The sequence below is a fragment of the Balaenoptera physalus genome (assembly GCF_965194825.1).
Source record: "Balaenoptera physalus genome assembly, chromosome: 5".
Lineage (NCBI taxonomy): Eukaryota > Metazoa > Chordata > Mammalia > Artiodactyla > Balaenopteridae > Balaenoptera > Balaenoptera physalus.
This window is the reverse complement of record NC_138884.1, coordinates 98705558-98766505: the sequence shown is the minus strand read 5'-3', so window position 1 is coordinate 98766505 and position 60948 is coordinate 98705558. Positions and strand designations below refer to the sequence as shown.

The 60948-nt window shown below is 40.4% G+C and overlaps 1 protein-coding gene across 3 annotated transcripts; it reads left to right on the top strand.

Annotated features, from left to right (window-relative positions):
- The first annotated feature begins 464 nt into the window (after positions 1–464).
- Positions 465–44526, top strand: ANAPC4 (anaphase promoting complex subunit 4). Of its 3 annotated transcripts, XM_082462555.1 has the most exons (29): positions 465–579; positions 700–838; positions 3605–3710; positions 5408–5540; positions 7086–7160; positions 7278–7304; positions 7397–7441; positions 8092–8176; positions 8810–8914; positions 10218–10301; positions 11409–11495; positions 11914–11978; positions 12734–12776; positions 12885–12961; positions 14427–14527; positions 14612–14663; positions 20995–21050; positions 23372–23418; positions 34301–34357; positions 34690–34746; positions 36624–36717; positions 40023–40120; positions 40688–40749; positions 40832–40870; positions 40967–41068; positions 41881–41955; positions 42888–43061; positions 43701–43824; positions 44191–44526. In XM_082462555.1, the coding sequence occupies exons 2-29, from the start codon at positions 710–712 to the stop codon at positions 44416–44418; spliced, it is 2427 nt and encodes an 808-aa protein (XP_082318681.1). In that variant the 5' UTR covers positions 465–579; positions 700–709; the 3' UTR covers positions 44419–44526. The 3 variants fall into 3 exon arrangements, with proteins under 3 accessions (XP_082318681.1, XP_082318679.1, XP_082318680.1); XM_082462553.1 differs by lacking the exon at positions 700–838 and having other exon boundaries at positions 467–579; XM_082462554.1 differs by lacking the exon at positions 43701–43824 and having other exon boundaries at positions 562–838; positions 44191–44327.
- The last annotated feature ends 16422 nt before the right edge of the window (positions 44527–60948 follow it).

The window sequence follows — 60948 nt, the reverse complement described above, 5'->3', positions numbered from 1 at the left end:
CAGGGCAGAGCCTCTGTCCCGTGCATTTGTGTAGCTCAGGCTCCTTCACATAGTAGATGCTCCAATAGCTACGGGACAAATCCTGGCTGAGCCCACAGTCCTCATTTATTATGGTGGGGGCTACTACTACTACTAAGTTGTAGGCATGGAATAAAGAATCAAGATATTTGCCTATGTCAGAGGTTTTAGAGTAGGACGCTCCTACCTTGGCTGCAAAGTGGCAGCACCTAGAGCGTTTTAATAAATATTGGTCCCTTTCCGTATTAATTCTCTTTTAATCGGTCTGGGGTGCTGCCTGGGCAGGGGGTTTAAAAACAAACAAACAAACAAAAAAACCTCTCTACTGAGCACCCAGGGCTGAGACCCACTGGTTCAGAGACCCACTGGTTCAGAAACTATCGAAGAGGTTCCGGCGGTTCGAGACCGCGCCTCCGTGCTCTCGCGAGGAAGTCCGGCTACCGGAAGTGCCCGGAGCGCGCGCGCAGGCGCGCGCGCGCGGCGGCAGCTGCAAACGCGCTGGGGGAGAACAGGAGGCAGAGGCCGTGTGGGTCGCGTTGGCTGCCGTGGGGCATCTAGCAGGTGCCGCCACCATCCGGGCTCTGTGCGAAGGGCCGGGGGCGGAGGCGGCGCCGGCGCCGGGCCCGGGCAGGGCGGCCCCGGGGGGCCCCTGCCGGCCTCCGATTAGGGGTGTTGTTGCAGGGCCGCCCCAATGTTGCGTTTCCCGACCTGTTTCCCGTCCTTCCGGGTGGTGGGAGAGAAGCAGCTACCGCAGGAGATCATCTTCCTGGTCTGGTCACCCAAGCGGGATCTCATTGCTCTGGCCAATACGGCGGGCGAGGTGAGTGAGCCGGCGTGCAGCCCCGAGGACACCGAGCCCGGGCCACCTGTGTACCCCGCCCCTTCCTCCAGCCCTGCTGAAAACTTTAAGTGAATCTAAGGGGCCATATATGGGAAAGGTCATTTATACGCCCACCTCCCGCATTTTATGGCCAGAACAACAGTTTTCATGCAGCTTAACGCAGTCATGCAATCCTGCATCCCCAAGGTTTTCAGTTATTTGTTAAGTGGGCTTTTTAAAGGCTCATGTGTCACTCATGAGCTAGACATAGTAGTAGGTCCACAGACTCTGCAGTTAGTTTACTTGCAGTTTAGGCAGAAGAAAGATGGGTTATTGTCAGACTTGAGTTGCGAATGTGCGTGTCTATAGCTGCCACGGAGGATGTTAAGAATCTTTATTCTGTTGTCCAAGTTTTACAGAATGGGTTGGATAGCCGTCACTGGATTCCTGATGGAATGTGCATGAGTGTTGTCAGTTAGCATTTCTAGTTCACATTGTATTGCGCTTCATCAAGTGTAACCGGGTTGTAAATTTCTGCTGAGAGTTTTTAGTTACTTGGCAGCCATTTTGTAAGGAAACCTTCACCTTGGCTTCTTTACTCCTTTGGCCTTTTGGCAGGTTTCCTGATAGTTACCTGGCCAGGTGAGAGTTGTGTGGTGTGCAGCCAACCTTGGAAACTAGGTGGTAAAGAGAACTTAGCAGTCAGGGAAACTTAGCTGCCTGCAAAACTGTGTTGACTGTCATGACCTCGTTGCCAGGGTATTGATATCTGCTTTCTCAAGGCCCTCTATGAAATCTTCCAGCCTCCCTCCACTGCCAGGGTGTTTTGGAACGCTGTCCTGGCCCTGAGAGGAGTGCAGGTAGTACAGCCACAACAGTAGGAGAGAAGGGAGAGAATAGGAGCATCACTGTGATCAGATGGATAGATGCAATCAACTGTGGGCATTTGTTGCTTCCGTTTTCTCAGTGAAGAAGAAGGGGCGCTGTTTAGGAGTGAGGATGGAGAAGAAAATATTGGAATTTTGAGGAGAAAAGAGAGGTACGAAAAAGCTGACAAGTGGACTGGTGAAACTTGGTAGGATTGTTCGTCAGTATTAAGAGCCACATGAGGTTAGTGATTTTGTAGTGAAACTAGTGAGCATGGTCGTATGTCTCTTCTGTTCAGCAGTATGGGTGCAGGCATGGTTGGGTTTAACCAGAGTTGTTGTGACTAACTGTGACAAAGCAAGAGAGATGCAAGGGGGTTGAAGTTATATGTAAGAGGAATGATTGTAATGATGAACTTTGGATTATAACCCGATTAAGTAGGGAAGTGAGGTCACCTGTCGGGTGAGGGACAAGGAGTTGGTCAGTGGTAGAGTCAATGGCTTGTATGTCTTGGTGAGGTTGAAGAATTGAAGTTGGGTATCTGGGATGAGCAGGAGAGATACAGGTGGTGATGGAAAGTGGGAGGTTTGCAACTGAAGATTATGGCAGCATTTGTAGTTGTTGGTAATGACAAGGTCACAGGCATGACCCTGGGAGTGACTGAGGTGAGGTAGAGGATGTGATCATTGAAGAAGAGGTAGTTGAGCACCAAAAAGCCAGGACATTGTATCTCTTGAAATCACCAAGAATGGTGATGAGTAGTGTTGGAAAGCATGAGTGAGCCAGACAGGAGTCCAAATCTCCCAGGAATGGGAGGGGTGGGGGGATGGCCTAGGAGTCTATAGGTGACTGCAGTTAAGAGGGATAGCAGGCGGTATGGTCTGATTGCATATGATTCAAAGTTAGAGGATTTTAGAGAAGAGAAGAAAAACCAGCCAGAAATGGCATCAAGGAGGAAATCTACTTTATCTCCTAGCCCAGTAGTAGTACAGGGGACATGGTGTGCACAATGGCCACCACCTGAGAATCCTGTAGGGAAGCAGTGTCCTCAGGTGAGAAGTACATTTCAGGGAAGACAGTGAAGATACAGGGGATCTTGATACCTGACCATGAATTCCAGAGGGCACAGAGGAAGGGTTTCAGAAGTAAGGAAAGTCAGAGATGGGCTCAGAAAAGAGCACTGGGTCTCGGGGATGAGCGATTCCTTGGGAGTCCTGGCTTCCCTGTAACCAAGAGTGAAGGAAGGACGCTATGAGATAAGGCAGGGAGTGGTAGAGCTGTGAGTGCAGGGAACTAAGAAGGTGTATGTGGGGCGGGGAGGGAATCTTCAGGAGCACATGCAGTTCGAGGCCTTTTCTTCTTTATTTCTACCAGTTGTATAGAGGATAGAGTAGGGACAGTTTTACTTTTGAAGCACAAGGAGCTCCAGGGGATCATCTTGATCCTCCAAGGTGGGAATATACCCGGTGGAAATGGAAATTTAGAATGACTAAGTGACTTGTCTGAGATCCTTGGCCAGTAAGTGACACAGCTGAAATTGTCTGATTCCAAGTTTAGTGTTACTTGATCTTATACAGCTGCCTTTCTAGTTCTGTTTGTGTCCTTTATTGCTTTTTTCGTTATCTTCTTGGACAGCCTTATTCCTTTCTAAAAGATAAGTCTCTTATTGACATGAAAGTTAGGAAATGTATAGGGTACAGGGTTAAATTAGACCTTGTTTCACCCATTTCTTTGAAAATACCTTAAGTTCATTCAGACACTTTTGTCTTCGAATGTCTTCTGATAGCTAAATATTATACTTGATATGATTTTTAAAAAATTTTATAGTGGGGATCTAGGTATATTTTACTTTTGGAAACGGATTTTTTATTATTTGCCATTATATCTGTTTTGTCTCAGGTTTTACTTCATCGACTTGCAAGTTTTCATCGAGTTTGGAGTTTTCCACCAAATGAAAATACAGGAAAGGAAGTGACCTGTCTTGCTTGGAGACCAGATGGCAAACGTAATGATAGTATTGTAAAAAATACATTTTTGTTTTTCAGAAGGAGTATTCTGTAAAGAGAACTTATTTCCAGAAAGAATTTATTCTTATTATATACTAGAATTCTAAATTTGGGAACTTTGTTTTTTCAAATGCTTTAAAGTGTTTTCATAGAACTCAGATTACTTCTACCATCTTGTTTCTTGGCAAAGATATCTCTAAAATGAAATCTGACTTCTTGGCAAAGATAAGGCTGAAAAGAAATTTGATGGGAATATACAAAGTACTTTGGTTTTGTTCTTCCGCTATTGTGTTGTCCTGCATTGTTTGCCCTAAGCTTCATTTGTCACTCACTAGTCAGTTCAGTGCCATCATGGCCCTTTTCTCCCCAGAATGTGTTTTAGCATTAAATGTGTGGCTCATAAATATTCTCTCTGCACATTTGCTTGCCTCACCTGAAGGACTATCAGTTCTGACCCGCTTCCTTCAACTTCTGTGTGATCTGACTCCTCTTGGTGCCCTGTATGTTGTAGCTTGTTGCATTGTAGCTCTGAGGACTGAACTCTCCTCTTCCATGTGTTGTTACAAGGACAGTCATTGTTTGAGCTGCTGTACATGTCCAGTCAGCACAGGAAAATGCTACAAATCATACAGCTTAAAGTTCATCTGTATCATTGGTGCTTAAAAAAAAAAAAAAGAATTGTTTCTGTAAAATGATATGTACTCCTCATTGCTTACTTTTTTTCTAGATAAATATAAGTATGTAAAAATGCCCTGAAAGCCTATCACTTTACAGATAACAACTATTTTTGTCTGTACTCATTTTGCTGCGTTCTTGTTTCATCTTTTACGTAAAAACAAAGTATGTGTAAAATTAGAGAACTTTTGTAAGTAATAATTTGAGATCTTGCACTATTCATCCAAAAATGCCACGATCTCAAAAATCAGGAAAGTCAGTGTGTGTGAAAATGTATTTCAGTAGATGATATTTTTATCATTAAAAAATGTCTTGTGATTTTTCGACAGTAAAATAGGGTTTTTTTTGGTAATGATTATTTCAAGATTGCTTTACATCGTTTTGAAGAAGAGGAGACTTGGATTGCCTCACATCTAGCAAAGCTGCATGTATTGGTATACAGTGAAACTCACAGCCCTCTATTTAGAAATTCTTCAATTTGGTATGTTAGGAAGATGTTAATGACTTATGTAGAGAAACTATACCAGGTAATTCAGCCACAGTGAAAGGAAGAAGACCCATCAGTATTTGATGGCCCTGTTCGTTAAGGGTGAGAAATAAAAAAGAGGAGTAAAAAACCTTCCAAGAACCAAGCAGGTGGAATCACTTCTCAGCTTTTAGGTGGGGACCAATATGTCTTGGTGATAACGATATTATTGTTTATTTGTTGATGCCTGTTCTGTATTTTCTGCTTGGCATCAAGGTTCCAGTCTAGAGGCTCTGATATGTAAGATGTTAAGAACAGTGCACGAGAAAGTAGTAGATTGCTCGTGAAAGTTTGAGCATTTGAAAATAAGCGTAGGTGTAACAGCATAACTATATGCAAAGATATCTTTTAGTTTTTTAGTTATTTAAAGCAAGGATTTGGCCTTAAATCATTTCTATGATTATGATGTATTTAAAATAGTAAAATTGGGGAAGCAATGAAATACCCATTTTTCTCAAATATTATACTAACTTATTCTGATTATTTCTTCTTTAGTTTTGGCCTTTGCTCTTGCTGACACCAAGAAAATCGTTTTGTGTGATGTAGAAAAACCTGAAAGCTTGCACTCTTTTTCTGTGGAGGCTCCAGTTTCTTGTATGCATTGGATGGAAGTGACCGTCGAGAGCAGGTTGAGTAATAAAAAAAGAAAAACCCCAGTAGTCACAGTAGGATGTTTTTGAAATTCTCATTTTTTAAAAGTGGAAACTTAGGAGCATCTGGGTGTTGAGTATGTGTACATTGCATTTAACTTTTTGTTTTAAGCTTATCAAGATGCAATTTTTTTAATGCTCCGTTGGGTTTTTTTTCTCTTGAAAAAATCTCTTTTCTTATTGGAGCAGTAATGCCTCAATGGCCAAGATTTTTCTTTTCAGTTATTTTTAACAGTTTATATCGATGACTGGTATGTTCAAGGAATATTAATTAAAATTATTGATTAGCAAATTGAGGCTCTGTTTTCCTTTTCACCATATATTTCACCTGGAGCTTTGTGTTTTTGTGTCTCAGTAAATATTCTTAGAGTACAAAAAGTGCTGAACTGAGCATTCTGTTTTGATGCTGAATGGGTTCTTTCTGTGTTCATGGTCCCCATAGTTTCCTTATTTTGTGAAAATAATTTTGCCTTGGTCTGTGAAGTCAAGTACTACGCCAGGTTTGCAGTAAAGATGGCTTAAAGGACCAATGGGCTTAGTGAATACTGAAAATAGAAGTTTCTTTTTTGAGGAAATACGATAATTTTCTTTCCATTCTAATTAAGTTTTAAGTTAATATCAAATGAATTTGTAAATCCTGGTCATTAATTGACAGATTTCCTAAGGAAGGGACTGTAAAGCATTAGATAACAAGGTCTAGCCTGGGGTTTGAAATTCACTGTAGATAAAACAGTGATTAATCCATCATCAAATAATCAAAGGTTGTAAATGGTCATGTGAATTCATAGAAGATTAGAGGAACAGAATATACCATGTCATTTCTATCCCAGTCCAGTAACCTACTAAGTGTATTCCTAACACACTTTCCATTAAGAGTTCAGAAATATTATGTGGCGATTCCAGGGTCTCTCAGGACACTGCTTTTTCACCTTCTTACTCATTTATTTCCAGCCATATTCAGAGGTAGGACTGAAGAAAAGGGGGGGGTGGATAAATAAGACTGTTTCAAAATACGTGGTGTCATCTTATGTACCTGCTGGGTTTTTACATCTTCACATGTATGTAAGCCATAGAAGCCATCATTACATTATATAATAATTGCAGTGTTCTTTACAGTTACTCTTGGAACTCATATGTTCATTGTTGGTTCTTAGAGGAGAGTTAAGTCAGTCTGTATCTGGTGCTGATACTGAATACATTTGAATGCATTTCATATACTGAGAAAATTGTTTATAAATATTTGTTCCTCTAAATGTAAAGTGGGTAGGCTGATTTTTCTCCCCAGAAATAAAGTTATAAGTACATGAAGAAATTCCAACTTTTCTATTTCTTGTTTGTGATTGTTATAGTGACTATTTTACAGTGGTGAACTGTGTGTGGCATCTGTTTACTTGGTAATGTGTAAAATTATGCATAAAATTGTATAAAATGGGGCATTTAAAAAAATAGTATTTTTTAATGGAAAGAAAAGTAGAATCTTTGTTTTTATAATGCTTGTTTTTGTTTTGTTTTCACCTTTTTAGCGTTCTTACGTCCTTTTATAATTCTGAGGATGAATCAAATCTTCTCTTACCTAAACTTCCTACACTGCCAAAAAAGTAAGTATCAGAGTTTAATTTCATTGGAATTAATCTTGCAGATTTCTTTCCTTTCCTTTTAACACTATGACAATTTTCTCATGTGTTTTAAAAAATGCATTTCTGTTTTTTTTCTAGTTATAGCAACACCTCAAAAATATTTAGGTAAGATATGCCTTTTTTCTTTTCAAGTAAGATAATCTTTTATTATTTGAAAGATACAGTTAAAGATAACCCAATTTATTTTTATATTTTAGTGAAGAAAATTCTGATGAAATTATTAAGCTTTTGGGAGACGTCAGGTAAATCTTACAGATATCTTAAATATTTAACAAGTCTTATTTTCTTAAAGTTGATATTTGATATTTGAGGCAGTTTTTAGACTAAAGTTCCAAGGACAGTTTCCTTATTTGTCATGTTATTTCCTTGCTGACAAATACCTCTGAACAATAAACAGACAATATCTATTATTTACTCATTTGTATTCTATGATACTTGGTTGTGTCAAGTTTAATATTATGATGTACTTTTATTTTAAAAAGTAAAGGAGGGTGGAAGTGCTAGAGTTTCTAAAATTTAAATTTAAATGTTCAAGTTCTTTAAGCTCACTTAATGCATTTAGCATCAGAGCCATGATAAAACTGTTGGCGCTTTATATTAACTGGACAAGAGATGATTTTGTTATTGAGAGTATATAAATATAATCATCATTAAAATAACATATTCTTATTTTACTGTAAACTGATGTTTTTTAGGCTGGATGAAATTTATGTTGTTCCTTTGAAAGAAAGGAGTAAGCCCAATGTGATTGAGTCTTGGTGAATTTGTTGGGGGATTCAGCTCCCCCACAAGGAAGCTTGAACATGCAGATTATGTGAGGGCAGGAGCATGTCTTGGTTTAAGAACTCGCTCCTCTCTGTTGTCCTCAGCTTGTTGCATTATTTTTAATTAGGCTCAATATTCTTGTCCTTGGAGGAAGCTCTGCATTTATTGAGCTTTATGCTTATGGAATGTTCAAAATTGCTCGAGTCACTGGGGTAAGTTTTTCTTTAAAATCTTCCTTTTTCTCTTAGAATATAGCAGCTGACTGATTTATGGAAAAAGAATAAAACATTACTTTTTTTTTTTAATTTCAGTTATTGGAATTATTTGTTCTTAAATGTTAAAAGGATAATTTTCCTACTAAGAATAGTGATATGATGTCTGTGAAGATCAGGGGCTCTTAGTGGAATTAGTCAAAATTGTTTTTCTTAACAGAAAGATTGGTATGATACACTGGATTATGATTTGATGTTTTTCTAGCCTTGTGGTGTTTAAGAGCTACACTTTGTGATTGGAATTTGGTAAACGTCATCAGAAGCAGTCTTATGCTCGGTCTCGGTCTTCTCCGTATCTTTTTCTTCTTATTCTTACAGTTCCCTAAAAGGGTAGAAAATGGTATAGGCTCTGTGGGAATGTTAGTTCTCCAACACTTAGTTTGGGCCCCTTGTTGGGGGGGTGTGTGTGTGTCCTTGCAACTAAGAGGACACATGCCTTCATGTGTCACGTGTGTGGCAGGAGCCAGGCGTGTGTTTCTGCTTTTTAGAGCTCTGAATATTTGCCTCCTATATTGTAAGCAGATGCAGTCTAGCAATAACACTAAATATAATGGAGACTTGACTGTTTTACAGATTGTTGGTACTTGTCTTGCATTATGTCTATCAAGTGATTTGAAATCATTGTCAGTGGTCACAGAAGTTTCCACCAGTGGTGCCCCAGAAGTTTCATACTTTCAGGTGAGTACTGGAACCTAATAGCAGCAGAGGGTAAATATATATTTTTAAAGGTTTTATAGTTTTTTATTATCCATTTCACTGGATTCTAATGGTCATTAAAACAGAACAAAGCAAAAAAATCGACTTGGAGCTTCTAAGACTTATATATAGAGTCTTATTGGTGAATACCTTACTATTCCAGTGACACAGCATAATTAATATGGTCTATTAATGACCATATTAACTCGTTGCTATACCAGTTCCATCGTTGTACCAAGTGTTTTCTTTGGATTCTGACCCTAATAATAATAAAAGCTAATATTTATTAATTGTTTAATATGTGCCCAGTACTGAGTGATTCAGTATAGTTCATTTGAATCCTCACAGTAACCTTATAGGTAGGTACTATTATTATCCCCATTTTATAGTTGAGTAAATGGGCACACAAACTGTAATTTGCTTGGTGAGCACTGGAAAGTGATACTGCACAGTCTGGCTCCAGAGTTGGTGCTCTTAACTAACACACTGCCTCTTGTGTAAGATGACTACTTAATGTTGGGAAAAACCTTTTTCATTGTGTGTTGTTTGTATCATGGATTGTGGAAACTGGGCTCCTGTAGAGTATTTAGATTGTAGCCTTGTCTTCAAGAAAATCTTCCCTAAAATTTCATCTCAGATAACCCAGCCACTTAGCCTAAAGGTATGCATGAACTCTCAAACAAAAGTAGAGTGAAAAGATGCAAGATGTGATGCATGTGATGCCTTCCAACATTCGTTGTATTCAGAACATCAGAGAACTCTTAACTTCCTGACGTTTGCTGGAAAAATTGTTCATATTTGCTCTTCATCTTGAGGTTCTGTGAAAATGTGATTTCCAGGATTGCATTTGGTGCTGTAATAAAATGATTCACTATTTATGTGAAATTTGTAATAGGTATTTTTAAAACAACTTTATTGAGATAATTCATGTACCATTGTAATAGATATTTCACTTGTATTTATCCATAACTATAATTCCTTTAAAAATTTTTACAGATATTTGTGATCATTTTTTAAATTCCTCATAAGAGTGTTATAAAGTAGATTATTACATTTATTCTAACTATGTAGAAGGGGTTGCTAACCTCGAGAGGGTGATCTGTGCATAGTTAGACACTGCAGATTAGAAAATCCTAAGATTATATTCTGTTACTCTCCAAACCGTTATGCTCAAAAGGAGCAGAATTCTGGCATAGTCTTTCTGATACGTAGTTAGACCTTGACTCTTCTTTAAAAGAAGTAAATATGTCTGCTTGTGACTCACTTTATTATTTTGATTTGACAGCTTGAAACCAATCTATTGTACTCTTTCTTACCTGAAGTAACTCGAATGGCCAGAAAGTTTACTCACATTTCAGCTCTTTTACAGGTATTTATTTATAGCTTGTTTTATGTGACTGTTTACTATAAGTTTCTAATGTTTTGTAAATAAAAAACTTGAAAATCTTACTTCTTAAAGCCAACTTTATGTGGCGGAGGTGTCTAATCTGATAGACTAGTTTATAATGTCCATTAAAGCAAGAAAAAGAAATTTAATTGAAAATCTACTCTCACCCATCTCTATTTCTCCAAAGGAAAAGAAAAAAAGTAGTTTAAACCTTTTTAAACATTCTCATAAATAAAACAGTATTTTGGAATTTTAAAGGTGTTTTTGCAAATAAAGTAGTATGAAAAACATCATATCAGTTAGCTTTTGTACATGATAAATGCACCCCAAATTAGCTTGTGATTGGTGTTTTAGTCGACGATTTGGGCTGGGCTCAGCTAGAAGGTTCTGTTGTTCTGGGCCAGGTTCAGCTATTCGGGTCTGGGCTTGGTCGTACATTGGTGGTCATCTGGCTGGTCCAAGTGTCCCATAGCTGTGATGGCTTTGTCTGGACTGCACATTCCTCATCTCCCAGCCACCTGGACCAGGCTTGTTCATGAAGTGGTGGCCACGGCAGGGGTGTCAAGAGTGCAAGTGGAAGCATGCAAAACATTCTGGGACCTTAGACTTCTGCTTTGGTCACACTAAGACCCAAGGCCAGCCTGGATTGAAGGACTGGAGAAATTGAGTCTACATCTGCATAGAGGAGCTACGAAGAACTGTGGCCTTCTTTTTTCAGTCTGTCACAGTACTTCATGTCAAAGATTTCTGGAGATTAGTGTCGTTTTAAAAGGATACTGTTTGAAAATTGAATAGTTGACCAGTCAGCATTTTGACAGTTAATGTACATAAAATGCATCTTATATGTGAAAAGCTGGAAAATATCTGTTTTACTAGATAAAAGTTGAATTTGAGAAAGTTTGATAGTTAAGTGATTATCAAGTGTTAGCTATGGTCTTTTCTTTCTCAGGCTTAACTGAGTTAAAAGTGATTTATAGTAAATTTTGGATTTCTTTGAGACGGTTGACAGTAAGAAACATGTATTATTTAGTTAGCATGTTGACTTAAATATTTTTTGCTACTTTAATATTTTTTTCTTCTTGTTAATAGTATATAAATTTGTCACTGACATGTATGTGTGAAGCATGGGAAGAAATACTGATGCAGATGGATTCTCGTCTCACCAAGTTTGTGCAGGTAATATACCTGGAGTTTCCCATGGAAGGTGTTAAAGAATGCACGTTATCCTTATTTACTTCATGAAGGACATGAGAAAAATCAGTCTGTTTTGTAAAAGGCTCAGATCATGATTTCTTTCAGACGGTTTGGTCTAACCTCATACTATTATCTCAGAGAGTGATACACCAGCTCTTCCCCTTGGTACAACTTAGGTGGGGACAGGATTGTGAAGTGGAGCTGGTAGGGCTTGGGGATTAAGGACAGGAGTTGAAGAGCTGACTGGTTGTTTTCCTGTAACTGCTATTCAGATAATCAATTTAAATATGAATTTGAGAGAAGGTTAAGGGTAAGAAAGGGAGTCATGTTCCTGTAATTTTGAATAAATAAGCTTATAATTTAAAGAATACCTATTATGGTTTTATTGGTCTTTCTCTAGGAAAAGAATACAACCACATCAGTGCAAGATGAATTCATGGACTTGCTGTTGTGGGGGAAAGCAAGGTAATGAGCTCATATTAGGTACTCTTGCTTTTCCTTCTCTTTTTAAAGTAATTTATTTCAAAAGCAATTCACATTCATTGTAAAAAAAAAAAAAAAAAAATAGAAAATTCTGGTGCACAATGACCAAAAAAGTAGTATATATTTTTCTAGGCTTTTTTATTCACGTATTTATTTTTTACGTAAATGTGATCATTCTGAGTGTATGTATAATATATGTAAATATATTATATATGTACTTTTTAAATGTATAAAAATTTTAAAATTCTATGTAGCCAAATCAATCTTTTCCTTTATTGTATTTGCCTTAACATTATTCTTAAAAAGGTCTTTCCCATATTAAGTGTTCAAAGATCTGTATTTTCCTCCAGAGATTTTTTTGTGATTTATGTTTTTATTCCATTTACATGTTCCAGATGTGATTTATTTGGTCATATGCTGTGGAAGACTAACTTCTTTTTTTTTCAGCGTTTAGGTAATTGCCCAGTATAATTCATTGAGTATTACATCTTCTTCTTACTGATGTGAAATACCATTTTAGCTTATAGTACATCCTTATATCTACTTCAGTCTGTTTTTATTGTTTCCTGTTTTGTGCATTTCTTTGTGAGTACAACAGAGTCTTAATTTTTGTTGGGCTATTTCTTTTTATTTATTTTGTTTAAAAATCTTGTTTGTTCTTTGAAATTTAAATGTTTTAAGTGATGCATTCAGATTTTGAATAGAGAAGACTAAAAATACTTTCTTTTTCATTCTAGTGCTGAACTTCAGACTCTCTTAATGAACCAGTTAACAGTAAAGGTGCGGTTATCTTTGTATTTTAATGGCTATGAACACATTCTTAATTTTTTTTAGAATGGCATATAGTATCTTACTTGTATGCTGAATACTTTTTTTTCTCTTAATTAGGGCTTAAAAAAGCTTGGCCAATCTATAGAGTCATCATATTCCAGTATACAAAAATTGGTTATAAGTCACTTACAGAGGTATGAAGGTGATGTAGAATCTTTTGGTATTGCATCTACACGTACTTGGCATTGGTCTTCTTTCTGCAACCTTCTTTTCATCATCTGGCATTCTCTGTTTGAGCCTCTTCTGGCTAAAATTGTTGCATTAGCATTTGAGGAGACTCTTGGAGTGCCCAAGATTTAAAGAATCAATAATGGTAATTCTGCTTTATGAAATAACTTTCCAACATCTTTTCACCACCCGAGGCCCTGTCTGGGCTTTTATCTCACCCAGACAGCCATGAGGTATGTCTTGAATAGGGCATATACCCTTTTTTGAGTGGTGAAATTAAGTAAGTTTGTATATCATTTTATATGTTATGTAAAAGCATGTATATATTTTTGCATTTAACTCCTTGGCAAGGTGTTGGTTATGATTATCCTCATTTAGAAGGAACTGAAGTTCAGAATGGTTATATATGGCTGACCCAAAGTTATTAAGTGTCAGAGCCAAGACTGTCCCAGATCTTCAAGTCTCATGCTGTTTCTAGCTATAGCTACCTCAGTGAAGCAGTTTGCAGGTAGATGTTCAGTGTTTGACTTAAATTTTGGTAAATTTCTTTGTGCTGAGACCCCGGCCCTTACTATATCACCTCCCGCTTTGATCACTTTAGGACCTTCTGGCCTGGTCTCCTCCAGTCCACACTATGCCCCTCAAATATATTCTCCACAGTGGATCTGATCATGTTACTCTTATTTAAAAACTTCCAGTGCCTTCCCATTTCTTAGGACTAATACCTTTGGATGGCTGCCTATCTGCTTCACCTACACTGGTGGCCTTCTCAAACTTGACAGTTTTTCTCCTACCCAGGGCTTTTGTACAGCCCTTTTGCTTTCTGGAACACTCCCACCCTGTTCTTCACTTGCATTCTCTAGCTCTCAGCTCAAATCTCACTTGTTCAGAGAAGCCTTCTCTAATCCCCAGGTTAGATCAGGTTCTTCTGTTAGACCTGCACCTGGTGTGTTTCCTTTAAGGCATTTATGGTAGTTGGAATGATATACTGTCTGATTGTATGGTTATGACTGTCTCCCCCATTAGACTGTCAGTGTCATGAGGACCCTTTCGTTTTGTTCACCTTTAAGTCCCCAGTATTTAGCATAGTGCCGGACCTAAAGTTGGAGCTTAATAAATATTTGTTGAATGTTAAATACATAGCTGTTGGGTGAACAATATGACCATATGACTATCTTAAAAGTGCCAGGACTAACTCTGGAGCATAATTTGATCTTACAAAGTTTAATCTTGTGGTCATATATTCATCTCACTAGTCATGACAACCAAATGATTCTTCTACAGCTTTTCAAAATAATTTTGAGAAGTAATTATTTCTCATAGAAAGAAAAAGTTACTTTCAGTTTTTATTTCTGAAAACTTAGAAATATTCAAGCAAGATAGTAGCTGCCTGCCACCTTGATGATGGTGTTTCTGCTCTGTTTTTGATAGTGGCTCAGAGTCTTTATTATACCATTTGAGTGAACTGAAAGGAATGGCTTCATGGAAGCAAAAATATGAACCTCTTGGACTAGATGCTTCAGGAATTGAAGGTGGTAATTTAATTCCTCAATAGAATGCATTAAATCCACTTTACTTATTTGACAAATGATATTTATTTATTTACTTCCTTTTAGATGCTATTACTGCAGTGGGTTCTTTCATACTCAAGGCAAATGAACTTCTTCAGTAAGTATTGGGGATACTTGAATATTGGAATCATTGACTTGAGAATGTTTTACTTTTTACTTATAAATAAGAACCTAGCAAATTGTTGTGATTTTCTAAAAATGAGTTTTTAAGTATTTATCAAAATTATACCTTTACATGATTAAAACAATCCAATAGCACAGCAGGTTCATACATTAAAGTGGTATTTTCCTGTCCCGCCCATCCTCACCCCAGGTCCGCTTTCCAGAGGGAATCCTTGTAACTATTTCTGGTTTTAGGTCTGTAGGTTACTTCCATATTTCTAAATTATATGACTGTACTGCCTTTCTTTTACTTATCAGTTTTGAGAAATTATTCTTCTCTGTGTGTCTGTCTTTCCTAGACTCCGCTTGCTTTCTCCTTGCACAGTCTGCCTTGCTCACATCCTCAGGCTCTCCGCCGTCTCAGGGGCAGTGTCACACCCCTGGAACTCCCTCTGTCCCTGCTGCCTCCTCCATTAGCCTCCCCCTGCCTGCACCAGCCTGCCTGCGGGCTCCATCTCGTGCAGCCACTGCCCTGGCGTTTTCTTCATTGCTTTCATGGGTTAGATCCTTACTTCCAGGATCTCCTCTGTTTCTTGGTTCATTTAATCACTTTGTGGAAAATATCTCCCACTAACTTAGAAAACGGATGTGTGAGGGTAAGCTTTCTGTGTCCTTTTGTGTCTTTTCTCCTTCTGCCACACTTAATTGATGGTTCTGACTGGGTATAGATTATGAAGGGGGATTCATTTTCTCATAGAACTTTCAAAGCTTTGCTCCATTATATTTTGGCCTTTTTGTTGCCAATGGAAGGTCTGGTGCTTCTGATTCTCATTCCTTTGTGTGCTATTTTTTTTCTCATCTCAAGAAGCTTTATTTATCCTTGATATGTTGAAATTTCACAATAGAGTTTTAAATGTGGGTCTTCTCATTTGTTGTACTCATAATAAGAAAATGCCATTTTAACCTGAATTCTATATTGTATTATTATTTTGATAATTTCCTCTTCTCCCTCTCCTTTTTTTAACTAGATTTTTGTTCTAGAAATCTAGTTAGTCAGATATTAGACTTCATGGATTGATCCTCTATGTCTTTTAATTTTACTCTCATTTTTTAAAATCTTTTCTGTTTCCTGTGAAATTTTTTTGACTTAATTATCCAATGCTATCATTCATCATAGACAATTATTGAGCATTTAACTATGTTTTAAACACTATTCTAGATGCTGAGGGTATAGCAGTGAACAAAACTGATAAAAAAAACTTGCCTTCATAGATATTATATTCTTACATGATGAGACAGAGAATAAAGAAATGAATAATTAAAACATACAGCAAGTCAGATAGTGATAAGTAGTGGTGGGAAAAGCTAATGAGGGAAGGAGGACCTAGGGCATGCTGGGGGTAGGGGTGCAATTTTTTGGTCAGGGAAGGCCTCACTGAGAAGGTGATGTTGGGGAGAGGAGGGAGTGAGCCCTGTTATTTTGGGGGCAAAGGAGACAGCAAGTATAAAGGCCTTGAGTTTGGAGCATGCCTGGCATATTTGAGGGACCTCAAGGAGCCACTACAGTTAAAGTGACTTGAAAAACAACGTGAGCTGTAGGGGATGAATTGAAAGAGGTCACAGAGGATGGGCCGGGTTGTGTAGAGCCCGTAGGCAGTTGTAAGGACTGTGGCTTTTACTCTGGGTATAATAAAAAGCTCTTAGGGAGTTATTAGCAGTGGAGTGACAGGATATGACTTAGGTTTAAAGAGATCCCTCTTGTTATTTACTTGGTATTGGGAATAGATTATATGAGGGCAAGGACAGAAGCCATGAGACAAATGGTGGTCAGAATCAGAAATGGTCAGAACCTGGATATATTTTGAAAGTAGAAATAACAAGATTGCTGAATGGTTGTATGGATGGTAAAAATAAAGGAGTCATGGATACTTACGAGTTTAGGTCCTGAGCACCTGGTAGAGTATGACTAACATTTACTGAAATGGGGAAGACTTGGGGGAGAATATAGGAAATATATATGTATTTTATGTTCCTCAGTTTGGGTTTATCTGATTTTTTCATGGTTTGATTCAGGTTATACATCCCTGGCCAGAATATTACATAATCGGTGGAGTGTCCTTCTCAAGGTGTCACATCCAGAGGCAAACAGTGTCTGTCTACCTCTTCTTATTGACGTTAATTTTGATCACATGGTCAATGTATTAGGCATATTAAATTGACATGTCTGTTAGATACCCTGGTGGAGCTGTCCAGCATGTTGTTGATTGTATGAGATTATGTTCAAGGGAGGGATCCAGGCTGGAAATGTAAATTTGGGAGCCGTCAGCACATCGGTATTATTTTAAGCCACGAACCTGGATGAGATAGTGAGTGCGCTTAGAGGAGAGATCTGAAGACTGGGTGATGGGCTTTCCAGTGTTAGAAATGGGGTTGATGTGGAGTTAGCGAAAGAAACCGGAGAGGCAGAAAGACCAAGGAGTGGGTGTCCTGCAGGCTGAGTGAAGGACGCGTTGCAAGAAGGAATGAGGGATTGGTTGTCTAATGCTGCTGAGTCAAGTAAGGTGAGGACCAGAAGTGGAATAGATCAGAATATAATCAGAATAGATGATGGGTGACCTTGATGAGAGCCACTTCTGTGGAGTCATGGGAGCAGGTATGATGCAGAATGAGAGCAGATGCAAAGAAAACAGCAAATGTAGTCTCTTGAGTTTTGCTGTGAAGGGAATGGCCAGCATTTAAAAATAGTCGTTGGGTTTTTCTTTCTTTTTACAATGGGAGAAATTAGAGCATATTTATATATGATGGGAATGTTCTTCTGAAGGGGAACAGTTGAGATGGCAAAGAGAGGGAAGATTGCTAGAGCAAGAGGATTCAAGAGGGGATGGGATTTAGTGTGTCAGGGAAGGTGCTGGAAAAATAGTTCCTCCATAGTTACAGGAGAGAAGGCCAAGACAGGGGTCACAGTTGCTGGTATATGAGCAGAGGAGGGCTTGGGGATGTTCACTTCTAATTGTTTTTATTATCTTAGTGGAAATATGAAATGTTCTGTCATCAGCTGAAGGTAAGGATGGGGAAGTGGTACTGCGCTTTGAGAATAAAGGAAGAGGTGTGAGCCATTTGTCTAGTACAGTGGGAGCGTGAATGGGCTGATGAAGCAGGATTGTCAGTAGTGCTAAGGGCTGCTTGGTTAGCGTTCCCAGGAGCGTTAAAATGAGACCAGCCAGCGAGGCTGTGTGGTTTTCCCCAGCCAGGGTCAGCTGCTCGAGTGGGAGCACAGAATAGGTGAGCAGTTTGATTTACTAGGCTTGGTGAGTAAAAGGAAGCAAAGGGGAGGCAAGAAATTGAAGCAGGGGCATGACTAAAATGATAAACCTCAAATCTGTACTGGTTTAGGAGGGAAGTGAGGACACAGAGGGGGTGCGAGACAGTGAAAGGTGGTAGAACTAGTAAGTGGTAGTCTTGGTGGGATGAATGTTGGGCTACTGGAGAAAAGTCACTGGAAAGATAGTTGCTGGTTGTTGGTGAGCAGGGTGCTTTAAATTGTGATTTACAATGTTCACGTTGGTGGACTTCCCTGGTGGCGCCGTGGTTAAGAATCTGCCTGCCAATGCAGGGGACACAGGTTCGAGCCCTGGTCCGGGAAGATCCCACATGCCACGGATCAACTAGGCTCGTGCGCCACAACTGCTGAGCCTGCGCTCTAGAGAGCCCACAAGCCACAACTACTGAAGCCCACGTGCCTAGAGCCCATGCTCCACAGCAAGAGAAGCCACCACAATGAGAAGCCCACGCATGCACCGCAACAAAGAGTAGCCCCCGCTCGCCACAACTACAAAAGCCCGTGTGCAGCAACGAAGACCCAACGCAGCCAAAAATAATAAATAAGTAAATAAATTTAAAAAAAAGGTTCACGTTGGTAATGAAGGTCTAGGGTGTGAACTTTAGAATAAATAGCCCAGGTGGGGTGGAGGACGAGATCACTGACCTGAACCATGCTATTGAATGTCTTATTATGGCAGTGCTGTCTTTTAATTTCTAAGTGTTTTCATATTTGTTTAATCATTTTTCAAAGCTGTGCTCTTGCTTTGTGGATGCGACATCTTCTCACAGCTCTCTGAGGACGTTAGAGTTTTAAAAAATCTCTGCCGCTCCCTGAATTATCTCCTCTTTGTGTGTCATTTTGCTGTTTATTTTGGTCTCTTGTTGCAAGCTTTCTTCAAAAACCTGATGCCCGATTGTTTACTCATATTTATTCACGAGGCAGTTTAAAGTTGCTTGGAATTGCTGGGTGCAGGGCGGCCCAAAGCCAGCGTGAGTGCCAGAGCATGCGGACCTGTGCTGTGGGCGGCCCATGCCTACCCGGCACCGCCTTGGCTATTCCCAGTTTATTCAGCTTCTTTGAAGAACTCTGTTTTTGTCTGGAAGGTAGTAAACGCCTAGGCATTCATATTTTGGGGGAAAGAGTGTATTGGCCACTCTGTGTTTCAGTTTGTCCTCCTTTGTCCAGCCCCAGACGTCATCCTAATGTCTTCTGTTGAACTTGATGTTTCTAAGGACTGAGTATCCTTGGGGTTCTGCCGGGCGGATGATTCCTTGCTGCTCTCCTTCCACAGTGCCCGGCACGTGGCCGCCTCTGGTGACCTTCACCAGTCACCAGTCTTCTGTCGGCTTTTGACATTTCTGAAACTTAAAAAAAATTTTTTTCTACTATCCTCTTTTTGTGTGTGAGTTTATAACACATCCACCTCTCCCCACCAATCCGCCATCATTTTAATGGGCTTTTATTTTTTTAAATTTATTTTTGGCTGCGTTGGGTCTTCGTTGCTGTGCACGGGCTTTCTCTAGTTGTGGCGAGCGGGGGCTACTCTTCCTTGCGGTGCGCAGGCTTCTCATTGCGGTGGCTTCTCTTGTTGCGGAGCACAGGCTCTAGGTGCGCGGGCTTCAGTAGTTGTGGCTCGCGGGCTCTAGAGCGCAGGCTCAGTAGTTGTGGCACACGGGCTTCATTGCTCCGTGGCATGTGGGATCTTCCCGGACCAGGGATCAAACCCATGTCCCCTGCATTGGCAGGCAGATTCTTAACCACTGTGCCACCAGGGAAGCCCCTAATGGGCTTTTAGAAGGTAGAGCTTATTACAGATGTGTGTGCTCAAAGAACAAAGCAGGAGGAGAAATGATATTCCTTTTCCTAAATGTTGAATAATTTTTTGGTTCCCTGTATTTGCAGAGAGTAAACATAAAATATTAAGCTTTCTGTGATCACCTTTCACCTTTCAGTGAAAGGTAGTTTTTGATTTAACTTCTTCCTCCTTTGAGATAAGTAGAATATAGCATTGTTTTAGGTTATAATGGAGAAACTGAGGCAGTGAGAACTTTGACATTAGCCTATTAATAGATCAGTGGTTGCCTGGGGTTGGGGTGAGAGTATTGACTGGGAAAGACAGAAAGGAACGTCTTTTCTGTTTTTCATTTTTGCTGCAAGAGAATTTTGATCATAGTGCTTGGTAACACAAGAGATGTTACAGTCTTTTATGTCAGGTGTTTTACTGTGTACAGAAAGGTTAATGATGCTGACCTACTTCTCCAGTAGTATTATGACATTTAATGCTTGGAAGGGACTTTGAGATTTAGGGGTGAAAAGTGCACATATTATTTGCTTAGAGTAATTATCTTACAGATGTGAAATTAAAGAGATTTAAAAAAAATGATATCCATCTTTATATTCAGAGACAGTTTCATCAAAGTGAAGATGACTTCCACTTATAACCCTTAATCTTGGGGGTACATTTGTGTAAAGCCCAAGGAAATTCAAATTTTGAGATTCATTGCTGTAAGGATAAAAAATCAACTTCCAAAAGTAATGTCTGTTGATATCAGAGGTAGTGGTAGTGACATATTACAAGTTTATAATAATGATTTTCTGTTGTGTCTGATGTTTTTTTCTTCTTACTGATCAGTGAGTATTTTTTTAAAACAGAACGGTGCCAGAAACATTTTTTCTGATTTCTTTTATTGCCAAAGTTAGAAAAGGATTTCATACTTTACTGAGTGCCCGGAAAGGAAAAGACTGTTACACAGTTTGTGGAAAGGCTGTTATAATCAGTTAGAATCTGAGTTATTTGCTTTATTTTTTAAAAGAATCAGGATTTGCTCTTTTGAAATTTTATTTTTGGGTATGTGTTTTATTTGTTAAATCTGTTGTAAAGGCTTAAATGTCATCCAGATAGGATATAATAGAACAAAAAGGATTATTATATTCTACAATAATTGAACAATGATACATGAACCCCATATAATAATTTCATTTCTGATTTATTTTTATCTTCTAGAGTTATAGATAGCAGTATGAAAAACTTCAAAGCATTTTTTCGGTGGCTGTATGTGGGTAAGTGAATTGAATGAAGCATTCTTGTATTTTTAACACTTTTTAAAAAAATTGTGGGAGTATCAATTTAGCATATTTCAATTACTATAGTAAATTTGAAATACCTATTGAAGTAGAGAGAATAGTATAAATGACCTGCCTTCTACTCGTCACTCAGTTTCAGCAGTTTTCAACACATGGCCAGTCTTATTTCTTCTATACACCCACCCATCTCCACCCCCGCAGATACGCCTTCTAGCATTGATTGTCTCTGTCACTCACTGAGAATTGACCCTTACTTACCTTGTAATGTCTCCTTAGGTTAAAATAACATTTTTTAAATCTCTGCTTTGTATTAGGTATTGTTAGGTGTTAGATTTGTGGGAAAAGGGGGAGAAAAAATAAGACAAAACCTCTTCCCTTGAATAGCTTAGCTCCTGTTTTATACTTTGGTCTTCTGTCTCTAGATCTGTGCCATTCATTATGGTAGCCATTAGTCACATATGGCTGTTTCAATTAGTTGAAATTATGTAGAATTATAAACGCAGTCCCTTAGTCATGCTTGCCACATTTTAAGTGCTCAGGAGCCCATGTGGTTAGTGGCTACCATGTTGGACAGCACAGAACTAGAACATTTCCATTATCTCTTCTATTGGACAATGATGACCTAGCTAAATAGAATGCAGACCACTTGTGGCCTTTCTTTTTGTCTCCACAGTATCTTTGCATTTGTAGGTAATTAACAAATAGTTACTGACTTGATATTAAATGTTTTAATGCTCACTCTACAGGATATGCATATTTTATTTAGGTCCATTTGTACTGCTATTTTTGTGACCTCTATTAATATCTTTGAAATAATTTAGCATACATTTCCCTCCAACATATGCAAAATTTAGTCATAAGTGGAATTTATCCCATATTTGTTAAAATTCTAAAGAGTAAAATAGAAAGTAAATTACCTGTAATGTGCTAATATCCTTGAAACAAATGCCCAGATCTTTGATTCTCATATTTTTAAAACAGACTTTTCATATTTGTTAGCCTAGTATAATTGCTTTCAATAAAAAAATGAAAGCGATCTGTAGATGTTGACATTTAAAATTCTTAGATTTTTCTCAAAACCATACCAACACTAGCCAGAATGGGGAGCCAGAGTGTTTATCAGGCCAGCCTGTTTAATATCAGAGTTAATTAGAATAAACCACAATGTTAAAATTAAACGGAACCTTACAAGTGACTTTCTTTTACAGAAGTAGTAGCTTGGTTTTACTGATAATTATTGGAGTAATTAGGCAGTTTATATTCTTATTGCCTGTCCTAACTGTAACAAGAAGCTGCATTAGAAGATAAATGAATTACCGCTCAGTCCTTGTCATTGGAGCAAAGCACACTGGATTGGAGAACTGGAGACCTAACTGTAACTGGGTGCTGCCACTAGTTAGCGCTCTGACCTTGGTTTGCTCTTGTGTAAAATGCAGTCTCCATGAAGGCAGGGACTTCTTTTATACTGCTGTATCCCTAGTACCTATATTACACTCAATAATTAATTTTTGGATGGATAAATGAATGAGTGGAACCTAGATTATGGCTGGTTTTTCAGATAATTTAGAAGTTTGAATTAATTAAAAACAGTTTCTTAAAATAATCCATATTTGCAGAATAATGTCCAACATGCTTTTTCCCAACCAAACGTAAGAAGCATATTCAAACACTATGCAGAAGCACATGCAGCATACTTCTTGACTTAGGTGGATGTAATATGTATAGAAAACACGGTATTGATAAAGACACCCCTATGAAAAGACAAAAAGAACCAACCACAATATTAAAGAAAGTATATAAATATATATATACATACATGTAAGTGTGTGTTTACACACATAAGTCTTAGTGGAAATATCTTCATGTAGCAAAAAAGCCCAAGGGAAAGAAACACATCTTTTTGGTATTCTAAGACTTTTGGAGGAAAGAATTGCTTGCACATTTTAAGAGAAGAAACATCACCAAGTTAGGAGGAATACCTGCACACGTAGTCTTAGCTCAAGGGCAGCAGTTAGGTTTGTTTGTCTGGAGTGGCAGTGGGTTGAATTGAAGGAGAAAATGAAAAATAATAGTTTAGGATTGCTATACCAACCATTTTGAACCTGAAAATATAAATCAAATTTAAATTCTTCATCTTTTAGTTCTTCGAAGAAAAATAAGTTTTCCTTGGTGACAAGAAGCTGTTGAAAATGGAAAATGTAGTCCAGTGAAATACATTTAGTTTTTGACATGCATCTATAATTAAAATTATGTTTGTAGTTTTCCTTTAAAGATAGTTTTAAAATTTATATTTCCAGCAATGTTGAGAATGACCGAAGACCACGTACTTCCTGAGCTGAATAAGGTAGTATATAGTAGTATTTTTTTTCCACATATTTATTGGAGTATAAATGCTTTACAATTGTTGTGTTAGTTTCTACTGTACAACAAAGTGAATCAGCTATAAGTATACATGTATCCCCTTATCCCCTCCCTCTTGAGCCTCCCTCCCACCCTCCCTATCCCACCCCTGTAGGTGGACACAAAGCACGGAGCTGATCTCCCAGTGCTTTGCAGCAGTTTCCCGCTAGCTATCTATTTTACATTTGGTAGTGTATATGCATCAGTGCTACTTTCTCACTGCATCCCAGCTTCCCCTTTCCCCCATGCCCTCAAGTCTGTTCTCTATGTCTGCGTCTTTATTCCTGTCCTGCCACTGGGTTCATCAGTACCGCTTTTTAAAATGCCATATATATGTGTTAGCGTACGGTATTTGTTTTTCTCTTTCTGACTTACTTCACTCTGGATGACAGATTCTGGGTCCATCCGCCTCACTACAAATAGTTCAATTTTATTTCTTTCTATGGCTGAGTAATATTCCATTGTATATATGTGCCACATCTTCTTTATCCATTCATCTGTCGATGGACACTTAGGTTGCTTCCATGTCCTGGCTATTGTAACTAGTGCTGCAGTGAACATTGTGGTACATGACTCTTTTTATTTTTATTTTTTTGGAAGGTTATACCTTTCTAAAAATTTGTCCATTTCTTCCAGGTTGTCCATTTTATTGGCATAGAGTTGCTTGTAGTAGTCTCTTAGGAGGATTTGTATTTCTGTGGTGTCTGTTGTAACTTCTCCTTTTTCATTTCTAATTTTATTGATTTGAGTCCTCTCCCTCTTTTTCTTGATGAGTCTGGCTAATGGCTTATCAATTAGGTTTATCTTCTCAAACAACCAGCTTTTAGTTTTATTGATCTTTGCTATTGTTTTCTTTGTTTCTATTTCATTTATTTCTGCTCTGATCTTTATGATTTCTTTCCTTCTGCTAACTTTGGGTTTTGTTTGTTCTTCTTTCTCTAGTTTCTTTAGGTGTAAGGTTAGATTGTTTACTTGAGATTTTTCTTGTTTCTTTAGGTAGGCTTGTATAGCTATAAACTTCCCTCTTAGAACTGCTTTCGCTGCATCCCATAGGCTTTGGGTCGTCGTGTTTTCATTGTCATTTGTCTCTAGGTATTTTTTTATTTCCTCTTTGATTTCTTCAGTGATCTCTTGGTTATTTAGTAATGTATTGTTTAGCCTCCATGTGTTTGTCTTTTTTACGTTTTTTCCCCTGTAATTCATTTCTAATCTCATAGTGTTGTGGTCAGAACAGATGCTTGATATGATTTCAATTTTCTTAAATTTACTGAGGCTTGATTTGTGACCCAAGATGTGATCTATCCTGGAGAATGTTCCGTGCGCACTTGAGAAGAACGTGTAATCTGCTGTTTTTGGATGGAATGTCCTATATATATCAATTAAATGTATCTGGTCTATTGTGTCATTTAAAGCTTCTGTTTCCTTATTTATTTTCATTTTGGATGATCTGTTCATTGGTGTAAGTGAGGTGTTAAAGTCCCCCACTATGATTGTGTTACTGTCAATTTCCTCTTTTATAGCTGTTAGCAGTTGCCTTATGTATTGAGGTGCTCCTGTGTTGGGTGCATATATATTTAGAATTGTTATATCTTCTTCTTGGATTGATCCCTTGATCATTATGTAGTGTCCTTCCTTGTCTCTTGTAACATTCTTTATTTTAAAGTCTATTTTATCTGATATGAGTATAGCTACTCCAGCTTTCTTTTGATTTCCATTTGCATGGAATATCTTTTTCCATCCCCTCACTTTCAGTCTGTATGTGTCCCTAGGTCTAAAGTGGGTCTCTTGTAGACAGCATATATATGGGTCTTGTTTTTGTATCCATTCAGCCAGTCTGTGTCTTTTGGTTGGGGCATTTAATCCATTCATGTTTAAGGTAATTATCGATATGTATGTTCCTATGACCATTTTCTTAATTGTTTTGGGTTTGTTTTTGTAGGTCTTTTTCTTCTCTTGTGTTTCCCACTTAGAGAAGTTCCTTTAGCATTTGTTGTAGAGCTGGTTTGGTGGTGCTGAATTCTCTTAGCTTTTGCTTGTCTGTAAAGCTTTTGATTTCTCCATCAAATCTAAATGAGAGGGCTTCCCTGGTGGCGCAGTGGTTGAGAATCTGCCTGCTAATGCAGGGGACACGGGTTCGAGCCCTGGTCTGGGAAGATCCCACATGCCGCGGAGCAACTAGGCCCGTGAGCCACAACTACTGAGCCTGCGCGTTTGGAGCTTGTGCTCCGCAACAAGAGAGGCCGCGATAGTGAGAGGTCCGCGCACCGCGATGAAGAGTGGCCCCCGCTCACGGCAACTAGAGAAAGCCCTCGCACAGAAACGGAGACCCAACACAGCCAAAAATAAATAAATTAATTAAAAAAAAAAAAAAAAAAAATCTAAATGAGATCCTTGCCGGGTAGAGTAATCTTGGTTGTAGGTTCTTCCCTTTCATCACTTTAAGTATATCATGCCACTCCCTTCTGGCTTGCAGAGTTTCTGCTGAGAAATCAGCTGTTAACCTTATGGGAGTTCCCTTGTATGTTATTTGTCGTTTTTCCCTTGCTGCTTTCAATAATTTTTCTTTGTCTTTAATTTTTGCCACTTTGATTACTATGTGTCTCGGCGTGTTTCTCCTTGGGTTTATCCTGTATGGGACTCTCTGCGCTTCCTGGACTTGGGTGGCTATTTCCTTTCCCATGTTAGGGAAGTTTTCGACTATAATCTCTTCAAATATTTTCTCTGGTCCTTTCTCTCTCTCTTCTCCTTCTGGGACCCCTATAATGCGAATGTTGTTGCGTTTAATGTTGTCCCAGAGGTCTCTTAGGCTGTCTTCATTTCTTTTCATTCTTTTTTCTTTAGTCTGTTCCGCAGCAGTGAATTCCACCATTCTGTCTTCCAGGTCACTTATCCGTTCTTCTGCCTCAGTTATTCTGCTATTGATTCCTTCTAGTGTAGTTTTCATTTCAGTTATTGTATTGGTCATCTCTGTTTGTTTGTTCTTTAATTCTTCTAGGTCTTTGTTAATCATTTCTTGCATCTTCTCAATCTTTGCCTCCATTCTTATTCCAAGGTCCTGGATCATCTTCACTATCATTATTCTGAATTCTTTCTCTGGAAGGTTGCCTATCTCCACTTCATTTAGTTGTTTTTCTGGGGTTTTTTCTTGTTCCTTCATCTGGTACATAGCCCTCTGCCTTTTCATCTTGTCTGTCTTTCTGTAACTGTGGTTTTTGGTCCACAGGCTGCAGGATTGTAGTTTTTCTTGCTTCTGCTGTCTGTCCTCTGGTGGTTGAGGCTCTACATGACTCTTTTTGAATTATGGTTTTCTCAGGGTATATGCCCAGTAGTGGGATTGTTGGGTCATACGGTAGTTCTGTTTTTAGTTTTTTAAGGAACCTCCATACTGTTCTCCATAGTGGCTCTGTCAATTTACATTCCCACCAACAGTGTAGGAGGGTTCCCTTTTCTCCACACCCTCTCCGTCATTTATTGTTTGTAGAGGTTTTGATGATGGCCATTCTGACTGGTGTGAGGTAGTTTTGATTTGCATTTCTCTAATGATTGGTGATGTTGAGCAGTCTTTCATGTGTTTGTTGGCAATCTGTATATCTTCTTTGGAGAAATGTCTGTTTAGGTCTTCTGCCATTTTTGGATTGGGTTGTTTGTTTTTTTGATATTGAGCTGCATGAGCTACTTGTATATTTTGGAGATCAACCCTTTGTCAGTTGCTTCATTTGCAAATATTTTCTCCCATTTTGAGGGTTGTCTTTTCATCTTGTTTATGGTTTCCCTTGCTGTGCAAAAGCTTTTAAGTTCATTAGGTCCCATTTGTTTATTTTTGTTTTTATTTCCCTTACTCTAGGAGGTGGGTCAAAAAGGATCTTGCTGTGATTTATGTCATAGAGTGTTCTGCCTGTGTTTTCCTCTAAGAGTGCTATAGTGTCTGGCCTTACATTTAGGTCTTTATCCATTCTGAGTTTATTTTTGTGTATGGTGTTAGGGTGTGTTCTAATTTCATACTTTTACATGTAGCTGTCCAGTTTTCCCAGCACCACTTATTGAAGAGGCTGTCTTTTCTCCATTGTATATTCTTGCCTCCTTTATCAAAGATAAGGTGACCATATGTGCGTGGGTTTATCTCTGGGCTTTCTATCTTGTTCCGTTAGTCTGTATTTCTGTTTTTATGCCAGTACCATACTGTCTTGCTTACTGTAGCTTTGTAGTATAGTCTGAAGTCAGGTAGCCTGATTCCTCCAACTCTGTTTTTCTTTCTCAAGATTGCTTTGGCTATTCGGGGTCTTTTTTGTTTCCATATAAATTGTAAAATTTCTTGTTCTAGTTCTGTGAAAAATGCCATTGGTAATTTGATAGGGATTGCACTGAACCTGTAGATTGCTTTGGGTAGTATAGTCATTTTCACAATATTGATTCTTCCAATCCAGGAGCATGGTATATTGCTCCATCTGTTTATGTTATCTTTGATTTCTTTCAACAGTGTTTTATAGTTTTCTGAGTACAGGGCTTTTGCTTTCTTAGGTAGGTTTATTCCTAGGTATTTTATTCTTTGTGTTGTGATGGTAAATGGGAGTGTTTCCTTAATTTCTCTTTCTGATTTTTCATTGTTAGTATATAGGAATGCCAGAGATTTCTGTGCATTAATTTTGTGTCCTGCAACCTTACCAAATTCATTGATTAGTTCTAGTAGTTTTCTGGTGGCATCTTTAGGATTTTCTATGTATAGTGTCATGTCATTGGCAAATAATGACAGTTTTACTTCTTCTTTTCCAGTTTGTATTCCTCTTATTTATTCCCTTTTTTTTTTTGGTATAAATTTATTTATTTATTTATTTTTGGCTGTGTTGGGTCTTCATTGCTGCATGCGGGCTTTCTTTAGTTGCGGGGAGCAGGGGCTCCTCTTCATTGCGGTGCGTGGGCTTCTCATTGCGGTGGCTTCTCTTGCTGCCGAGCATGGGCTCTAGGTGCACAGGCTTCAGTAGTTGTGGCACGTGGGCTCAGTAATTGTGGCTCGTGGGCTCCAGAGCGCAAGCTCAGTAGTTGCAGCACATGGGCTTAGCTGCTCCATGGCATGTGGGATCTTCCCGGACCAGGGATTGAACCCGTGTCCCCTGCATTGGCAAGCGGATTCTTAACCACTGTGCCACCCAGGGAAGTCCCCCTCTTATTTCTTTCTCTTCTCTGATTGCTGTGGCTAGGACTTCCAAAACTACGTTGAATAAGAGTAGCAAGAGTGGACATCCTTGTCTTGTTCCTGATCCTAGTGGAAATGCTTTCAGTTTTTCACCATTGAGTATGATGCTTGCTGTGGGTTGTCATATATGGCCTTTATTATGTTGAGGTAGGTTCCCTCTATGCCCATTTTCTGGAGAGTTTTTATCATAAATAGGTGTTGAATTTTGTAGAAAGCTTTTTCTGCATCTATTGAGATGATCATATGGTTTTTATTCCTTAATTTGTTAATGTGGTGTATCACATTGATTGATTTGTGTATATTGAAGAATCCTTGCATCCCTGGGATAAATCCCACTTGATCATGGTGTATGATCCTTTTAATGTGTTGTTGGATTCTGTTTGCTAGTATTTTGTTCAGGATTTTTGCGTCTATGTTCATCAGTGATATTGGTCTATAATTTTCTATTTTTGTGATATCCTTGTCTGGTTTTGGTATCAGGGTGATGGTGGCCTCCATAGCGAGTTTGGGAGTGTTCCTCCCTCTGCAATTTTTTGGAAGAGTTTGAGAAGGATAGGTGTTAACTCTTCTCTAAATGTTTGATAGAATTCACCTGTGAAGCCATCTGGTCCTGGACTTTTGTTGGTTGGAAGATTTTCAGTTACAGTTTCAATTTCATTACCTGTGATTGGTCTCTTCATATCTTCTAATTCTTCCTGGTTCAATCTTGGAAGGTTGTACTTTTCCAAGAATTTGTCCATTTCCTTCAGGTTGTCTATTTTATTGGCATATAGTTGCTTGTAGTAGTCTCTTAATGATCTTTTGTATTTCTGCTGTGTCAGTTGTAATCTCTCCTTTTTCATTTCTAATTTTCTTGATTTGCATCCTCTCCCTTTTTTTCTTGATGAGTCTGGCTAAAGGTTTATCAATTTTGTTTATCTTCTCAAAGAATGTTCTTTTAGTTTTCTTGATCTTTGCTATTGTTTTTTTTGGTTTCTATTTCATTTATATCTGCTCTGATTTATGATTTCTTTCCTTCTACTAATTTTGGGTTTTGTTTGTTCTTTTTGTAGTTGCTTTAGGTGTAAGGTTAGATTGTTTATTTGAGATGTTTCTTGAGGTGAGCTTGAATAGCTATGGACTTCCCTCTTAGAACTGCTTTTGCTGCATCCCCTAGTTTCTGGGTCGTTGTGTTTTCATTGTCATTTGTTTCTAGGTATTTTTTGATCTCTTCTTTGGTTTGTTCAGTGATCTCTTGGTTATTTAGCAGCACACTGTTTAGCCTCCAAGTATTTGTGTTTTTTACTGTTTTTTTCCTGTAATTCATTTCTAATCTCATAGTGTGTGGTTGGAAAAGATGCTTGATATGATTTCAGTTTTCTTAAATTTTCCAAGGTTTGATTTGTGGCCCAAAATGTGATCTATTCTGGAGAATGTTCCATGTGCACTTGAGAAGAAAGTGTATTCTTCTGCTTTCTGGTGGAATGTCCTAAAAATATCAATTAAGTCTATCTGGTCTCTTGTTTCATTTAAAGCTTGTGTTTCCTTATTTATTTTCTGTCTGGGTGATCTGTCTATTGGTGTAAGTGGGGTGTTAAAGTCCCCCACTATTATCGTGTTACTGTCGATTTCTGCTTTTATGGCTGTTAGCATTTGCCTTATGTGTTGAGGTGCTCCTGTGTTGGGTGCGGAAATATTTATAATTGTTATGTTTTCTTCTTGGATTGATCCCCTGATCATTATGTAGTGTCCTTCCTTGTTTCTTGTAACATTCTTTATTTTAAAGTCTATTTTATCTGATATGAGTATTGCTACTCCACCTTTCTTATGATTTCCATTTGCATGGAATACCATTTTCCATCCCCTCACTTTCAGTCTGTATGTGTCCCTAGGTCTGAAGTGGGTCTCTTGTAGACAGCATATATAAGAGTCTTGTTTTTGTATCCATTCAGTCAGTCTGTGTCTTTTGGTTGGAGCATTTAATCCATTTAGATTCAAGGTGATTATCGATATGTATGTTCCTGTTACCATTTTCTTAATTGATTTGAGGATTTTTTTGTAGGTTTTTTTTTTTCTCTTGTGTTTCCCGCTTAGAGAAGTTCCTTTAGCATTTGTTGTAAAGCTGGTTTGGTGGTGATGAGTTCTCATAGCTTTTGCTTGTTGGTAAAGCTTTTGATTTCTCCATCGAATCTGAATGAGATCGTTGCTGGGTAGAGTAATCTTGTTTGTAGGTTTTTTCCTTTTCATCACTTTAAATATGCCCTGCCACTCCCTTCGGGCTTGCAGAGTTTCTGCTGAAAAATCAGCTATTAACCTTGTGGGGATTCCCTTGTATGTTATTTGTTGCTTTTCCCTTGCTGCTTTTAATATTTTTTCTTTGTATTTAATTTTTGATAGTTTGATTAACATGTGTCTCGGCATGTTTCTCTTTGGGTTTATCCTGTATGGGACTCTCTACACTTCCTGGACTTGATTGACTATTTCCTTTCCCATGTTAGGGAAGTTTTTGACTATAATCTTTTCAAATATTTTCTCAGACGCTTTTTTTTCTCTTCTTCTTCTGGGACCCCTATAATTCAAATGTTGGTGTGTTTAATGTTGTCCCAGAGGTCTCTGAGACTGTCCTCAATTCTTTTCATTCTTTTTTCTTTATTCTGCTCCCTGGCAGTTATTTCCACCATTTTATCTTCCAGCTCATGTGTCCATTCTTCTGCCTCAGTTATTCTGCTATTTTTAATTTCAGTTATTGTGTTGTTCATCACTGTTTGTTTGCTGTTTAGTTCTTCTAGATCCTTGTTGAATGTTGTATTTTTTCCATTCTGTTTCTGAGATTTTGGATTAGCTTTACTATCATTGGTCTGAATTCTTTTTCAAGTAGGTTGCCTATTTCATCTTCATTTGTTTGGTCTTTTAGGTTTTTACCTTGCTCCTTCGTCTGTAACATATTTTTTTGTCGTTTCTTTTTTTTTTGTTTTTTTTCATGGGTGGGGCTGTATTCCTGTCTTACTGGATGTTTGGCCTGAGGCCTCCAGCACTAGAGTTTGCGGGCAGTTGGATAGAGCCAGCTCTTGGTGCTGAGATGAGGACCTCTGGGAGACCTCATTCCGATTAATATTCCCTGGGGTCTGAGGTTCTGTTAGTCCAGCAGTTTGGACTTGGAGCTCGGGCCCGACCTCTGGCCTGGGAACCAAGATCCCGCAAGCCGTGTGGCGTGACAAAAAAAACAAAAATAAAAAAAGGAGCAATATAATAACAAGGAATAAAAAGCAAAATAAAATTAGAAAGCTAAAAAATATATTAGGAAAAATAAAAGTATAATTGAAACAACTGCAACAAGGTAAAATAAAACCACAACAGAAAAAAAGGGGGGGGAGGGGACAAGCCAAAAGGAGCAGAACAATAACACAGTATAAAGAATAAAATAAAATTAGAAAAGTAAAAGATTTATTAGAAAAAAATAAAATATAAATGAATCGACAAGGTAAAACAGAACCCCAGTCTAAAAGAGGAAAAAAAAAGAAAAGAAAAAAGCTTTGGCTATGGGGGGCAGAGTTTAGGCAGGGGTGGAACTTAGGCAGGAGTGGGGTTTAAGGTGGGGCGGAGCCTAGGTGGGGTGGGGGTGGCGTTTGAGCGTGGGGCGGGGCCTCTGCTTAGGATCTGCGCCGGGAAGGGGAGAGGCAGTATCTGCAAAGGAGGGCCTTCTGACTGTGGAGCTCCAGAGTGTGGAGGTGGGGCCCTGGGTGGGGGTGTGTGGGTGGGATTTAGGCCCAGCGCAGTTGGAGGGGGTCTCTGGGTGTAGAGGCGGGGCCCTGGGTGGGGGTGTAGGGGCGGGGCTTGTGTTCTGCATGGCAGGAGGGAGGCTCTGAGGGCAGAGGATTAGGCCTGGGAGCCCAACAGGCTCCCCGGTGCCTAAGTGGACAGGGAAAGCACTGGCCACATTCCCTTCCATTCCTCCACGCCCTCCCACCAACGGTCTCCCCCATCCCCACTGGACCCCTAACGATGGGTGGGTCCCTCTGGCTGTAGGAACTCCTCAGGGATGCCGTTCCCATAGGTCTGGCCTTTACTTTTGCTCCCCCTTCCCTCCCTCCTGCTCCCTCAGGACCCGCGGCTGGAGGGGGCCTCGGTGGGCAGAGGATCAGGCCTGGGATCTCAGCAGGCTCCCGGGTGCCCAAGTGGGCAGGGGAAAACTGGCCATGCTCCCTTTTGATCCTCTGTCCTCTCAGTGGTCCCACAATTTCCCCCTTCGGGCATAGGATCCCTTCCCCTCCCCCAGCCGCCCCTAAGGGGCGCCAGTGCCATCCCGCCTCCACTTCTCCTGCCCCTCACTCCCCGCACGCCCCACATCCTACCTGGTTGCTGGGGGTTCCTCCCGTCCCCTTAGGTGTCCATGGTCCGCCACTGTGCCTGGTAGGTGCCCTAGTTGTGCAGAGACAGAAATTCTGCATCCTCCTAGTCTGCCATCTTGACTCTGCCCCACTCCTAGTATGTTAATATTGCCCTGGTTGAGCTCAGCTTTGCTGGTCGTCTTGGTAGTCTTATGCAGTTATTAGTTAACAAGATGTTAGGTTGTAGACACAAGACAGATCCTAGTAAGCCTTTTTTTTTAAATTTGTGTGTTTGATATTTTTTTTATCTCACAGAATACCTTTATTATGGCTAAGTTTATTGTTTTCATGTTTGTATAAGATTTTGTAATCTATATAACATAGGGTGTTTGGATTCCTTACTTTAACTTCCTAAAATGTTAAATGCATTTTTATTTTCCTTGGAAAGCTAGTACTTAGGTATTAGTACCTATGTTGAGGTCTGGCAAACACCAGTTTCCTTCTGACTCTAAGCAATTGTGACAAGTAGGAACCTTCTTCTAGAAAAATCTTACAGAATAAGGCAAAATTCCCACTTGGTTCCTGTAGCTCGCTCATCCTCACCCCTGCCCAAACTGTCTGATTCAGATAGATTAGGTAATTTTGAGTCTGAAAAAATGGAGAGCATTAAGATTAGCCTTGGTGGCCCAGATGAGTAAAAGATCACAGCTTTTATACGAAGTAGATATTTTGTGCTGTGGATGACTGGCCTTGCAAACCAGAGACGTTCACCTTAGCTGTTTCTCTGACATCACTCTTAGCTTTATTTGGGGAAATATAATATGTTAGTTGTTGGGAGAGCCCTCAATGTGTAATTTTTTGAGGGCTGAAGAACCGGGATAGGGAGAAGGCAGGGTCATTGAAAGAAGCAGAGGGCCAACACTGAAGCGCTCTTGGGTTGCAGCCCTTAACTCACATTGAGGTTATTTATCTGGACTGACAGTCCCTCACTCCCAAAGGAGGGACTCTACACACGTAGTCTTAGCATAAGGCATAAAATAATAAACAGCCTTAGGCCATAAAGAGTTCTGTAGCTATTGGCGTCGCTGACTGGAAAATGTGTTTAAAATATTTAATTACGTGCTTCTCAGAGCCCTAGGATTTCATATTTTCAGAGTTGCATAATCTCCTGAATTTCTGTTGACATTTTCTTTGAAGGAACTTTGCTTATTTGTCCCATAACTTTTAGTAGATAGTAAAAAAGTCACATTTATTATTACATAGAATTTAATTGGCAAGCTTTCTCTTATCTAAATTTGTTTTCTTTTTGTTCCTTTTGGTTTTGATAGATGACTCAAAAAGACATCACATTTGTTGCTGAATTTCTTACTGAACATTTCAATGAGGTAGGAAATTGGTATTTCTGTAGTGCTTTTTAAAAAATAATCACAATAAACCGGGATAATGGTAAGAAGTAATCAAATTTAATCCAATTTAATTGAAGTTCTAAGCAATTATGTATGCTTTTTAAACTATTGAGCTAATTAATGGCAGTACTTATTTATTAAATATAAAGCATATAAATTGAACTTTTGTTTGTATGTGTGTGTTACTATATATAAAAGAGTAACTGCCACCAACAGCTTTCTTAAACAATAGAGTTTTTGGTTTAAATATATAAGATTTTTTTTTCTTTAGTGAGTTGACTTAAGAATTAAACTATATTTATTCTTTCTAGGCTCCAGATCTTTATAATCGAAAAGGAAAATATTTTAACGTTGAAAAAGTTGGTCAGGTATGGGCTCTGGATTGAATCTAGTTACTAATTTTTTTATTTTTAAAACTTTAGCAGTGTTAGTCTTTATTATACAAAACTTTTTGAAAGTACTATAATGCCAAATTATATAGTAACCCTTTCCTTTTAGTAAAATCACCAAAGGGTAGCTTTAAACTTTTTCATCTCAGAACTCTGTTACATTCTTAAAATTATTGAAGACTCCAGAGAGCTTTTATGTGCACTGTATCTATCAGTAGTAGATATTACTGGGTATTAGAAATTAAACAGAATAAAGAATTATTTATCTCTTAATTCATTTAAAAAGAACAAACCCACTTTCCATTACATGTTAATATAAATATTTTTAACGAAAAGTAACTATACTTCACAAAACAAAATCAAGTGAAGAATGGCATTGTTTTATATGTTTGCAAATCTCCTTAATGTCTGGCTTAAGACAAGGCAGCTATATTCTCATATCTGCTTCTGCATTCGATCTATTGTGATGTGTTGTTTTGGTTAAGAAAGCCTGGTTTCACACAGGTGTGTAGTTGGAAAGGGTAAAGTATTTTAATAGCTTTTTAGATAACTGTGAATATTCTTTGATACTACACCAGATCCTGACAAGTGGTAGTATCTTAGGTTAGTTTCAGTATGGAATCTAAATTGCATCAGTGGACTTTTCATATTCTGATTCATTAAAATTCATTCATCTACCTTGCACTTTGGATGGATCTTTTACACTGTGCATGAGATTTTGCCGTATCATGTATTGGTCATTTGGAAAATACTGATTCGCTGAATTACAGCAATCTTCCATATGCTGACGCCTTTCTTCATACAGTATCCAAAAGTCAGATTTTGTTAATGTCATTACCAATCTCATTAGACAATGTTTAACTACTGTGAGGTTGTCAAACACATAGTGGCAGATACAGGTTTTTCCAAAATTTTAAGTTTTGCTTGAATGTTTAAATTTTATCATTGGTAATAAATACTGTCAGTTGTTTTGCTTAAAGTGGCAGGATCCCTTTCTTTATTTTCAAGAACATATCTGCCAAATACCCAAGAATGAATAATCATAGTTTGTCTGCCAGTCGTTCTTTTGAGTGAAAATGGAATTCCATTAATAACAAAGAAGTGCCTGGCCTGACTCACAACTACATTTTCATAAATGCTTTCCCTCATGATAACTGTCATAATTTTGGTATGCAGCAAAAGTGCTTTATTCATACTTCCCAATTCAGTCACTCAGAATATTAAAAAGATTTTGTTGAGATTTAATGAAATTAATCATTTTAATAGCCTCATTAGAGATTAGTGAAACTGTATGTGGCAAAAAGGAATATAATGACTGCTAGTATGGTTTGGGGCCAGTACTTTGATTCTTGGTGACAGTGCCAGCAGTTTTCTCCACCTGTGCTTTTGACTCTCATTGGCATTGTTGACAGAGCATTTCACTGTCATTACAGTGAAAAGGGCAAATAATATATTGATAATATTATAAAAATAGTAATGACCTCATGCATGTCTGAAAGCATCTTGAAGACTCTCAGAGTTGCATGGATCATGCTTTGAGAACTGCTGCCATAGATTAGACTGACAGTTGATACTTTTCAAATTAATTTATAAACTGACATATATAAGTTTAAAATGTGCTTCCTGAAAATAGAGCATGAAATTTAAACTCAATTTATAGTCTCTAAATCTACAGCATTCTAATGTTTGCAGTTCTGTTGCTTGGCATTTAGCAAATTTTGGTCATCTCACAGAATAATGCACTTTCAGAGGACTTGGCAGTAAAACAAAATAAGTAGAATAGTGTTAAATATAAACAATTTCGGAGCCTAATGCTTTGGTTTACAAAACTTAAATTTCTAATTCTGTACTTCTAGTACTTGAAAGACGAAGATGATGACCTTGTGTCACCCCCTAACACAGAAGGGAACCAGTGGTATGACTTTCTTCAAAACAGCAGCCACCTTAAAGGTATTTCATGAACCAACATGGACTTTGGCCATGTTTATATTTATTTGAGACCAGTACATCAGCAAGTGTACTTGCTGAATACTTATCTAAGTTCTTTAGATTTATCTTTTGTGTCCATTTTATTTGATTAGAGAAACAGTAAAATAATAACAGTGTATGACATTACCATGTTCAGAAACACTCTGATATTAACTGTGATGTAGTAAGATTGCTTAAGTATTGTCTGTTATAAAAAATATGTATAAAAAATAGGATATTGGGAAGAAAACTATAGAGCCTATTAGTTAGAGAAGTCTATTTTGCCAGTAGCTTTTAAGAGCATATAATGCTTTTAACTCCTATAATGGTGCATCACTGTATTCTTCTGAGGTGGTTTTTTTTTTTACTTGTTATGCCTTTCATTCTCTAGGATGTTGATTTGGTAAAACTTTATTTAGCCAACATTACTGGGAATGCAACACTAAATAGCAACCATTAAATATGTCGAAACGTCTCCATTTTAGATGAAAAGATTTTTAAAGCATCTGTTTCTTTGCTTTCTCAAAGAATAATCTGACCACAGTTTAGCTATTTCTTAGATCCTCGGGGTAATAGCCACATACATGTATTACCTCCTTTAATCTTCACAAGAACCTATGAGGTAGGTAGTTGTTATCTTCATTTTACTAGTGAGGAAACTGAAGGTTAGAGAAGGCCCCAAGATGATACAAGGTGGTAAGCGATAGAGCTAGGATTCTGCTAACTTGAGAGCCTGAGTTTTTAACTGGACTCAGTAGTGACCTCTGCTCTGTGTGGTTGCTGTGTATCTGAATGAGTGAGTGAGTGGGGGGAGGCAGAGAAATCTCAGGCCCAGAACTTTGCTTACTGCTTGATTTAACCTTACAAGCCCAAATTCTTTTTCAGAGCAGGACGTATTTTACATTGCTTGAGAGTCTTAAGATCAATTGAGAGAGATGGATTGATGTAAGTTAGCTATTGAATGGAGGGGAAATAAAAGTACAGCTGACTCAGCTCATTTACCATATTTAATCAGGATGTCCAAGGAGTAAGGAAGGATGCCTGGGGAGGGCTGATGGCAGTGTACCAGCAGGGGTGGCACCTGGACCCTGTCACTGTTGGGCTAATATCCATCCTGGGGACTTCGGGCTAAGAACGGGTTCTACCCTTTTTTCTCCCCACATCTTCTATGGCTGAATAGAAAGGCGTAATCTTAGTTACAGGTCTCATGTTTAACTTCAGATTAACTCCATCTCTTAAATGCTTAAGTGTTTGCTAGTATGTGACTTTGGACAAGCTCATTAATCTCCCAGTTTCTTAGTCTAGTATGAAGTAATACCGACTGTCATTATGGAGCTATTAAGAAACCTTTAATGAAACTTCTTCCTAGCACTTCGCAAAAATCAAGTGCTAAATGCTTAGCGCACGTAGCTTCCCAGGGGATGTGAGAGAGTTGGTGTTGTTACGTGGGTAGAGGTCGGTGTGCTGGAAGCTGGGCTGCCCGGGCTGAAGTCCTGCTCTGCCACTCCCTGGTGTGTAGCTGAGGGCACGTTGCCTGACCTCTTTGTGCCCCAGTTTTCTCTTCTGTAAAGTGAGGATGATCAGAGCGCCTCCCTCAAAAAGCTGTTGGGAAGATTAAACAAATTAATCTAGATGAAGCACTTAGGATAGTGCCTGGCACGTAGCAAATAAGCAGGCAGTATGCATCTGAGCTGTTTTTACTCAAGACACTTGTGACACCAAAATGAGAGGCTTTTTTCCCTCCTGAGACCAATTCTGACACCAACTGGGTGTCCTACAGTTCGATTCTGACACTAACTCTGCAGAGTTACCACCAGACCCCACAGGGTTAGGGCTTAGTCCCACAAGACTGCCCCAACTTCAGAGTTCAGTCACAAGTACTGGGTCCCCAGGTTACCCACATTTCTGTTCCACTTGGCTACAAAGTTGGGGGTTCCCAAACTTCAGTTTTAATAATTTGCTAAAATGGCTCACAAAACTCAGAAACACTTAACTTACATCTACCAGTTTATTATAAAGGATACCACTCTGGAATAGCCAAGTGGAAGAGATGCACGGGGCAAGGTATGGGGAGGGGCGTGGAGCTTCCATCCCCTCTCCAGGCACACTGCCCTCCCAGCACCTTAATGCATGCATCGACCCAGAGGCCCTCTGCTCTGTCGTTTAGGGGCTTTATGGAGTTTTCATTATGTAGGGGTTAGGGGCCATTGGTGACGGGACTCACGCTAGCTTCTCTCCCCTACCCGCAGGTTGAGGAAGGAAGGGGCTGAAAGTTCCAAGCTTCTAATCAAGGCTTGGTCTTTATGGAGACCAGCCCCCATCCTGAAGCTATCTCAGGGCCTCATTAAAACAGAGTATGCTCCTGTCATCCTTATCACTCAGGAAATTCCAAGAGTTTTAAGGAGCTCTGGGCCAGGAACTGGGGACAAAGACCAAATATCTCTCTGATACCACAGCATCTGTCACCTGTTGGGAGCTTAAAATGTTAACACGATTAAAGCTCCTTTTATCCAGCATAGCTGGGACATGAGGTGCTGTGAGGGAGGCCTGCAGAGCACAGTGGAAGAGGGTGGGCTTGGGAGTTGGACCTGGGTTTGATTGAGAGGTCTAGCTTCCTAGTCATTCTCACACTGGGCAATTGCCTACACCTCCTAAGCCTCATTTTTTTTTTTTAATCAGTAAAATAAAGAGTATGATGCTTAATATATACAGCTATTGTAAACAATAGAAACAATAGGTATAAAAAGAACCTAGCATACTTGGTGTCACTAAATGACAAATTATATATTACTTTCTACTGATAAAGTAGTCTTTTCTAAATAAAGTAAAGAGCTTATTTTCATAGCACCAGTTTCTTGTCTCCTGTTTTTGTTTTCACTATCACACTCTTCCAAAACAAGTGCTGTTGTTATACCATGGTGGTGAAGAAGAGAGAAAAATGAACTTATTTCATTGTATGTCTTATGGTTCCCAAATCACCCCTTTCTTCTTATAGCCAGCAGAAGCATACTGTTGGATTTTGGTGGGAAAAATAAAATATAGAATAACAAGCTTCAAGGACTCAGCTTGTAGTGAGTGTGGTGGCTTTCCGTGGACTGGCAGCAGGGGATGGTGCAAGGCAGGAGGCCACGGTCATTTCTAGTGAGCTCGTGCCAAGGCGTAATGAAGTGGCCAGGGAGAATTCCAGCGTCAGATAAGCTGTGTGGGCTGGCTCTAGCAGTAGATTAGTTTCTCCTAGTTATCTAGTTTGTTACAGCTTTTTATTTTTTGTTTTTGTTTCAAACCAGAAAGTCCTTTGCTGTTTCCTTATTATCCTCGAAAATCATTGCATTTTGTGAAAAGGCGGATGGAGAATGTTATTGATCAGTGCTTGCAAAAGCCAGCAGTAAGTTTGAAAGAAACGCTTGTTTTTGTGTAGGAGCAAGAATATCCACGATATGTGGCTCACTTATGTAAATGATCGTAGTTATTAAGATGAACCATATCAAAATGCTGATGTTCAACTATTTTTGACTAACAAAAATGGCAGTTTCATATGGTTCACTCTAATATTTCCTCTTATTGTTGCTTTCTTACATAAATTAAAAAATAAATACATGGTTATTGAACGTGTTGACGTCCTTTAGTATTTTATTTGTGCCCAGAACAAACTTATTATAAAAGGTCTTAGTTACAGAGCTGATGTGTCTGTTAACTACCGAACGATGGATGATTGATGCTATGAGACTGGAAGAGGTGGTTTCTAACCTGCCATCACTTATCTCCAGGGTCCTTTTCAGCTCAGAACTTTCTCTCTTCCTTACTGTCATGACTGTCATTAAAGTTTCTTGCATGAAGGTTGGTGATATAGATGATTTTGCACTAGACTTAAACAGTGACGATCAGTCACTTTCTGTGAGTATTTATTTTTGTGTATGTACGTGCTTTAATTATATTTTTAAATCTTATTTAGGATGTGATTGGAAAGTCAATGAATCAAGCAATATGTATTCCATTATATACAGATGCTAGAAGGTAATTCTATTTACCTTTTTGGGTGGTATAATTCAGCAGCCAATTAAAATTTTTCTTACTTTTTTTTTTTCTTTTGTTTTAGTGAGGACTCCACACGTAGATTGTTCAAATTCCCTTTTCTGTAAGTGTCTCTGCCCTATCTCATGTGAATAATACAGTTTTGTTCTATGCATTGGTAGCTAAATAATCATGTTTTGACATTAATTTTTTTCCTTAGGTGGAATAATAAAACCTCAAATCTGCATTATCTTCTTTTTACTATTTTAGAAGATTCACTTTATAAAATGTGCATCTTAAGGAGACATACTGATATTTCCCAGTAAGTATTAATCTGAAGTTTGAACCAAGGAGATAAGATTTTATTATTTTTAATCATAAAACATACCGCTTCCCTTCCGTACATTTCAGGTTTTAGTTAAGCTGCCTTATGACTTTAGGCTTGCTAACTTAACTGTTCTGGTCTTTGTTTTCACATTTTTAAGGTGGTAATGCCAAATTAGGAAGCTATATGATCCCTTTTAATTCTAGATTATTTAATTTTGTATTGGTATATAGCTGTTACGTGTAGGATATTTTTAGGGTTAGGAAAAATATAACAACAGAATAGTCAGGATTATATCTCATCAACTTGTGGAAGTTCAAAATTATATTTTGGCATCCTTATAAAAAGGATTTTTACCTCAGGTTAAGTATGCCTTTCATTAAACAAGAAGCCTTGCATATAGAGACTTCTTTTGAGAATGCAAATAAAAGTTTTGAAAAATAAATAATATTCAGAATGTCACTAGGATCTTAAATGATTTTAAATCTAAACCTGAGGGAAATTTTTTGAAACCAAGATGTAGCCCGAGAGAAATAATTTGGTTGTCCCAAACATCCTTCTTTTATAAGGAATCTTGCACTTTGGTGACTATAAGATTTTAAACTAAGTTGTAATTTTGATGTTAGTTTTATCTGTCAGGGGTTTAAATCAGTTATCAGTATTCTAGAGTGAGTGTAATAGTATTTTGGTCTGGGGTTTGGTGATTAGGTAAATGTACTAACAATCATGTTCTTTCAAGCATATATAGATTATTGCCTATCCAAGTTGTTCTACAAAGTCTCTTCCCCCACCCCCTTTCTTTCTTGAAGATCTGTAAGTAATGGACTAATTGCTATTAAATTTGGGAGCTTCACATATGCCACAACTGAAAAAGTGAGAAGAAGGTAAATCTTGAATCTTGTTTGAGTGAGATGTATATAGAATAAATACAATTATAGGAATATGGTTAGACTCAGTTACAGTGATGATATTCTTAGAAGGCCTTCGTCATTTGCAACTTAGGGGGCTGGGTTGGTTATGTATTTTATACTTAGAGGATGATTTGACTTACAGTGAAAGGAACCTTACTGGCCTGCAGGAATTTTTATAGTGTGCTTTCCTACAATTAATACTTCTGAGCTCTTTGTCCACTAAGAAAGTAATGTGGTTCCAGGGGGCAGATGGCTGAAGGTCTTCTTATGACCAGCAGGGGTGTGAGGTGGTATCCTTCTCACTGGGGTGGGATTTTCTTAGGGCACAAAGGGTAAGGATACTTGATGTCATCCTGAGGCTTTTGCAAGAGAAAGAACTGACACTAATCCTAAACCAACCTTTTTCTTACTCTTTTCCTTACATAAACGAAGTTCTTTATGATAATGTCTTTGAAGTTGTGTCTTTTCATATGTAAATCTTATTTTTACTTTTCATTCTAGTTAACTCTGTTTATTATATATATGTATATATGTATATACACACACACACACACACACACACACACACATATGTATATACATGGTGTCATTCATGGAATCTCCACAGGCTTAAGGCCTGACCATTGATGTCAAGAGTTTTCTGGAGCTGTGAACCAAGTTCACAGGTTTTTTTTTTTTTCATGATTATCTATTTTCAGGGCCTAGTTATATTTGTGAGTAATCAGTACAGCAGGTAACTGTGACTTTAGTGTAAACTAATGATATATTTTAAATGTTACTGTATAGAATGTCACTTGATATTTTCATTGTCAGTTTTCTGCTTGGTACCAGTATAATGTTATATATACAGTATTTTCTCAGTCATGATAACATCTTTGATATAACAAAACTTATTTTAATTCTAGCACCTACAGTTGTTTAGATGCACAGTTTTATGATGATGAAACTGTCACAGTAGTTCTTAAAGACACTGTAGGACGTGAAGGAAGAGATAGACTCTTGGTCCAGTTGCCGTTGTCTTTAGTGTATAACAGTGAAGATTCTGCAGAATATCAATTCACTGGGTCTTACTCTACAAGGTAACTTACATTAGTAAGATTGTCTTTCTGATAGAACATTTAAATGTTTTTTTAATGTATATTGTACATTCTGGTTCTTTAGGTATGATAGATAAATAAAGTCAGCTGAGCAGAAATGCTCCTATTTTTTTACTGAAAAAATACTGGCTTCAACAGCTCTTCTGTCAAGAATTATTTGCTGGAACAAGGTGGGGAATTATTTGGTGTGGAGAATGGAACTTCTGTTTTCAAGGATAGCATGAACCCCAGTTTGTAGTAGAATTATTTTAGATTTGCCTTTAGTATTTTCCTTTCAGAATTAGGGCCTCAGTAGCCACATAGAGGTTCAAGGTCAGTTCCAAGAGATGGCTTTAGATTGAGATTTAAATAAGCAGATCTCTAATTTTTAAAATGAGTCCATTTGCTTACCTTGAAAGTGAATCAAAAACCTTTCTAAGGTTTCTGCCTTAGAAAGGTATTCTGCCTATTTGGAAACGCAGTTTTTTCATAGAATATAGTATCACAGCTTTTTTATACAGTAGCTGGTAGAATTATATTGGAAATGGGAATATTGGTAGAAATCAAACCCTGATACCACCCCTAGTAAACCAGGGGGAACAGCCCCATTTCACTCCTGGGTTGGTTTTCTTCCCTCTCTAGGCTAGATGAGCAGCGTAGCGCTATTCCCACCCGTACCATGCACTTTGAGAAGCACTGGAGATTACTGGAAAGTATGAAAGCACAGTATGTTGCTGGGAATGGTTTTCGCAAAGTGTCCTGTGTGGTAAGTATTAAATTGTTGCAAAGAGTAACAGAAGCAACAGGATCTGTCAGTCCTCTCAGTGCAGACATTTAGTGATGTCAAGCTTTTATTGATTATGAGCATGTAGTGGCCTTAGCTCTTTAGTTCTCTTGTTCTGAGAAAGCTTACTGAGTAATTAATGACAATTTTAGATTTTAGTAATCTTGAAATTGTATGTGGAGATCCTTTTATACAAAATGAAAGCTGAGTTTAGGGATTTTGTTGTAAATTGATGGGAAAATAACTTTCCTATAAAACCACTTTTTTCAGATTTCTGATTTCTAATTTTTTATACATAATGTATTAGTTAAGCCATTTTAAAAGTTCTTTATTTGGCCTTTTCTTTAGTTAAGCTCGAATCTCCGTCATGTGAGAGTATTTGAAATGGACATAGACGATGAATGGGAGCTTGATGAGTCTTCGGATGAAGAGGAGGAGGCCAGTAGTAAGCCTGTAAAAATAAAGGAAGAAGTATTGTCTGAGTCGGAAGCAGAGAACCAGCAAGCTGGCACTGCTGCTTTAGCTCCAGAGATGGTCATTAAAGTAGAAAAACTTGACCCTGAGCTAGACTCATGATCTAGCTTGCCGTTATTTTTTATGTCCTCTTGTCAGAAAGGACACAGATGATGATCGAAGATGTGTTGGACCACTTAATTTTCTTTGTGAAATAAACAGTAAATTTTATTTTTTTTTATTCTGCGTCATCTTCTTTTAGTGGTGTAGCCACTGTGATAGATTTTCTTCTCACCAAGATTTCTTTTTAATACTGTGTGCAGAACTAGTGTTAAAGAAAATATAAATTGAATGTGAGGAAAGAGTTTAGTCTTTTCTGTCAAAAGGTAGGTATCAGGAATCATTCCTGTGTCAGGAAGAAATTACGTTTAGTCATTCATCACTGGAAGTTTTGATGCATTTAGTATTTTTAAAACGCAGACAACATTTATTCCTGTTTTTCCATCTTCCTCTTCTAGTTCATTTTAGATCTCCAGAATGCTTTCAAAATTATGTATTTATACTGATTTACTGTAATCCTAAATAAGCCAAGAGATGGGTACTATCTTTATGATTTAAATAGCAAAAACATTGCTTGACACCTGCATGATTAGCTTTTCTCACTGTTACTTTATTTGAGCTCTGAATTCTTTGAATCACCAGTGTTTAGAAGTGTATTTTTCCTCTGTTTAGAATTGGTCAAGGACATATGTGGCTGGCTGTGTGGTTGGTTCCTTGGGAACATGAGAAATAGGGATCAGCTAAACATAATTTAGCATTAGTGCAAATGAGCGCTTGTTGATTTCCTAATGCTCATTCCTAAAGTAGAATGGTACTGTCATGTGACTTTCAAAGTTTCCATTTCATATATGAATTCTTTTTTTTTTTTTTTGTCTGTGTTGGGTCTTCGTTGCTGTGCGTGGGCTTTCTCTAGTTGCGGCGAGCGGGGGCTACTCTTCGTTGCGGAGTGCAGACTTCTCATTGTGGTGGCTTCTTTTGTTGCAGAGCACGGGCTCTAGGTGTGCGGGCTTCAGTAGTTGTGGCGCACAGCCTTAGTTGCTCCGTGGCATGTGGGATCTTCCTGGACCAGGGCTCGAACCCATGTCCGCATTGGCAGGCGGATTCCTAACCACTGCGCCACCAGGGAAGTCCTATGTGAATTCTAATATCAGTTCACTGGGAAGTAAAAGAATCACTTTTGAAAGCTTTAAATATCTTTAGGCAGCAACATATACTATAACCAGGTAAGTGGGTAACTGCAAGATTGCTGTGTCATTTGTCTGTTTCTTTAATAGGGATCTGTTGTACTTTGATTTTAGGTATGTCACACTTAAGATTCTCGAGGTACCTCAGTTGGACTGATCTTTGCTGGTTTCGAAGGGAAAACTGAAGAGAATCCACTGTTGTGTGCATAAGCTTGGAGATTAGAACTCTTTTCAGGAGACCGACCATGCTAGCCCTCAGCCTTGCACTTAACAGTCCTTAAATACGATTAATATACAGTTTACATAAATGTTTGTTAATGGTTGGTCAGTGTTGATGGCATAGTGCAGAATGCCTTGAATTAACTTCTGTCAGCAAGAAAGGTGAACTGTCAGATGACATTACAGAGAAAGTACAGGTTGTAGGTATGTGGAGCAAATTAGGGTAAATGCATTGCACAGATATACCACATAACATTTAAATAACTTTGATGGATTTTAGGGACAAGTAATTACAGATTGTTCTTAGAATGAATTACAGTCTCAAAATAAGCAGCCAGTTCTTTGTTAGACTAATCTGTCTCATGTGACTTCATTAAATTTATGAAGATTTTTTGATATGTGAATATTTGCTTTCTATGGTTCCAGCATAGGGATAGATTGAAACTGGGACTCCTAGACTCTGCCCTTATCTTGAGCCAGGGATCAGAAATAGTTCTATTGATGCACTAGCTGTCCCTTAACATTGAGTTAAATTAATAATGTGAATCACTCCTACATGCACCCAGCGTTCATAGCAGGAGTGTGTACAATAGCCAAGACATGGAAGCAACCTAAGCTTCCAACAGATGAATGAATAAAGAATATGTATGATACACACACACACACACACACACACACACACACACAGTGGAATATTACTTAGCCATAAAAAGAGTGAAATATTGCCATTTACAGCAACATGGATGGACCTAGAGAATATCATAGTAAGTGAAGTAAGACAGAGAAAGACAAACATATGATATCGCTTATATGTGGAATCTAAAAAATAATACAAATGAATTTATTTATAAAACAGACGCACAGACACAGAAAACAAACTTATAGTTACCAAAGGGAAAGCGGGGGAGGGATAAATTAGGAGTATGGGATTAACAGATAACATACTACTATATATAAAATGTGAAACAAAGACTTACTGTATAGCACAGGGAACTATATTCAATATCTTGTAATATTCAATATCTTGTAATAAAGGAAAAGAATATGAAAAAATATATATATAACTGAATCACTTTGCTGTACGCCAGTAACAAAATATTGTTAATCAATTATACTTCAATTTAAAAAAATGTGAATCATTCCTAATTATAGGAGTATAGTTTTTTCATTAATGCTTTTAATGTGTATGATATATCACCTATTTCAGAACTGGGTTTGTATTATATCAAAGTGAAAAAGTTTAAACTGATATCTGCATATATCTTTTTTATGTTTTAATAAGTATAAAACAATTTTCTGTTTATCATTGTATTTTTTTTTTTTTTTGAAATGGACCTCAGGTTATTTCTCTTTTTTATTTATTTATTTATTTTTTTGGCTGTGTTGGGTCTTCGTTTCTGTGCGAGGGCTTTCTCTAGTTGTGGCAAGCGGGGGCCACGCTTCATTGCGGTGCACGGGCCTCTCACTGTCGCGGCCTCTCTTGTCGCGGAGCACAGGCTCCAGACGCGCAGGCTCAGTAATTGTGGCTCACGGGCCTAGTTGCTCCGCGGCCTGTGGGATCTTCCCAGACCAGGGCTCGAACCCGTGTCCCCTGCATTGGCAGGCAGATTCTCAACCACTGTGCCACCAGGGAAGCCCTATCATTGTATTTTTAGATATGTGCTGTCATTTCCACATCATTAGAAATTTTGCTTTTAATATTTAGAAGCAATCTGATCATTACAGATTATCACTTTATTTCTAGTATATTTAGCAGCACGTGCTGAATTTGAGTTTTGAATTTAGTGAATGACAAGTAAGGTGTGGGGACGTGAGCACCCTGGGCCGTGGGACTCCACCAGTTACGGGCTGTGTGCGGGACTCTGGGCCCTGACCTTTGTACAGTGGGCATAAGTGAGAACCTGTCCCAGGTGTGAGGACTAATGAGGGCTCAGTAGAGCATTGTGGTTGGCATGTAGGAGACACCTGATAGATTAGCACTTCTTAGTACAGTATTCTGTGCTGCTCTTTTCTGTGTTAAATTGTGTTAGTGTTTTAGAAATTTAAATAGCCTTTTTCTTTTTTTCTCCATCAGACTTATTGGACTGTGACAATAGTCTTTTTAAGTCTCTGGGTTTCTTTTTTTTTTTTTCGTTTTACTGTTGACTTTTTTCCAAAATAAAAATTTTACTCTCTAAAAGATGCTAAAACATGTTTTATTCAGAGCATTTGAATATAAATGTGAAGAAAACTCTTAGCGTATAGCCTGAGTTTATGATGCCATAACTAGAGGAGTCTGTATATGTCTGAATTAATCTAAGTTTCCATTCTTGAGGAGGCCCAGCAAGCAGACGTCTGCTCAAAACTTCTAGAGGATGCTATACCTGAAATTATGGTTTGCATGATTTCGCCAGGGGCAAATCAGTTTCTTTGGCATCTCTTGAAGTTGTGACAATTATCTATAGACTGTTTGCATTTATTAGAATCTATGTTTGACTGCGCGTGTCATCTTTGGTTCTCACTGAGCCGGAGGGAGATGGTACCTAGGATTACACAAAGTCAAGGTCACAAAAACCTTATAATGTGAGAGGAAGATATTAATATTTAGATAATATTAGAGCAGAAAATAGTATTTGAACTCTTAGGAGGAATATTCAGATCAGAAGTTCTCAATTGTTGAAGGGTTAGTGCTAAGAAGTGAATTGTTAATATGGTAGATAATCAATGTTTTTCACTTTCTGAGTGAACTAGAACAGGATTTCCCATGAAGCACAGGCCACCACATAAAAATCACCTGGGCCAGTGATTAAATATGCAAATTTATGGGTGCTTCCACAGGCCTGCTCAGTCAGAATGTGAAGGTGGGGCCCAGGTCTGCATTTTTAACCAACTCACCTGTTCTTATGCCCACCGAGGGTAAGAACCAGTATTCTCCACAGAAGCTATTTTTTAGTAATTAGATGTTTAGTGTTTTTTTGTTGTTGTAAGGTTAAAAGCTGTTCCCTTAGATGCATTGAAAATTGATGTATTTTTTTTCTTTAAAAATAACCCTCACTGGTGATGAATTTCACATGCAAGGTGCTCACACTTCCATTAAGTCTATTTAGATGGCGGTGGACCTAATTGTACCCCAACTCTCTACGTACTACGGCATGTATAAATGAATCCCTTAAGGCCACATTTCAGCCCTAGGAAGGTCTGGTTCAGCCAAGTAATAGATGCTGAGTTGGGTCTCTGTGGGCCATGCGAGTTGGTAATATTCCATTTCAGTTCATAAATGTCACCTTTCCTCAGGTGTGTGCAGTCAGACTGAAGTCACAGTGCCTCTGGACACGAAGTGTGCTGTGTGGTTACTGCTGTACCGATGATAAAACTGTCCCATGACATGACTTAATGACGCTGTGTTTACCGGCTTGATAGATGTTTTAAACGTTTAAGCAAGGAGATAAATCTGTAGTTCATGCCTCCTGCCTCCGACTTCCGATGTTGTCATATTCCCCCAACCAGACTGGATTCCTGATTCCGGTTGCAGAGGGAACATTCTTATTTTAAATTTCCCCACTGTTCAGATGATAAAACTGGGTATTTAGGAGCCCAGCTAGATGTGATTGTCAACATTGTAAGTGACGCTGCACAACTTTCTAACATTGATAACAGCTTCCTTCCCATTTTCCTTTCCACCGCTTATTCTGTCCTGCCCAATTCTTGCAGGAAGGCATGTGAAGGATTTTTAAAAAAAAAGATTTGGTTTGCTCTCTTGGGGTGCAAAGTCAAGATATCCGCCGGGTGGCAGAACGTGGATAGCCAAGGGGCCAGGGCTATTGTTCTGGGTGCCATTTTCTCCCTGCTGCAGGAGGAACCATCAAGGGAGACTTGGAAAGAGTGACCCACGTGGCAGGAGGAGACCCAGGTAACTGGCTAACGGAAGCCCAATCAGGAGAGCAGTCAGCCATGTGAAATGCTGCCAAGAAGTGGAGAAAGGGTGTGGTGGAGGATTGGCTGTTACCTCTGAAAAGCTGAAAGTTGGTGGTGGTTGCTTTTCAAATAACCCTCAGTCTCCTTAACATCTTCTCCAAGGCTCTTCAGGCTCTGCCCCTGCACTCTCCCATCATCTCGGGGCTCTTCCCCCAGCTCACATGGGCTTTCTTTCTGTTTTTCTTGAATGAGCCAAGTTCTTTCCTACTCCAGAGCTTTGGGATATGCCCTTTGCTAGGGATGTTGTTTCCTAATCCGTCACAAAGTTAATTCACACTTATTCTTAATTTCTCAGCTCAATGTCTCTTCCTCAGAGAAGCCTACTGTGCTTTTAGGAGTCTCTCTTACCCCTTCCCTTCATATCAGTTGTCACAATTTTGTAGTTATATATATATATTTTTTTTTTTAATTTTTTATTTATTTATTTATTTATTTATGGCTGCATTGGGTCTTCGTTTCTGTGCGAGGGCTTTCTCTTGTTGCGGCAAGTGGGGGCCACTCTTCATCGCGGTGCGCGGGCCTCTCACTATCGCGGCCTCTCTTGTTGTGGAGCACAGGCTCCAGACGCGCAGGCTCAGTAGTTGTGGCTCACGGGCCTAGTTGCTCCGTGGCATGTGGGATCTTCCCAGACCAGGGCTCGAACCCGTGTCCCCTGCATCGGCAGGCAGATTCTCAACCACTGCGCCACCAGGGAAGCCCTGTAGTTATATATTAATTTGGTGCTTAGTATTTTATTGTCTAAATTAAATTATAAACCCTGTAGCATCAGAGTATATGTCCATTTTGCTTGCCTCTCTATACTCAGTATCTGGCATAGTGCCTGGCACATAGTAGGTGCTCAAAATATACTCGATTCAATTATCAAAATATACAGCAAAAGGGACACTGGTTTGAAATATGATAAATTATCCTGAAATCTTAACAACACTGCAGTGTATTGAATTTGTTCACAAATGGGCTGTATTACAAAATTTACAAACTGACTGTTTGACACTCAGATTAGATTTCTCTATAGAAAAACTGTCATTGTTGGTCCCAGTCTGCACCTACTGAAAATAACAATTATAGATCTGCAAGCTCACCTCTATCCAAATATCAGCCTTGATTTCCGAAGCAGGATTCCCAGTTTTCAGCCTTCACATAATTTTTAAGGCCTTCATTCTTGTGAATTTAGGATAGAGATGATGTATTTAGAAAGATGAGTTTTAGTATTAAAAAAAAAAGTGGTGACCCTGACAGGAAGTGTTTCAGAGGAGTGCTGGCAGCAGAAGCCCTGTTTGAGTGGGTGTGAAATAGATGTGAAGTGAGCAAGTGGAGACCACAGAAGTAGGCAAGTCTTGAAGAATTTTGCTGCAAGAGGGGAGAGGAATGGAGTGGTGGCCAGAGGGAGACATGGCATCAGGGCTCTTTAAAAAATATGGATGCTGTGAAGGCATATTTCTACAACCATAGGAGTAATCCACGAAAGGGGGAGAAACTGACCATTCTAGAGAAGGGGGGGAATATGTGAGAGCGAAACCCTCGAGAAGGCAAAGAGCTGAGGCCCATTGGTCGGCAGAAGGATCTGTCTTGGGTTGGAGCACGGTGTTCCTTCCACACACGCTCACAGGAGTGTGTGGGGACAGTTGCTGCTGTGTGGTGGAACTGTGGGTAGTACAACAATTTCCCCCAAGAGGTAAGGTCTCAGCAGAGAGAGATGAGGAGAGGAGATGTGTGAAATCGTTGACCTCCAATGGGAAAGTGAATTTTGCTGAGAAAGTGTTAGCATTGAGGGTCTGCTGGAGATTTGTGGCGTAAATTCAAAAAGAGCCCAATTAATGGAATCATCTTCTCCCACTGCTCAGGCGTCGGGTGGATTAGGTGGCACGTTGGGTTTAATCTGGGTTGGGGTTTTGTCAGACCGCTGCGACAAGGCAGAGAGGGATGAGGGGCTTCGAGAAGGTAGTAACGCTGTGACAGGGCCAGTGGGTCAGAAGGTGGAGGGTCATGGGGTTTTGGAACCAGAAGGCTGGGGAGACAGGCGGCGGCCAGAGGGGCCGTTTGCACTGAGTGGTACCGAGGTGGTGGAGCTGATGAGGACAAGGGGAACTGTGGCCATGGCGGCTGCTGTTGGGAAGGGGGAAATCACTGGGGGTCAGTAGGTCAAGAACTGAGTGCCCGGGGTTTTTGGATGGCTCATCCATGTGGCTGTTCAAGCTGAGAAAGGAGATGGCAGCATCCGGGTGGAGAAGGTTACCGTGCGTTGGGTGCTGAGGTCACCAGGGCAGGAGGAGGATGAGGTGACGGCTGTGAGCGGAACGGGAGGGAAAGGAAAAGCTGCCTGTGCTTCCAAGGCTCCCGGGCTTTGAGAGGCCCCGAGGAGGGTCCGTGACTTACGTAAGGTCGCTGAGGAAGTCGTGAGGCAGGAAGTCAAGCCCAGGCGGGCTGAGGCGGGGCCGGGCTCCCAAGCCCCACGCCGCCTGCCCGAGAGGAGCTCGAAGCAGAACCCAGGGTTGTAGAGGACCCGGTGCAGGATGAGAATACAAAGCCGGCTTGTGAGCACTGCAGTGTTTACCAGTCCTGTATCAGCCGTAGATTGGCACTTCCTCCATCTGGGAGATTAAAAGATTAAAGGCCGTAATGGAGGTGGAGGTGAGTTCTGATTTTTAAAGCTGGACTCAGCAGCTCCCCCTGCTGGCTCTGGGGAGTGGTTGTGCGCGGTTGCTCTCCTGCCTGATCCTGTCTTGAGTGAAGGGCTTTCTCGGAGACAGTTGTGGGTGGACAGGAGGCGGCCTGGTGTGATGGCCCAGGACAGCGGGCCGGAGTGAGCCTGCTCGGAGGCCCGGGGCGGGGCCCAGGAGGGGCGGGAGCTGAAGCATCTGTCTCCCAGCGTGGGGCGCGGTTCAGGGCCTCCCCGGGGTTGGGCGCTCTCCTGGGTCGTCCGAAGCATCCCTCAGAGGGGAGCTGCTCTGGCTGTTTGGGGAACCAGGCAGTTCCCAGGCCCCTATGAGGTAGCACTGAGCTTCAGCGGGCTGCTTAGCACGCCCAGGAGGGCCTAGACCCAGCTGGCCATGGGAACCTCGGCATCTGCCAAATTGTACGCGAAAATCCCGAGCGCTCGGGGCCGTGGACATTCTGGGGCCAGGCCAGGCCAGGCCAGACCTGAGGCTGGTTGTGATCAGAGGCTGGTTGTGAGGCTGGTTGTGTCTCTACCTGCACCTGCCGCCACCCATCCCCCTCCTCCTGGTCTGCGTTTGGCTTTTCAGTGTTCTCCTATGCAGAAGTCTGTCATGGAAGAGGAGTTGTGCGGGAGAGCCTGCACTGTGCTTTGTATGCATTAGCCCACATAGTTCTCTGAACAGCTCTGCAACAAAGGCATTGCTCTCCTTAGTTTACAGAAAAGAAAAAAAGTTCAGGGAGGTTCCATGTGTCCCAATCACTCAACTAGTCGGTGGCAGGGCCAGGATGCGAAACAGATGATCTGACCCCAGCTAGTAATAATCGCTACAACAACTGAGTACTTAATAAGAGCCGGGCACCATTCCAAGCACATCCCATGAATAATTCATTTAAGCCTCACTCCAGTCCTACAAGGTAAGTGCTATTATTAGCATCATCCTCATTTCACAGATGAAGAAACTGAGGCACAGGCTAAGTTTTCTTACTTTGTTCATGGGAATTACACGGGCAGCAGGGGTGAGATGGGGATGTCTGGTGCAGCACCCTTGCTTTTTTATTTTTTAATCTCTTTATTGGAGTATAATTGCTTTACAGTGTTGTGTTAGTTTCTATTGTATAACAAAGTGAATCAGCTATACATATACATATATCCCCATATCTCCTCCCTCTTGAGTCTCCCTCCCACCCTCCCTATCCCACCCCTCTAGGTGGTCACAGAGCACCGACCTGATCTCCCTGTGCTATGAGGCTGCTTCCCATTAGCTATCTATTTTACATTTGGTAGTGTATATATGTCCATGCCACTCTCTCACTTCGTCCCAGCTTACCCTTCCCCATCCCTGTGTCCTCAAGTCCATTCTCTACGTCTGTGTCTTTATTCCTATCCTGCCCCTAGGTTCATCAGAACCATTTTTTTTTTTAGGATTCCATATATATGTGTTAGCATACAGTATTTGTTTTTCTCTTTCTGACTTACTTCACTCTATATGACAGACTCTAGGTCCATCCGCCTCACTACAAATATCTCAATTTCACTTCTTTTTATGGCTGAGTAATATTCCATTGTATATATGTGCCACATCTTCTTTATCCATTCATCTGTCGATGGACACTTAGGTTGCTTCCATGTCCTGGCTATTGTAAATAGTGCTGCAATGAACATTGTGGTACATGACTCTTTTTGAATTATGGTTTTCTCAGGGTATATGCCCAGTAGTGGGATTGCTGGGTCATATGGTAGTTCTATTTTTAGTTTTTTAAGGAACCTCCATACTGTTCTCCATAGTGGCTGTGTCAATTTACATTCCCACCAACAGTGTAGGAGGGTTTCCTTTTCTCCACACCCTCTCCGGCATTTATTGTTTGTAGAGTTTTTGATGATGGCCATTCTGACTGGTGTGAGGTGATACCTCATTGTAGCTTTGATTTGCATTTCTCTAATGATTAGTGATGTTGAACATCCTTTCATGTGTTTGTTGGCAATCTGTATATCTTCTTTGGAGAAATGTCTATTTAGGTCTTCTGCCCATTTTTGGATTGGGTTGTTTGTTTTTTTGATATTGAGCTGCATGAGCTGCTTGTATATTTTGGAGACTACTCTTTTGTCAGTTGCTTTGTTTGCAAATATTTTCTCCCATTCTGAGGGTTGTCTTTTCATCTTGTTTATGGTTTCCTTTGCTGTACAAAAGCTTTTAAGTTTCATTAGGTCCCATTTGTTTATTTTTGTTTCCATTTCTCTAGGAGGTAGGTCAAAAAGGATCTTGCTGTGATTTATGTCCTAGAGTGTTCTGCCTATGTTTTCCTCTAAGAGTTTGATAGTGTCTGGGCGTACATTTAGGTCTTTAATCCATTTTGAGTTTATTTTTGTGTATGGTGTTAGGGAGTGTTCTAATTTCATTCTTTTACATGTAGCTGTCCAGTTTTCCCAGCACCACTTATTGAAGAGGCTGTCTTTTCTCCATTGTTTATTCTTGCCTCCTTTATCAAAGATAAGGTGACCATATTGCATCCTTGCTCTTAACCTCTACAGGTGCTGCCTTTCCGGGGTCTGTGTTGATCTTCAGCCCCGCCCTCCCTCCCTCGCCCCTGCTGCCTTGCCCCTGGCCGCGCTCCCCGGCCACAGTCTCCCTGCAGTGGCTTGGCCACCGTGATGTCTGTGTAGAATGACTGGCAGCGATGCCAAGACTTCATTCTTCCCAGAGCTCCTTCGTTCATAATCACCATCAGCTCTGTGAGGAAACAGGCTCTGAAGAGGGAGCAGAGCTGCTTTTCCTGCAGACACGGAAATATGTGCGAGAAGCCCAAATCCTGCCCCCTGAGATCAGTGTGGTTTCCCCCAAGACAGCAATGCCCACGCCAGTTACTGTGCCCTCTTGCTTTGCCTCCTGAGCAGGTTCTCGTGTGTGTGTGTGTGTGTGTGTGTGTGTGTGTGTGTGTGTGTGTGTGTTCAGGGCTCACAGAGACAGAGCAGTCCTCTCCCCAGAAAGGTGACAGCAGGGAAGCTGCCCACTGTATTTGTGCCATGAATATTCTCTGTCCCATCTCCCAATGCATCGAGATTATTTTGCATTTTGTTGGTCTACAGACTTCCCATGGGTAAAGGCTCCCACAGAAGATGGGAAGCAGGTGAAAGGCAGATAGATGATCTTCTGAATAAATACGTGGGCCAGGCAGGGGGTGTATTTTCAGTTTGCAGCAGGGAAACTATTCAAAACACGGAATGTTCAGTGGTGAACGCTGTGAGAAGGACTGTGTGACTCCACGAAATACAGACTAGAAGCACACTTGGCCTGTTCGTTGTGGACTAGGGACGATGATAATGCAGTGTCAAGAAAATAAGTTCCGTCTTGTGTTTTTCCACAAAATAGCCCAGAGCATCACATGCCAATTATCCTATTTACTCATCTAACGTGTAAAAGGGACTTGATGGAGTGACAGACTTGGGATGGAGCAGGAAATGTAATAATGTAGTTTCCTTTTGAGAAACGGAAGTTGAAGGAACAGATTTGCAAATTGTCTCAGCAATTCAATGAAAATGTGAGCCTTAGACCTCTCAAATTTCTAACCCAGTACTCTTCACTCCCCTTAGTTCCAAAATTAGTTAGTATAATGGCCTGTTTATGTTTAATTAAATGCAAGACTAATTTACAACTCACCTTGCTCTGGGCTGGTCATTAGGCGTGTGACACCTGGTCTGGTCCATTTCCGGAAGTCGGAGGGATGGATGATGCTTTGCTGCCAAAGGGGGTTAAGAAAATGACAGTACACAAAATCCCTGGAAGAGGAAATGAAGGCATGTTTTATGGGTTGAAGCAGAACAGAGAGGAGCGGTGTGGCTCTGGGGGGAGAAGGGTGTGAATTGTTATCCCTCTCTCAGTCCCAGAGTCCAGTTCAAATGCTTTTCCAAAGCTTCCGTTCACTCCTCACTCCTCCAAGCCTCACCACCTCAACTCCAGGCCCCACCATTGCAGCCCCAGGCTGGCTGTTATCTCTGCCTCAAGCTCTTGTCATAACCATTGTGGTTACTGAGCACTAAGCACAGGTGAGGACCTAGACTAATAAATGCACTACAGGTATGAACTTGTCCAGCTGCCCCCACCCCATCACCCGTGAGAAAGGAAGCATTGTTAATCCCTTTGTACCGAGGAGGAGAGAGGCCCAGAGAGGTTAGGTAATTTGCCCAAGGTCACACAGCTAGTGAGGGGTCGGGCCCGAGTTCTCCATCATACACTGTACATCCCTGGCCTCTACCACCTCCTCCCTTTACTTGTGAATAACATACCTTCCCCTTCTGGCATGTGAACTCCTCAAGGGCAGGCAGCCCTGCTGCCTGGTGGTAAATCCTCACCAAATATCTGTGCCCTTTAGGAAGCCCCACCCTTAAAATTGGTGGAGGCTGGGCCCCTGAGTCCTGTTTGGGAAGCCACAGCGCCCCCTGGTGCCTGAGAAGTCTAACTTCAGCCCCAAGCCGGCCAGTGCTGAAGGTTCCCAGCCCTCGGTCCAGGGCAGCAGAGCTGAGCCACCCAAGGTAGGAGAGGGCTGCTCCCCGCAGCCGTCCCATGCGGGTTTCTGAGGCTGCTCTGTGGGAATGCCTCAATCCAGGAAGCTCGGGTACCTCATGGCCTTTCTGGCTGACGCTGGGTCGCCAGGCAGTACTCTGCCAGGCCCAGCGGCCTAGGAAGGACATCCCAGAGAGGAAGATGTGTGAGAGGGTCCCCATCAGGAGACGTGGGGTTCCAGAGGTCGTCTTGGCTTGCGGGTTGGAGGATGGCTGAAAACCCCTGCAGGGGGCAGCAGTGTGCTTGTTTGTGCTGTTCGTGCCAGGGTCGGCTTCCTGACGCGTGGGTATGACACAGGCCTCGAGCTCTGAAGGGCCCAGGCTTGGTTTAATGCTCTGTGGAAACAAAGACCAACCAAATGAGAGCAAGCAAAGGCAGCTTATTTGAGCTTCCCTGAGCAAAGGAGGCGCTCTTGCATTTTGGCAGAGACTCGAAGGCAGGCAGAAGGGCTGGGGACGCTTTATAGTGGAGAAAAGGGATGGCTCCCCGCGTGCCCTGACTGGAGGCTGTGGGCCCCTGGGAAGCTGGAGGAGGTTAAGTGGAAGCGGGGCATCCTATGTGATTGCTTGGGGGTGGCTCTTTGGATTTCTCTGGTGGGTCCTGAGTTGGAAGCAGGGACAGAAGTTAGGGAAGCTGTCAGTTATGGATCGAGTCCTGGCCATTGGGGCTGATTGTTACAAGGCTTCCTGGATTCCCACTGTCGAGATGGCAGTCTCCCTTCCTGCAAGAACGACTTATATAAAGCAGGTGGCTTCCTGGGCTAGTTATTGCAGATGAGGAGATGGTTTCTTGGGCAGGTTGCTGTGGGCTGTGGGTTGGAGTTCTATTTTTATACATGGTCTGGCCATCGACCGATTGTATAGTCAGTCTCTCATTCCACTGTCGCCATCTTGAGATTCTTGACAAGGGGACCCACACTGGGTCCCGTAAATGATGTGGCCATTCCTGTGTTCTTTGGACTCACGACCAAGGAAGCTTTCATGATCTAGCTGCAGTTTTCAAACTTTTACTTAGAATTTGAGATTGTGCTGTCCCCAAGTTCTGAAAGCCTCCTGGTGGAACCCAGGTTCAAACGCCCAGGGGAATGTCATTGGGGCCTGTTGGAGAGTCTGTTTCCTTGTGAAGCCTGCAGATCCTCCGCTGTGTTTTTTCTCTCTTGGTATGGTCGGGGTCTTCTGGACAGTGTGGATAGTCAGTGGGCTTGGGCTGAAACAAACATCTAACTTGGGTCAAAGCTCACTAATTTGGATCCTGTTCATTTTAAATAGAGAAGTTTTGGTCTATTTTTGAAAAAAAGATTTGCTAAGCAAATGCACTGTGCAAAAAATTTGCAGGGAGGAGGGCAATATTTAATCTGTTGAGAGCAAAATTTTCAAGAACCATTATAATCAGCACTGTGTTATACAAAACCAATGAGTTCCTTTGTAAGCATAAACTCGAATTTCAATGCGTTCTTTGCTGTTCCTGTGTTGGAGGAGGTCACTGAGAGGACGTGACCGCCGATTGACCCTTGAGCTGGACCCGGGCAATCGGAGGCTCTTCACCCCCTCCCCATCCCTAGAACCTATGTTCTGCCCATTGTTCCCCCACTAGGAGCTGTTTCAATGTTGCAACCTTGAAATAATGTGTTGTTGAGACCATTTGAACCCATTTAAGACTTCTACATAGACTTTTTTTTTTTTAACATCTTTATTGGAGTATAATTGCTTTACAATGGTGTGTTAGTTTCTGCTTTATAACAAAGTGAATCAGTTATACATATACATATGTTCCCATATCTCTTCCCTCTTGCATCTCCCTCCCTCCCACCCTCCCCATCCCACCCCTCTAGGTGGTCACAAAGCACAGAGCTGATTTCCCTGTGCTATGCGACTGCTTCCCACTAGCTATCTATTTTACATTTGGTAGTGTATATATGTCCACGCCACTCTCTCACCCTGTCACATCTTGCCCCTCCCCCTCCCCATATCCTCAAGTCCATTCTCTAGTAGGTCTGTGTCTTTTTTTTTTTTTTTTTTTTTTAGAAATTTAAATTTATTTATTTATTTAGGCTGTGGTGGGTCTTCGTTTCTGTGCGAGGGCTTTCTCCAGTTGCGGCAAGCGGGGGCCACTCTTCATCGCAGTGCGCGGGCCTCTCACTGTCGCGACCTCTCCCGTTGCGGAGCACAGGCTCCAGACGCGCAGGCTCAGCAGTTGTGGCTCACGGGCCTAGCCGCTCCGCGGCATGTGGGATCTTCCTGGACCAGGGCTCGAACCCGTGTCCCCTGCATTGGCAGGCGGACTCTTAACCACTGCGCCACCAGGGAAGTCCCGGTCTGTGTCTTTATTCCCGTCTTGCCACTAGGCTCTTCATGACCTTTCTACACAGACTTTTAAGACTGACGGGCCAGTGTGGAGATCTGGGGCCACCCCAGACAAGCCTCATTTGTAAGTTCCTTTGCTTATTAAACCTGCCACCTACCAGTCTGGAGCAGCTGCCTCTTTCTTGGTCTCTCCTTGCCCCCCTTACCTTGTTGGGGCCAGTTTCTGATTTCACCCTGGGGAAGCTTCTGAGCTTATGATCCAGTATCATGAAAGTAGCTCCAGAACCCACTGCCTATTGCTCTGGTTACATATTTCTTTCTAGTAAAAGAAAATTTCCCCATATACGTGTCGCCTCAGACATCAGCTCTGGCTTTGAACGCCCCCAAACTCTCAAAGGATGAAGATTTTTCTCCACTGAGGGCATTTAAAAGAAGATGCCATGAGGGCTGGTGGCAGCTGCCAAGGAGGCCTTTCCTAACCTTTTGGAAAAACAGTACTATGGGCTGAAGCACAAGAGTGGCCTCCCAGGTGGCCATTTGCAAGGGGACGGGTTTGTTTCACGCAGATTCTGAAGGGCTGTTCTGGGAGGAGTCCCATCGCTCTGCAGTCACACGTCTAAAGCAGAGTGGTGAGGACTGGCCGGGCACACGACAAACGGCACTGACTCCTAACCAGCAGGCATGGCCACTGCGGCCTCCCTCTCTTCCTGGCTCCTCCTGGCTCTGCCTCCTGACACTCTCGGTTTGAAGGCTACTGTATCTAGCTGGTACCTGCATGGTGACTCATGGGTCAATGCAATCATGATACATTTGCCAACGCCTGATGCGTACTTTGGTTCTGAGTGGCCAGAGGCACATAGTAAGTGCTCACTAAATGCCTTACCTGGCCACGTGCCACACTGCCCTGGTTTCTTGGTGACCTTGATCCACCTACCCGGCCTTCAGTATTTGGCAGTCTTCACAAAAGTCTCTGGGAGGCCTGAGGAACACCTGAATTATGGACCAGAAAACAAGATTGAGATGCACTGTTTTTTGATTGAACCAAACCCAAGATCTTTGTCCCAGGGGTTTTTCAAATTCGAGTACCAGGCTTCTTATAATTAAAGGGGGGAAGCAAGGAGCGTAGAAAACACAAAACAAGACGAGCTTTTTAACCTGCTCCAGCCGGCCTGCAGCTGTCACAGCTGGAGTTCTGTACCCCCTCACCACCATCCCCAGTGTTCTCTTCACCTGTTTCCTCTTTCTCAGTCAACACCCCCATCGGGGGGAGCACATTTTCCAGAAGCTTCCTGAGAATGGGTACACAGGAGTAAACTTTCTAAGATGTTTTATCTTTGAAAATGTCTTTGTTCTGTTCTGACATCCATTGGTAGTTTGGTGGGGTGCAAATTTCAAGGTTAGAAATGATTTCCCCTCAGAATTTTGAAGGCATTCCTCCCTTATCCCTTAGCTCTCCTTGTTGCCTGTGACCCGCCTGTCATGTGCAATGACCTGGTTTTGGGTTTTGTTTCTGTTTTCTCCTCTGGGTGCATTTAGGACCCTCCTTTTTCCTCCAGTACGCTGAGATTTTACAATGATGTGTCTTCACATGGGACGATTTTCATTCACTTACTGGGCTGTTAATGGGCTTTCATCTGGAAAGTCATGCCCATCATTTACAAGTAATAATAAAATATACATTACTCTCTGCTGTAAATTGAATATGGCTGGTTGATT

What these genes read in the sequence shown, in the direction of transcription:
- ANAPC4 (XM_082462555.1), top strand. Translation starts at nt 710, where the DNA reads ATGTTGCGTTTCCCGACCTGTTTCCCGTCCTTCCGGGTGGTGGGAGAG. An exon ending in TTACTGAACATTTCAATGAG is followed by an intron (nt 34,358 to 34,689) that starts GTAGGAAATTGG and finishes TATTCTTTCTAG; the next exon opens with GCTCCAGATCTTTATAATCG. An exon ending in ACTGAAAAAGTGAGAAGAAG is followed by an intron (nt 41,956 to 42,887) that starts GTAAATCTTGAA and finishes TTTTAATTCTAG; the next exon opens with CACCTACAGTTGTTTAGATG.